Source organism: Pristis pectinata, chromosome 6, assembly GCF_009764475.1.
Source record: "Pristis pectinata isolate sPriPec2 chromosome 6, sPriPec2.1.pri, whole genome shotgun sequence".
Lineage (NCBI taxonomy): Eukaryota > Metazoa > Chordata > Chondrichthyes > Rhinopristiformes > Pristidae > Pristis > Pristis pectinata.
The window spans coordinates 62,018,823-62,074,010 of record NC_067410.1 but is presented as its reverse complement, the minus strand read 5'-3'; the positions used below and the strand labels follow the sequence as shown (position 1 = coordinate 62,074,010).

Genomic DNA, 55,188 nt, shown 5'->3' with positions numbered 1-55,188 from the left:
GTCACATGCTGACCTCCCTCATTTGCCAAATGAATGTTGCAAGTAATATACACAGAATAAAATAATGACAATCAAAAATCTAAGACTTTTCAGTCTATATCTTAAATTGTATTGAGCCTAAAGATGAATATGACAAACTATTACCTTTTCTGAGCCTTCAACAGACCACAAAATGTCTGGAGATCTTTGCCTCGGGCTCTCAGTACCTCAGGCAGTGGTTAGGTTATGAACATAAGTAAAGTCACAAAATTCTCCATGTGAAAGTAATTACTTAACTATTGCTAACTACATCATTTCTGACAGACTTAATATCAATCTACAGGTCCTCCCCAGGTTGCAAACGCCCACTATATGTACATCACACATATATGAATGAGCCTTTTGGAGACCAGCAGGATGGATTTGCCGGCTGCTGTGGGGCTGCAGATATCTTCTGCCGTGTGCGAACTCGGTTTGTGAATGAGATTGATGATGACAATATGAATGAAATTATTATTTCATCTTATTCCAAAGCTCTGGAAAAATTTACTGTCCAATCTTTCATTAACACCTTAAAACATGAATCAGATATTCTCACAAGGTCAAAGTTATTAGCATATCCTTGATTAAGTTAAATCTGAGGAATGTCCCAGAAATTGCACAGAATGTTCTATGGTTCTTCCTCTCTGAAGTCCTCAAAGACTGAAGTGACAGACGTTGTTAAAGTCCTATTTGGTTTCTCCTGTTGAAAGTCCATTCCTATATACAGAGAGAAAACACCAATTCTCCACTTCTCTTTCCAGTCAAGTTTTGATCATTCTTTTAGATTTCAGATAAACTTCTCCTTTTCACTTGTTTTGGAAATTACGGGAGTAAACCCAATCTGTGAAAATAAAAAAACCCTGCAGATATGGAAAATCTGAAATAAAAACAGAAAACCCTGGAAACACTCAGCAGGCCAGGTAGCATCTGTGAAGAGTGAAACAGATCATGACATGTCCTGACAAAGGATCCTGGACCTGAAACATCAACTGTTTCTCTTTGCACGGATAATCTGACCTGCTAAATATTTCCAGAATTTTCTGCTTTTCTAATCCTGAATGTGCTTCATGTTAAACTCAAATTATCACCTTGCTGCATCATTTGATGCCTGCAGGTAAATTCTGAGATTCCCAAAACTGGATCATTGGTTCCACCTCTTGGCTTCTGATAGGTTAATCCCACTTGCTTTCGAAGAAAACTGAATTCACCACTGTGCCTCTGCTTTGTCGTTGTAGGACAGCATTCAGTCTTTGTGGCTTCCAATTTACCCTTTCAATCAAGTGAGTCAAATCAACAACATCACATCAAATGTCCCTAAGCCAATTCAATTTTGTTTTAATATGTGGGAATCCTGCATCTGAAATTAAAGATGTTTGCATAACTCAGAACATTTAAGGGAATTATCCAATACTGTTGTAGAATTCAGTTCCTTATTTCTTCCAAAATTAATCAGATCAATAAACTGATACGACTGGACATGAAAGGAAGGAGGATAAGACAGAGCAGCTGCTGGTGAACAAACACAATAAATTGCAGGGTGTTGCTCTTCTTCCTTCAGTTGCTTTTCGTTTTTTTTCAAGCAATAGAAATAAAACTAAATAGAACTGAGGAAATTAATCATCAATCAATCAATTAATTTAAATAGGGTGATGCAACAACAACTTGCAGCTGTAAAACAATTACTTATAATCAGACCCTCTAACATAGAATTCAGGCTTCGCAGCATCCAAAGGATTTAAAAGCAGTGTCTGCAGAGACAGGAGTGCCTTGGTTTCAGTTTCTCAAACCTCACTGAGTTCCAGAAGTGGAGCGGTGGATTGGAAACCTGCAAATGTGACTCCCTTGTTTGAGAGGGGAGGGAGACAAAAGGCAGGAAATTAAGATTTTATTAGTCACATGTACATCGAAACACACAGGGAAATGCATCTTTTGTGTAGAATGTTCTGGGGGCAGAACCACAAGTGTTGCCACGCTTCCGGCACCAACATAGCATGCCCATAACTTCCTAACCTGTACGTCATTGGAATGTGGGAGGAAACCGGAGCACCCGGAAGAAACCCACACAGACGCAGGGAGAATGTACAAACTCCTTACAGACAGTAGCCGGAATTGAACCCGGGTTGCTGGCTCTGCAATAGCGTTATGCTAACCGCTACACTACCGTGCCTGCCCTCATTATAGACCAGTTAGCTGTTGTTGGCAAGATGCTGGAGTCTATAATCATGAAAGAAATAGCTAGTCAGTTAGAGAAGCTTAATACAATCAAACTAAGTCAACATGGTTATATGAAAGAAAGATCAGGTTTGACAAATTTGTTAAATTTATATGAGGATGTAAGGATGCTTGCTGGAACTCGATGCTCAGCACTTCAAGTGTTTTGCAGAGAGTATCTTCGATGTCTGCTCTCATGCCTTCAGTCAGGACTCACTGATCCATCTCCAGTTTTAGCACCAAGTGTTTTGCAGCCAAGAGAAGTCTGCTGGCCAATCTTGACCTTCCCAGTTCCTGAAGAGCATGAACCTCAATCAGAGTTGGGAGTGTGTGTGGTGGAGATACAGGTCCATCGAAGATAGATATTGTGATTGATTGGGGACTACACTCATCATGGCATGTCTCAGTCTGTTGCTGCTGGTGGCATGGAGCCTCAATCTGGGTAACAGGCAGATTGGTATCAGCTTGGCTGCCTTCCTGTCCCCAGGGGATATATATAATTCACATTGTCTCAGCAACACATGGCGACTTCTGCTCATGTTATGGAGATGGCAGCCACAACTGCTTGCTGTTGACCTGCTTTTTTTTTGAAGCTTCTGGATTTTTTTGAAGACAGGACACTGTCTGCCTCAGGGAAAGTGATGGCTTTGTACCAGATAGTTCCTCTCAAGGCCACCCCACCACATGCACTTTGAACCCCTTTGTGTAGCCAGGAATTCCCTGCAACTCCAGATTTTGCTCATGTATCTGTTCTTGCTTCCTCATCAGACAAGAGACTCTCCTGAGCTGCCTGCACCTCACATAATTGGTCACATAAGTCATCTGCGGGCTCTTGCTTATTCACACATTCTTTCTTCAGTAAATCTTGAAGCATCACAGCAAAGCTCATAATCCCCTCACAGAAACAACATTGTTGTGTATCTGATGCCTGTGACGTTGCTGCCAGTAAGTTTTTCATTGCACTGTGCAAACATGTACTTGTGCATTTGACAATAAACTTGACTTTGACTTTGAGAACAAAGGTCCCCCTACAAGTCCCACAGTTCTAAACATGTTTCATATTTCTCCTGTTCTTTCTCCCCTCTATCACTCTCTCCCTTTCTCCCTGCCCAAAGATCCTCAAACACTAAAAGCTGTCAACTTTCATAAACTGACATCACATCACCAACTCCAATTTCTCTTCCTGTGAATCCCACTGCTGCTGTCAATGGAATTTCCCAAAGATCACAACGTTCTGAAAGGAGTAAGAGATTGATTGTTTTTATTCGTTCCTATAGAAATAACTATTACAGAATTATCACAGAGCAGCCAAATCATCTGCAATAGATGTGACAATTCGTTTGTGTTGGTTAAACAGTGAATAGCAAGGTGTCTCCCATTGGATCTGGGCAACATCATGGTTTGACTTTTCTTCTTGATTTATATTTTCTCAAGATAATTAAGCTGTTAAATCAAGGCTAGCATGAAGGTTCTACCATGAAGTAGTCTCAATTTACTGCCCAATTTTTACTCTTTCTTAACACATCTCTGCTGATCACATATTTCTCCATGGTAACAACTGCTAGAGTGCATTTCTGAGCCCCATTTGGAATCATACTGAACAAAAATGTGTCCTTCAGACCTCTGAGTCCATAATGACCATCGAGCAGGCACTTACACTAATCCCATTCCCATTCTCCCTACATTCCCATCAACTCATCCACCTTCAAACCCACAAGGTTTTTTTGTTCTAATTGTGTTCTTTCTTGCAAAAATTATGTTTATGCTTTTCTTATGAATTCTGCATATATGATGCTATGTGCCCTTGATACTGCTGCAAGTAAGTTTTTCATTGCACCTGTGCATATACGTACTTGTGCATTTGACAATAAACTCACTTTGACAAGGTCCTACAACTCAACTTTTTAAGGAACAATTTACAGCTGCCAATTAACCTGCTATCTTTGGGATGTAGGTCAAAACTGGAGCACTTGAGAAGCCCACACAGTCACAGAGAACGTTGAAACTCCACACAAGCAGCACTGGAAATCAGGATTGAACATGAGTTGCTGGACCTGAGAGGTAGCCGCTCTGGCTATGCCACTGCACAGCCTCTCAACACAGCAGCTGCCCAGCACCAGTCCTCACAGGCAGCTTTTGTACATTGCTTTGGTGGCTTACTCCACACCAACCCATGTGGCAATGAGCATAACTCTATTACAGCATCAGTGACTCGGGTTCAATTCCCACTGCTGTCTGTAAGGAGTTTGTACATTCTCCCCGTGACTGCATGGGTTTCCTCCGGGTGCAGTGGTTTCCTCCCACATTCCAAAGATGTACGCATTAGGAAGTAGTTGGGCATGCTATGTTGGCGCTAGAAGAGTGGCGACACTTGCAGGCTGCCCCCAGAACATTCTACGCAAAAGATGCATTTCACTGTGTGTTTCGATGTACATGTGACTAATAAAGATATCTTATCTCATCATTGTTGTGGGAGCGCCAGTGGTTCCCTAGCACTGAGCCCTAGGTTTACGGCACAACAATGTTCAGTGGCAGGGAGAGCAGTGGTTCATGTGAAGTTCCCAGTACAGCAGCTCTGTCGGTAATGCAGAGACACAAGAGACTGCAGGTGCTGGAATCTGGAGCTCTCTGTGAGATGCCGGATGAACTCAATGGGTCAGGCAGCCTCTATCGAGAAAAATGGACAGTTGGTGTTTCGGGTCCCTTCAGCTGGACTGAAAGATCGAGGGGAGAAAGTATAAAAAGAGGGAAGGGGTGATGCAAGAGCTGGTAGGTGATAGGTGGATCCAGGTGATGTGAAGGGCTTGATAGGCAGATGGGGGAGAGGAGAGTGGCAATAGTGCCAGAAACTGGGAGGAGGAAGATGGAAGTGATAAAGGGTTGAAGATGACGGGAGTTCTGTGAGACCCTCTCTCTCTGCTCCTCCTCTGAGATTTCAGCTCCAACTCTTTGACCATGTCCCTACCCTGACTAATATCAACTGTTCAGTTTCCCCCATAGATTGTAAGATGGCGCCGGGTGTGGCGACACGTTGCAAGCTGCTTTCTACAGATCTGCTCATTACCTTTACTATAATCTTTCTACACTTTTAAATTTAAACTCTATGTCTCTAACTATCACAAATAATGTTCTTTTAAATCTTCTTACAGGGCTGGCGATCTTCCGACGTCCAGAAACAACTAAGAAGCGGACCCAACTCCCCAAGGGAGACAACCAGCTCGGCCTAGGAAGGGCCCGACCACGAGGAAGCCTTCGCAGGGCGAGGAGACGTCCCCACGGAGCTCCTGTCGCCGAGACCCGACTCACCGGAGCCCATGACACCGAGACCCGACTCCCGGACCCCACCAGAGCGACCGACGCTGTGATCCGACCAGATGAGATTGACTCCCGAGGACGCGAGACCGAGGCCTGAGTACCGACCCAACGCAAGGCCCAGGCCTGACCCAACGGGTGGTCGAGGTCAGGGGCCTGACCCGACGCCAGGTCCAGATCTGAGACCCAACCCGACGCAAGGCCCAGGCCCGAGGCCTGACGCGAGGACAAGGCCCGAGATCCAACCCGACGGAAGACTCAGGCCCGACCTGACGCGAGGACGAGGTCGGGGGCCTGACCCGGCGCAAGGCCCGACCAGCCAGGGCACGACATCAGAGCCCCTCCAGATCGGAAACCCGACCCGCCGGAGCACCTGAGGACGAGTCCCAATGCCAAGACCCACCCACACTTCCCCACTTACCTGCTGAGGTAGCTCACTCATCTTCAAGTCACTTAAACCTGTGTGGAAGCAACAACTTTCCTCACAGGACAGCAGAATGCACTCTAGGTCTTCCAAGCTTACCTCCCAGTCCAGGATGATCCACTCCAGGTCATCCAAGTCGGTTCTCTGGCAATCACTTACCTACCATTCCAGGTCAATCCGCTCCAGGTCTTCAAAGTCTAGCAAGGAGGAGATACTTACCATCCAGTCTAGGGGAATCCACTCCAGGTCTTACAGGTCTGACCCTAAACAATATCTTACCTGGTGGCTCCACTTCAGGACCGAAGAGTTGCCGCCGCGTATCTCGAAAACATGGCAAGAGGGCTGGGCTGCAGGCGAGGCTGAAACAATGTGGTTACAAGACCCTCCTCCCCAGCTTACTTCTAGCTAACGTCCAGTCTATTGAGAACAAAGTTGATGAACTAAGGGCAAGACTGACCTACCAAAGAGAACTGAGGGACTGTTGTGTACTATGTCTCACTGAAACGTGGCTTACACCTGCCTCACCTGACTCTGCTATTCAACCTGACGGCTTCTCGATTCATCGAATGGACCGTACAGAGTCCTCGGGCAAAGTTAAAGGTGGAGGGGTCTGCTTCTTAATCAATAACCTGTGGTGCTCGGACGTGACGATCCTGGCGAGCTCCTGCTCACCCAGCCTGGAATATCTAATGGTGAAGGGTTGACCATTCTATCTGCCAAGGGAGTTCACTTCAGCTATCCTGATGGCAGTCTACATCCCACCACAGACGGACATGAAGCCTGCACTCAATGAGCTATACTCCGTGGTCAACAATCTTGAGACAGGATACCCTGAGGCCCTCTTCATCATCGCGGGGGACTTCAATCAGGCCAACCCCAGGAGTGTGTTACCAAAATACTATTAGCATATCTCCTGCTTCACCAGCGGCGCCAACACCCTTGACCACTGCTATACAACCATCAAGGATGCCTTCCGAGCCACCCCTCATCCTCACTTTAGGAAATCAGACCACCAGGCTGTGCTCCTTCTCCCTGCATACAAACAGAAACTGAAACGGGAGGATCCGGTACAGAGAGTCGTGCAGTGCTGGTCTGAGGAAGCAGATGAGCTTCTACGTGACTGCTTTGAGACAGTGGACTGGACCATGTTCAAAGACTCAGCTGCCAGCCTTGATGAGTATGCTACCACCATCACAGACTTTATCAGCAAGTGTGTGGAGGACTGTGTACCAAAGAGGACAATACAGGTGTTCCCAAACAGGAAACCATGGATGAACCGGGAGATCCACTCCCTACTGAAGGAGAGGACTGCTGCACACAAATCTGGTAATCCTGATCTGTACATGAAAGCGAGGTATGACCTTCGTAAAGCTATAAGGGATGCCAAGAGGCAATACCAACTCAAAATAGAGTCCCTGACCAGCTGCCAGTTACGGCAGGGTTTACATGCCATAACAGGCTACAAGATGAAGTCAGGCTGCATAGCTAACAACAGCGCATCCCTTCCTGATGAACTTAACGCATTCTATGCATGTTTTGAACAAAAAGGAAGTGGATTGTCACCATCCACTCTGACAGCCACCAACGCAGCTGAACCTGTGATCACAGTGGAGGACGTAAGATCAGTCTTCCGAAGAGTGAACATGAGGAAAGCACCTGGCCCAGATGGTGTCCCGGGCCGTGTGCTCAGATCTTGTGCTGATCAGCTGGAAGAAGTATTTGCGGACATATTCAGCCTCTCCCTGCTTCAATCTCAGGTTCCCTCCTGTTTTCAGAAGACCACTATCATCCTGGTACCAAAGAAAAGCAAGGCAACATGCCTCAATGACTACCGACCAGTGGCTCTGACATCCACCATCATGAAGTGCTTTGAGAGGTTGGTCATGGCACGCATCAACTCCAGCCTACCAGACAACCTGGACCCATTGCAATTCGCCTATCGCCAAAACAGATCTACAGCGGATGCCATCTCCCTGGCCCTTCACTCAGCTCTGGAGCACCTGGACAGTAAAGACACTTACATTAGACTATTGTTTATTGACTACAGCTCTGCCTTCAATGCAATAATACCAAGCAAGCTTGTCACCAAACTCTGAGACCTAGGACTCAACTCCTCCCTCCGTAACTGGATCCTTGACTTATTAACAAACAGACCGCAATCAGTGAGGATAGGCAGCAATTCCTCCGGCACGATTATTCTCAACACTGGTGCACCTCAAGGCTGCGTCCTCAGCCCTCTACTCTACTCCCTATACACTCATGACTGTGTGGCCAGATTCTGCTCTAACTCCATCTACAAGTTTGCAGATGATACTACCGTTGTAGGCCATATCTCAAACAGTGATGAATCGGAGTACAGGAAGGAGATAGAGAGCTTAGTGGAATGGTGTCATGACAACAACCTTTCCCTCAATGTCAACAAAACTAAAGAGCTGGTCATTGACTTCAGAAAAAGGGGCGGTGTACATACACCTGTCTACATCAATGGTGCTGAGGTTGAGAGGGTTGACAGCTTCAAGTTCCTGGGAGTGAACATCACCAACAACCTGTCCTGGATAAACCACGTGGATGCCATGGCCAAGAAAGCTCACCAGCACCTCTACTTCCTCAGGAGGCTAAAGAAATTTTGTTTGTCCCCTTTGCCTCTCACCAACTTTTACCGATGCACCATAGAAAGCATCCTATCTGGATGTATCACGGCTTGGTATGGCAACTGCTCTGCCCAAGACCGCAAGAAGCTGCAGAGAGTTGTGGACACAGCCCAGTGCATTACGGACACCAGTCTCCCCTCCTTGGACTCTGTCTTTACCTCTCGTTGTCTTGGTGTAGCAGCCAGCATAATCAAAGACCCCACCCACCCGGGACATTCTCTCTTCTCTACTCTTCCATCGGGTAGAAGATACAGGAGCCTGAGGGCACGTACCACCAGACTTAAGGACAGCTTCTACCCCACTGTGATAAGACTATTGAACAGTTCCCTTATATAATGAGGTGGACTATGACCTATGACCTCATGATCTCACGATCTACCTTGTTGTGACCTTGCACCTTATTGCACTGCACTTTCTCTGTAGCTGTGACACTTTACTCTGTACTGTTATTGTTTTTTTTACCTGTACTACATCAATGCACTCTGTACTAACTTGATGTAACTGCACTGTGTAATGAATTGACCTGTAAGATCGGTTTGTAAGGCAAGTTTTTCACTGTACCTCGGTACAAGTGACAATAATAAACCAATACCTATACCAGTACCAAGATGCTGCCTGACCCACTGATTTCTTCCAGCAGTTTGTTTTTTGTTCTGGATTCCAGCATCTGCAGTCTCTTGTGTCACTTCAGAACTTGCAATTGAGGACTAAAGTGGTATGCAATGGGAAGCTCACAATTTCGCATACAGTCCTTTGTTTTGCACCTCATTCCTCCCCCCAGCTGATTTGAAGACTGTAACCCCCTCCCCTCTTCTGTAACCTCCTTCCCATTCTGAGGAAGGGTCCCTGACCCAAAACATTTGCTGGTTTCTCTTTCCATAGATACTGCTTGACTGCCTGAGGTCTTCCGACATTTTCTGCAAAATTCAGCAAAGGGAATATCACTGGATCAAGCTGGGTAACTAAACACTGAAGACAAAGTATTTCACAGCAATGGTTTCACCCTCAGTTTGCATTCAATGAGGAAATCAGACTTCTCAATCTTTGTCAGTTGTTGGTGCTGAATCAGCCTTAGCTTCGTCTTTAATGCTCTCAACTCGTGGGTTAGAAGGACAAAGTTTGTTCCTGGAACCTTACGCTGTTTCCCTTCAACCACAAGTGAGCACACTTCAGAGCAGTCCACTGCCTGTAATCACTTGGGACATCCTGAGATCAAGGAAGGTACAATTTGAAAACTGTTTTATTTCCTTCTCACTCCTTGCCTTTGAGGGTGACTCTGCTTGTGAGGGATATCAGAAGAAGAAGACACTTGCTTATTATCCCTGACTGGTGGCCGACAGTTTGCTCCAGTGACACACACTCCTGATCTGTCTCACTCGACTGATTGATGTTCAACCTGCAGATCAAATGTGGGAGGAAACTATCTCCTTGATTAGTTTTAAATAGAATCACATTGTTCTAAACCTGCATAGCTCCATGAAGACTTTTTTTTGGTTTTGATATTACTGGTCTTCAACTTTAATATTGTTATTTAGAATTGGCTCAGAGCATCCTGATTTTTACTTTCCACCAAAAAAGCATGGTGAAAATAGGTTGAAGAAACAAGACAGAGGCTTTTAAACTACATCCATTTTGTATTTTCCTAGATATCATTCTCTGGTTAACGGTATCCAAAGAAATGGGGAATATGACAAATAAAACGCATTTTCCCAAAATGACAAGAATACCACAACATGGGATAGATGTCAAAGTCATTGTCACCCACCTGTTTGAAACTGGGTGTGAGTCCATGAGACAGTTCTGTGTGTTTGAAATGATGTTCCAGTGATTATTCAGTTTTACATTATGAGCTTTGACTGCATTTGCATAGCACCGCTGGGCTTAATAATCCAAGCCATACCACATAAAAATGGTTCGGTGTTATTCACGGTAAAAGTAAACTGTTGTGTAAAAGCAAAGAAATTGGAAGCAACAATGAACACAAATAGAGTTATTACTTCCAGTCAATAACATTTCATGAGAATTCATTGTGGAAGCAGAAAATACTGATGAAGGATCATTGAACTGTAATGTTACCTGTTTCTCTTCTCTGACCTGCTGAGTATTTCCAGCATTCCTCTTGCTATTCCTGATTCTTGGCATCTGCAGTTGTTTGCTTTTCAATCATTAGAGACACAGCATGTTTCTGGCAGTTAAGCAGGTAGTGAACACAAGCTAATGTGCATGTCCTGTTGCGCATTTCTGAGCAGAAATGTCCTTGTGTGCTCTGCATCAAAGATCCAGATTCTGCATGTCCCCAGACAATGGAAAGATGAACAGCTGTTCATACTTAAGAACCAGGGTGCATATGTTGATGAGCCAAAGTGGAGTGTTTTTTTTGTTATGTCTGTTACATAGTTATGGAAATGTACAGCACAAAAACAAGATCTTTGGTCCACCACATACATGTCAACTTTTTTGCCCATCTATACTAATCCCACTTGCCCACATTTGGCCTTGTCTATTTAAGTGCCTGTCTTAATGTTTCATAGTGATTTATCTGATTTCACCCCCTCCTCTGGCAGCATTACAGATATCAAACACACACTGTGTATATATTTAAAAATAAAACAAAGGTCCTCCAATCCAAGTGACATCTGGTGAATCCTCTCTGCCCTCTCTCTAGTGCTGTTATGAGGAGAAGGCCAGAGGTGCATTCAAATTGCCTCCCAACAGCAGAATACACAGACTGGAGGAGAGGCAATCAATGCTTCCTAACCAGATCATTGCCTGTGGGACAAGGATTGTAACCATTGCCAATAGGTGTTGAGGTGCGGTGAACCACTCTCCTGCTAATGCACCAGGTTAGCCTTAACCTTCATAAGTAACCTGAAGTAACAACACATCAGATGATGTTTTTTAATATTTCCACACATAATAAATGCAATATTTAAGATCATTGTATTGTAAATGTACAGTGTAATCACATCACAACACTCAGTTACTCTGTCCCAGCATAACCACAGTGTGGGCAAACCACTGTATCTGCCCTGGAGAGATGTGTAAAGCTCTGCTGTGGATTAGCAGGCATGTTGTTCAGGGGAAGCCAGCTTGTTACTTGTTCTGGGTTGTTTCCTCCTCTCAGCTCTTGTCATCAACATTTCATTTTCTGCATTCCTGTTGCTGGGGTGTGTTGACCCCTCACTGGTCCTGGTTTCCTGAAGCTGAGGTGTTTGGAACTATGTTGTTCCCAAATTTCTGGAGGTGGGATTTGAAGGAGACTTCACAGCTTCCAGTCTCCTGGAGCTGAGGTGCATTCTCCTCACTGGTTCAGGTTCAGATTCTGGTTGGCGTTCAATGTATTGATGGGAACTACGTAATGGTCCAGTTGGTACTGCACCAAGGATCTGAAGGGCAATGCCTTAATATCTTGATGAAAAATGCTTAATGGGCAAGATTCTGATGGGCACTGCATTGCCTTGATTGGCACTGTGCCAAGATCCTGATTGGCAATGAGCACAGATCGGTGGATAATGCATTCAGATCCTCAAGGATATTACTCTAGGGCTGTTTGTTTTACAAGGCACTGACCTAAGGTCCTGATTAGCACTGCACCAAGGTCCTAGAGGACACTAGAGAAACAAAGGACTGCAGGCGCTGGAATCTGGATGCTGAAATACATTTGGGTTCTGCTTGGAGCTGTCCAAATGTTGATGAGCAATGTTTCAAACTCCTAATCAGTAGTACACATCGTGATTGTTGCAGTTCAAGGTCCTGATAAGCACTGCGTTAGAGACAGATGAGCATCTGACTAATGACAAGCAGGAGTAGGTCACTCAGCCCCTCAGCCTTGGTCCACCATTTAATAAGATTGTACCTGTTGCTGTCTAAGGGCCTGATGAACACTACATTAAAGACATTTGAAGATGCAATTTATAGTAGAAGTAGGCCACTCAGCCCTGTGACTGATCTAATTATAACCTCAACTCCACATCCACAGCCCTCCAGAGTAAACCTTCATCCTTTGTCAACTATCTTCTCACACCAGACTTCAACATATTCAAAGATTCTGCTTCCACAGCACATTAAAATGACCTTCTCAGGAAAAAAAAGCCACATTATCTCAGTGTCAAGTGGGTGATGACTTAGTTTTAAGCAATCATCAGACACTGTTGCAAGAGGAACAACAAACAATCTGCTGGAGGATCTCAGCAGCTCGAGCAGCATCTGTGTGGGGGAAAGGAATTGTTGACGTTTCCGTTCAAAACCTGCATCAGGATGGGATCCACTCTCTTTGCTCCCCCTCTGTAGTTTCTACTGCTCTCCAACTCCTTAACCAGTCCTGGTGCAGTGGTTTGACCTGAAGCATCGACAGTTCCTTTCCCTCACGGATGCTGCTCAATCTGCTGAGTTCCTCCAGCAGATTTTTTTGATCCAGATTCCAGCATCTGCAGTGTTTTATGTCTCCTGTCACAAGCAGAGACGTCTTCTCCACATCACCTTGCTGAGACTGGACAGGATCTTATATGTTTCAACCAAGTCTCCTCCAACTTTACTAAACTTCAACAGATATGAGCCGAGCATATTCATACTTTCCTCATATGGCAATATGTCCATTCCAGGTAAAAGTCTAATAAACCTTCTCTGAACTGCTTCCAATGCAGGAGGAATAAGGAGACCAATACTGTGCACAGTACTCTAAATGTATTCACACCAATGGCCTATATAACTGAAATATAACCTCCCATTTTTATAAGATAAGAGAAGATATTTATTTATTAGTCACATGTACATCGAAACACACAGTGAAATGCACCTCTTTGCATTACTGAGAACATGCTGGGGACAGCCCGCAAGTGTCACCACTCTTCCGGCACCAACATAGCATGCCCATAACTCCTAACCTGTACGCCTTTTGGAATGTGGGAGGAAACCCACGCAGACACACAGGGAGAATGTACAAACTCCTTACAGACAGCGGCAGTAATTGAACCCAGGTCTCTGGCACTGTGATGGTGTTACGCTAACTGCTACACCACCATGCCACTTCTTCTAGCAATACTTCGAGCAATAAACAATAATATTTTTTAGCTTTCCTAATGACTAGTTATATCTGCACACTAGCCTGTTGAGAACCACGTACGAGGACATCCAGATCCCTTTGCATTACAGACCTGCAACCTCTTCCTGTTTGGCTAATGCTTCTTTATTTTTTCTGTCAAAATTGATAACTTTCCCTTTTACCACATTATACTCAATATGCCAGATCTTTGCCCCCTCATTTAAATTATCTATTTCCTTTCGTAGCCTCCTAGTGTCCACTTCACAATCGTTGCAGGATGTATAAAAGACTGAGCTCCTGCACCCCAAGTCCCCATAACTATCCGACTGACAGCCACATCCTTTACTACACCAACACCCAGACTCAAAGAGGTATGACTGCTTCTTGATTTAGTCTGTCCAGATAAGATCTCCCTTTCCAGATGTGTCATAATGTCTGCTGCAAAGCCTACAACTCAAAAACTCTGAGCCAATGTTTCTGTTTGCTCCACCAACTACCAGTGATGCATTTACTACACGCAATCTGCCTTTCCATTCTTATCAAATCTTGATCTGTGTGAATAATTGTTTTGGATTCCATTTACTTCACTTCAAGTTTGTTCTTTAACCGACTTATCCATGAAGTGTTGAAAAATAATTTCCACTTTTATCTGAGACACAAGAGAAACTGCAGATGCTGGAAATCTGGAGCAGCTCGCACAAAATGCTGGATGAATTCAGCAGGTCAGGCAGCATCTATGGAGGGAAATGAACAGTCGATGTTTTGGGCTGATGAAGGGTCTCGGCCTGAAATGTTGGCTGTTCCTTTCCCTCCATAGATGCTGCCTGACCTGCTGAGTCCCTCCAGAATTTTGTACGTGTTACTATTTTTATTTGCCTTTCATTATTTTATAAGCATTAAATACAACATCCTAGCTTACTTTGAGCACTGAATAAAATCTAAATACTTCCTGAAAATTCAAAAAAACAAATAGCTGTCACCATTTTGTCTTACAACCACCATTTTGTGTTACACACTACGGCACATACCAAGGAGGAATCAGAAATGAGTTTTGGCTAATTTACCTCTTTCTTTACAGTTGTAAAATTTGTTGTTTTGCAGTAGTAGTACAGTGCAAGTCATAAGACATGAAGTTTACTATAAGTTACAAAAATAAATAAACTGTGCAGAAGAGGAATAACAACGTAGTTTTCATGGGTCTATGGACCATTCAGAAATCTGATGGTGGAGGGGAAGAAGCTGTTCCTGAAACGTTGAGTGTGGGTCTTCAGGCTCCTTTACCTCCTTCCTGATGGTAGTAACATGAAGAGGCCTTGGCCATAGAAGACAGAAGGTAGTGACAGAAGGTATTCTGGCTGTGTGCTTATGTATGGAATGATCTGTCTGGATGGCATGCAAACAAAAGCTTTTCAATGTATCCTGGTGCACGTGACAATAATAAACCAATTACCAATGACCCCATGTACCTAAAACTGTGTACAATAATCCAGGTTCAGTCTCATCAAGACCAAATGCAATTGTAGTAAGATTCCCTTACTGCTGTTTTCCTGCCCTCTTGTAATAAACATTGACATGCTGTCTGTCTTCCCAACCACTTGATGTACCTACATGCTGCTCTTCAGTGACATATACAAGGACACCCAGATCCCTTTGAACATCAGCACTACTCAAACCTTCAGCATTCAAACCTTGCAAACATTCTGGTAGGTTTGTTCTCCAGGTCCTTTCTGTGTCTAATAGGAGGTTAAACCAAGGGTTTGGACAGTAGCTTCATGGTGATATGTTAAATCTTTAGTCATAGAAGCAAAAATTTCATCAGCATTTTTAATCCCACTTTGTATTTGCTAAGAACATAATATGTAAGAAATAGGAGCAGGGGCAGGCCCTCTGGCCTGTCGAGCCTGCTCCACCATTCAATAAGATCATGGCTGCTCCAGCCGTGGACTCAGCTCCACCTACCTGCTTTTCCCCATAACCCTTAATTCCCCTGCTATGTAAAAATCTATCTAAATGTGTCTTAAATATATTTCACGAGGTAGCCTCTACTACTTTCCTGGGCAGAGAATTCCACAGAATCACTACTCTTTGGGAAAAGCAGTTTCTCCTCATCTCCATCCTTTCTTTTTCTGTAGAGGATGGCACGGTAGCGTAGTGGTTAGCGTGATGCTATTACAGCGCCAGCGATCGGGCTTCGATTCCCTTCGCTGTCTGTAAGGAGTTTGTACGTTCTCCTGTCTCTGCGTGGGTTTCCTCCGGGTGTTCTGGTTTCCTCCCACATTGCAAAGACATATGGATAGGTTAATTTGGGTTTAAAATGGGTGGTGTGAACTCGTTGGGCTGGAAGGGCCTGTTACCACGCTATAAATAAATTTTAAAAAAAAATTAATTTAAATCAATTCCCCCAAATCTTGAGGCTATGTCTCCTAGTTCTAGTCTCCCCTACCAGTGGAAACAACCTTCCTGCCTCTATCTTATCCATCCTTTCATAATTTTATATGTTTCTATAAGATCCCCTCTCATTCTTCTGAATTCCAGCGAGTATAGTCCCAGGCGACTCAATCTCTCCTCACAGGCTAACCCCCTTATCTCCGGAATGAGCCTGGTGAACCTCCTCTGCACCACCTCCAAAGCCAGTATATCTTTCCTCAAGTAAGGAGACCAGAACTGCACACAAGACTCTAGGTGAGGCCTCAATCGTACCCTGTATAGTTGCAGCAGAACCTCCCTGCTCTTAAATTCAATCCCTCTAGCAATAAGGGTCAACATTCCATTTGCCTTCTTGATAAACTGTTGCACCTGTGATTCATACACACGCATTCCCAAGTCCAGCTGCATAACGGCATGCTGCGATCTTTCACCATTTAAATAATAATCTGATCTTCTATTTTTCCTTCCAAAGTGGATGAACTTGCATTTAACCAACATTGTACTCCAATGTTATCCCTTCCCACCTATGTCCGTGACACATCACATGATGTCCAACACTTTCATAGCTTTTAGTTCTCTGGCATGCACAACCTCATCTTCAACAGAGACGTCCAGTCCCTATATACCTCCATCCCCCATCATGACGGCCTCACTGCTCTTCACTTCTTTCTTGACCAGCTACAGAAGCAGTCCCCTTCCACTAACACTCTCCTCCGCCTGGCTGTAATTGTCCTCACCCTGAACAACTTTACTTTCGATTTCTCTCACTTTCTACAGACCAAGGGTGTAGCAATGGACACTCGCATGGGCCCCCCATATGGCTGTCTCTTCGTTGGCTACATTGAACTGTCTCTGTTCCGAGCCTATTCTGGATCCATTCATCAACTCTTTCTCTGCTATATCGACAACTGTATTGATGCCACCTCTTGGTGTGGAACTCGACAGATTCGTAAATTTTGCCACTAATTTTCACCCAGCTCTCCAACTCACTTGGACTACCTCTGACACCTCTCTCTCCTTCCTCGATCTTTCTGTCTCCATCTCAGGAGATTCCTTATCCATCGACATCTTCTACAAATCCACTGATGCCCACAACTACCTCGATTACAGCTCCTCCCACGCTGTCACTTGCAAGGACACATTCGCTTTTTCTCAATTTCTCCATCTCTGCCGCATCTGCTTCCATGATGAGGCGTTCCACTCCAGGACATCTGAGATGTCCAACTTCTTTTTGAACTGGGGCTTTCCCCCAATTGTGGTCGAGAGAACTTGCACCCAAATCTCTGCTATTTCTCGCACCTCCGCACTCACCCCCATCCTCCCAGACCCAACTGGGATAGGGTCCCCCTTGTCTTCACATTTCATCCCACCAGCCTACGTATCCAACACATCATTCTCTACCACTTCCGCCATCTCCAACGGGACCACCAAGCATATCTTCCCTTCCCCACCCCTTTCTGCTTTTCGCAGGGCCGTAACTCCCTTCTTCACTCCTCCCCTCATCCATCCCGCTCCCGCCCCAGGAACTTTCCACTGCCCCCGCCACAGGTGCAACACCTGCCCCTGCACCACCTCCATCATCTCCATCCAGGGACCCAAACAGTCTTTTCAGGTGAGACAGAGATTCACCTGCACCTCTCTTAATATCATCTACTGCATTCGGTGCTCCAAGTGTGGCCTCCTCTGTATTGGTGAGACCAAACGCTGACTAGGTGACCGTTTCACAGAACACCTGCGCTCTGTCCGTAACCATGACCTGCTTCTTCCCGTTGCCAGTCACTTCAATTTCCCCTCCCACACTATCACTGATATGACAGTCCTCGGCCTCCTCCACTGCCGGGAGAATTCCAAGCACAAACTGGAGGAACATCACCTCATTTTCCATCTTAGAACCTCGCAGCCTAATGGCACGAATACTGAATTCTCCCACTTTAGGTCATCCCCACCTGCCTTCCCCACAAACCCCCCACCCCACCATGCCTTTTCTCTTCTTCCCTTTCCTGGCCCCTTTTTTCCTTCTCTCTTCTTACCTTTTACCCTTCCCTTGCATCTGCCACACTGTCAATTACCTGCATCTACCTATCACCTCCCTGTGCCCACCCCGCCTGCCCTCTTTATTCCAACTATCACTGCTCTGCTTTTCCCTCCTATATATTGGGCTTCCCCTTTTCCTATCTTCAGTCCTGAAGAAGGGTCCTGACCCAAAACGTTGACCGCCTGCTTTTCTCCACAGATGCTGCCTGGCCTGCTGAGTTCTTCCAGCATCATGGTGTTTTTCATCTGGATTCCAGCAACTGCAATCCTTTGTTTCTCTTGTACTCCATCTGCCAAACCCTTGCCCACATTTAATCCATCTATATCTCTCTGTAGACTCTCCGCATTCTCTGCACAATTTGCTTTTCCACTCAATTTAGTGTCATCTTCAAACTTAGATACGCTACACTCGGTCCCCTCTTCCAAATCGTTAATGCATATCGTGAACAGTTGTGGGCCCAGCACTGACCCCTGCGGCACCCCACTATCTGATTGCCAACCAGAGAAACACCCATTTATCCCAATTCTCTCCCTTCTATTGGTTAACCCATCCTCTATCCATGCTGATACAATACCTCCAACTCCATGCATCCTTATCCTCTGGATGAGTCTTTCATGTGGCAGCTTATTGAAAACCTTCTGGAAATCCAACATCCACCTCTTCCCCTCTATCCATTGCACTCATTACATCCTCAAAGAACTCCAGTAGGTTTGTCAAACAGGACCTGCTCTTCCTGAATCCATGCTGTGTCTGCTTGGTGGAGCCACTTCTATCCAGATGTCTTGCTATTTTATGGTTTGGGCTTTGGCTCAACGGGCTTCGGCGAGACCGGGTAAGAGGCAAGATTTATAGAGAGGGGGTAAGTTATTACTTTATTTATTTATCTCAGTGGTATTTAGCAGTATGCATCTGGGGTTGGTCTTATGTTTGGAGTATCAGATGTGGGGACCCTGGGAGACTACCAGCCTCCCCAATAACTACATCTGCACAAAGTGCACTGAGATGCAGCTCCTCAAGGAACGTGTTGAGAGTCTGGAGCAGCAGCTCGATGACCTTCGGCTGATTAGGGAGAGCGAGCAGGAAATAGACGGGAGTTATAAAGAGTTTGTAGAGAGTACCTCTGTGGCGGTCCCCCTCGAAAATCGGTATCTCATTTTAGATTCCGTTGGAGAGGATGACCCAACAGAGGAAAACCACAGCAACCAGGACTTTGGCACCGTGCCTGGTGCTGTGGTCCAGCGGGGAAGGAGTAATGCAGTGGTTATTGGGGATTCTATAGTGAGGGGTATGGATAACAGATTCTGCGAAACCGACAATGAATCCCGGATGGTGTGTTGCCTCCCTGGTGCCAGGGTACAGGATGTCACAGACCCAGTCCAGAATATTCTGAGGTGAGAGGGTGATCAGCCAGAAGTCTTGGTACATGTAGGTACCAATGACATAGGTAGAAAAAGAACAGAGGTCCTGAAGGAGGAATACAAGGAGTTAGGAAGAATGTTGAGAAGTAGGACCTCAAGGGTGGTAATTTCAGGATTACTACCTGTGCCACGTGCCAATGGTAGAAAGAATAGAAAGCTCTGGCAGATGAATGCGTGGCTGAGTGACTGGTGCAGGGGGCAGGGCTTCAGATTTCTGGATCATTGGGACCTTTTTTGGGGGAGGCATAACCTATTCACTAAGGATGGGTTACACCTAAACTCCAAAGGGTCCAATATCCTGGCGGGAATATTTAATTTAGCTGTTGGGGAGGGTTTAAACTAATCTTTAAGGGGGATGGAAACCAGGAAGTTAGGATACAAGATGTTAGGGTAAGGGAGGAGGTTTATAGAAACAAGTCCAAGATAGTGTGCAGTGAGGAAGGTAAGAAGGACAGGCAGGTGAGAAGTCAGGATAATTTGCTGAACAATAGAAGTACAACAAAATCAATAGCAGATACTGGACTAAGTGTACTATATTTAAATGCACGTAGCATTAGGAATAAAGTGGATGACCTAGTGGCACAACTACAGGTTAATAAATATGACATTGTGGCAATCACCGAGTCATGGCTTTATGACGGTTGTGATTGGGAACTGAATGTCCAGGGGTACACAGTGTATAGGAAGGATAGGCGGGTAGGCAGAGGGGGAGGTGTGGCCATGATGGTTAGTAGTGATATAAAATCAATAGAAAGGAAGGATATTGGGTCAGGGGAGGTGGAATCCTTGTGGGTGGAGCTGAGAAATAGCAAGGGTAAAAGGACAATAGTTGCAGTTATATATAGGCCCCCTAATAGCAATCAGGAAGTGGACCATAAGTTGCAGTTTGAAATAGAAAAAGCGTGTCAGGGTGACAACATGAAGATAATTATAGGGGATTTTAACATGAAGGTGGACTGGGAAATCCAGCAAGGCAGTAGATCTCAGGAGAGTGAGTTTGTGGAATGTTTATGGGACGGTTTTTTGGAGCAACTTGTTGATGAGCCCACCAGGGGATCGGCTGTTTTGGATTGGGTGCTGTGTAACGAACTGGAGGTGATTAGGGAACTAAAGGTAAAGGAACCATTGGGAACTAGTGATCACAATATGATTGAGTTCAGTTTCAAATTTGAGAAGGAGAAGCTGATAACTGGTGTATCGATATTTCAGCGGAACAAAGGAAATTACAGTGGTTTGAGAGAGGAGCTGGCCCAAATTGATTGGAAGAGCAAGCTAGCTGGAGGGACGGTGGAGCAGAAATGGAAGGAATTTCTACAAGTAATAAGGAAAATGCAGGATAGATATATTCCAAGAAAAAAGAAGGTTTTGAATGGAAAAAAGGCACAAATGTGGATAACGAGAGAGGTAAAGGCTAAAATAAAAGCAAAAGGGAGGGCATTCAAGGAAGCAAAAATTAGTGGGAAAACAGAAGACTGGGAAACTTTTAAAAACCTGCAGACAGAAACTAAGAAGGTCATTACAAAAGAAAAGATGAATTATGAAAGGAAGTTGGCAGATAACATTCGAAAGGATACTAAGAGTTTTTTAAATATATAAGGAATAAAAGAGAGACACGGGTTGGTATAGGACCAATCGATAACGGTGCGGGAGAGATTATAATGGATGATAAAGAGATGGCAGAAGAACTAAATGAGTATTTTGCATCAGTCTTCACTGTGGAGGACATCAGCAACATACCAGTTAGTCAGGGGTCTCAAGGAATGGAACTGAGTTCAGTTAAGATTACTAGAGAGAAGCTGCTAGGAAAACTAAATTGGCTAAAGGCTGGTAAGTCTCCTGGACCGGATGAGGTGCATCCCCGGGTTCAAAAGGAGGTGGCTTTACAGATAGCAGAGGCATTGGTGATAATTTTCCAGGAATCGATAGACTCCAGCAGGGTTCCTGAGGACTGGAGGGTCGCAAATGTAGTTCCGCTGTATAAGAAAGGTGGGAGGCAGCATAAAGGAAATTACAGACCTATTAGTCTGACGTCAGTGGTGGGAAAGTTATTGGAATCGATCCTCAAGGATGGGGTTATGGAATACCTATAGGTGCAAGGCAAGATAGGTCCAAGCCAACATGGTTTGGTGAAGGGAAGATCCTGCCTGACCAACCTATTGGAGTTTTTTGAAGAAATCACAGGTAGGGTGGATAAGGGAGAGGCGGTAGATGTTGTGTATTTAAACTTTCAAAAGGCCTTCGACAAGGTACCGCATAAGAGACTGATTAATAAGATGAGAGGTCATGGAATTACAGGTAGGATAACAGAATGGGTGGAGCATGGGCTGGTTGGCAGGAAGCAAATGGTGGGAATGAAAGGATCTTGTTCTGGTTGGCTACCGGTTACTAGTGGTGTTCCGCAGGGGTCGGTGTTGGGGCCGCTTCTTTTTACTTTGTACATTAACGATTTGGATGATGGAGTAAATGGTTTTGTGGCCAAGTTTGCAGATGACACCAAGATAGGTGGAGGAGTAAGGCGTATTGAGGAGACAGAAAGGTTGCAGAGAGACCTAGATAGTTCAGGAGAATGGGCAAGGAAATGGCAGATGAGATTCAATGTTGAGAAATGTGCAGTTGTACACTTTGGAAACAGAAATAAACGGGCAGATTATTATGTAGAAGGAGAGAAAATTCAAAGTACAGAAGCACAAAGGGACTTGGGGGTACTCGTGCAGGATACCTTAAAGGTTAACCACCAGGTCGGATCGGTAGTAAAGAAATCGAATGCTACGTTGGCATTCATTTCGAGAGGTATAGTGTATAAAGGTAAGGAAATGTTGATGAGGCTCTATGGGGCACTAGTGAGGCCTCATTTGGAATACTGTGCACAGTTTTGGGCCCCATATCTTAGGAAAGATATGCTGATGTTGGAGAGGCTTCAGAGGAGATTTATGAGGATGATTCCCAGAATGAAAGGGCTTACCGAGGATGAGCGTTTGTCGGCTCTTGGACTGTACTCACTGGAGTACAAAAGAATGAGAGGGGACCTCATAGAGACATTTAAGATATTGAAAGGACTGGACAGGGTAGATGTGGCCAGGCTGTTTCCCTTGGTGGGTGAGTCCAGGACCAGAGGGCACAATCTTATAATTAGAGGGTACAGGTTTAAAATAGAGATGAGGAGAAATTTCTTTAGCCAGAGGGTGGTAAATTTGTGGAATTCCTTGCCAGATACAGCAGTGGAGGCCAGATCATTGGGGGCGTTTAAGGAGGAGATAGACAGATATCTAAATAGTTGGGTTATCAAGGGATATGGGGATAAGGCCGGAAATTGGGGTTAGAATAGTGTGTTTTTTTTTGCACATGCCCCCCACCCCCAATTTCTCATTTCTTTTTCTTTTTTCCCTTTTCCTTGGAGCAGACTCGATGGGCCGAATGGCCTACTTCTGCTCCCTTGTCTTGTGATCTTGTGATCCTAAAGCAATAAACTCTTCAGGAATTTGGGGAGAGCTTTGGAAAGATGAAAAAAAACAGAAAATGCTGGCAAAACTCCAAGTCAGGCAGCATCTGTGGACAAGGAAATGGCCAATATTTCAGTTCCATGACCCTTAGGAAAATGTTGGGTACAAATGACCTTTGCGCGGATGTGCTAGTGGTTGGACTAAAGTTTTGTCATAACTGAATACTGCCTAGGGGCAGGGTCTCACCTCTGCTTAGTCAAAAAAGTAATAGATGTTTATAGATTGTCAAAAAACTACTCATTCATGATTGTGTGGCGACTCACCGTCTAGTCGGGCGAACCGGCTCGGCAGTCGGGTCGCGCGGCGTCGGAGCGACGAGGCCCAAGATGGCGGCGGGCCTCGTCTTTCCGAGCGACGGGGAGAACCCGCGCGCGGGAAAGTCCTGATGACGTAGGACTTATGTCATTGCCGGTTTTTTTGGGCGGGAGTTTTTCTCCCTTAAGGGGCCCGCACAAGGCGGGAAAATAAACCAGTTCTGTTTGGCAATCCTCCGAGTAGAGTCTTGTTTTAATCTGCGGTAGCAACCGCTACAATATGTTACTTATGGATTGATGCTACTCGTCATATGTAATTATTTTAAGAGTATAATAATCATTGTTTTGTGATCGTCATACAAGAACTTTGCATACGTTTGCATAAACAGACCAAAGTTTTTGATTATTGTGGAGTTAATTATTCCATATTCCCCACAGCAGACAACTGACTGGTTCTGCTCGAGGTCAAACTTCTGTAAAATTCACTCAGTTTTTCTCTTTTCACTAGCATGGTGTGACCTACCTTGCATTTCACAAATGTTCCTTTGTTTGTGTCTTCACTCTAACTTCCTTATTAAACTGTCAACAAGATGGCTTCATCAACAGCCACAACAAACCTGGCCTCATTTTGTCAGAGGTATTCCCTTTGTCCTATCCAGCTTTCTCCTCCTACCTTCTCTGCAACAAAAAACTAACTTGTTTTCTCACCTTTTCTCATTCTGATGAACTATCTTTGATCTAGAATACTAAATTTCTCTTTTCAAATGCTGCCTGATATGTTGAGTGTTTCGAGCATTTTCTGGTTTGATGATGTTGGTCCTAAGTGAGCTGAATGCTGCAGTTTCCGAGGGTTGGTTAGAGTGAATAATGGCACTGGAAGAAATGAGATCATCAATGTCACGTCAGCAGTTAGTGTTGAATAGATATGGTGACAGACCAAAAGGAACAGTCCAACTGTTGGCGAGTTCTGATGATAGAAATAAGCATCTGTAGTCTGGAGTGAACAACCTCAGCCAAAGAAATAGGCATGGTGGTGAAGACAGTGGGAGAAAAGTTCAACATGTGTGCTTCAGAGTTCATTGAAATGGGGACATAGGGATGGTTGCTCAGGATCACATGGGAGGTGAAAACATGGCAAGGAGTGAGACTGAGGGAGAGATGGGGAGGGGGAGTCAGTAGAAATTTCAAAGAAAATCCTAGAAGTGTATTGGGGTTCAGGAGATGTTGAAGTTCATGAGCTTTGAAGCTGGCTAGGATGGAAAAAGGAAACACCAGATGCAGTAAGAGATGGAGTGGAATTGCAGGATCAGAGCAGTTTTGTGGGAGTGAATGCATGGTTGTACTTCCTGACATATACATTGCAGCCCTTGGGATTCTACAATTTCAGATGACCAGCCTTTCCACTTTGTATCTGAGCTGGTCAATACTCATGAGGATCAATCTCTTACATTGGACAGTCCACACAGTTAGACTGTTCCTTGTGAAACTGTACTCCGTGATCAACAGCCTTGAAATGAGATACCCTGAGGCCCTCTTCATCGTAGCCAGTAACTTCAACCAGGCCAACTTCAAGACCGTGTTACCAAAATAGTACCAGCACGTTTCCTGTCCCATCAGGGGCCAAAACACGCTTGATCATTGCTACACAACAATCAAAGATGCCTACTGAGCCACCCCCTCCCCCCTGCTCCCCTGCATCCACACTTCAGTAAATCAGACCACCAGGCTGTGCTCCTTCTCCCTACATACAAACAGAAGCTGAAACATGAGGGTCCAGCACAGAAAGTTGTACAGCGTTGGTCTGAGGAAATAGGTGAACGTCTACACAACTGCTTTGAGCCAGTAGACTGGTCCATGTTCAAAGACTCAGCAGCCAGCCTAGATGAGTATGTCACCATGGCCCTTGGAATTATCAGCAAGTGTGTGGAAGACTGTGTATCATAGTGGACAATCTGGGTGTTCCCAAACCGGAAACCATGGATGAACTGGGAGATCTACTCCCTAATGAAGTCCAGGACTGCAGCGTTCAAATCAGGCGACCCTGACTTATACAAGAAATCGAGATACAACCTCCATAAAGCTATCAGGAATACCAAGAGAAAATATCAGGCCAAAATTGAGTCCCAGACTGGCCATCAGTTGTAGCAGGGCTTACATGCAATAACGGGCTACAAAACGAAGCCAGGCAGCATCACTGACAACTGCGCATCCCTTCCCGATGAGCTTAACACATTCTATGCACACTTGGAACAGAAAGGGAATGGAATGTCACCACCCACCCTGACAGTCTCCAATGCACCTGAACCCACAGTCACCACTGCAGACATTAAATCAGTCTTCCAGAAAGTGAACTCGCGGATATCATCTGGCCCAGATGGGGTCCCTGGCCTTGTCCTTAGATCCTGAACAAATCAGCTGGTGGGGGTATTTTCAGACATTTTTAATCTCTTCCTGCTCCAGTCTGAGGTTCCCACCTGTTTTCAGAAGACCACTATCTTCCCAGTACCTAAGAAAAACAAGCTAACATGCCTTAATGACTATTGCCCAGTGGCTCTGACATCCACCATCATGAAGTATTTTGAGAGGTTGGTTTGGCACGCATTACCTCCTGCCTCCCAGACAACCTCGAATCACGGCAATTTGCCTACTGCCAAAACAGGTCTACGGCAGATGCCATCTCCCTGGCCCTACACTCATTTCTGGAGCATCTGGATGGTAAAGACACATATGTTGGATGATTGTTTATTGATTACAACTCCGCCTTCAATACTATAATTCCAAGCAAACTCATCTCCAAACTCCTAGACCTGGACTCAGTACCTCCCTTTGCAACTGGATCCTTGACGTCCTGACCAACAGACCATAATCTGTAAGGATAGGCAGCAACACTTCCGCCATGATTATTCTCAACACTGGTGCCCCACAAGGCTGTGTCCTCAGCCCTCTACTCTACTCCCTATACATTCACGACTGTATGGCCAGATTCTATTTTAACTCCATCTATCAGTTTGCAGATGATACCACTGCAGTGGAGCATTTCTCAAATAGCAGTGAGTTGGAGTAAAGGCAGGAGATAGAGATCCTAGTGAAATGGTGTCATGACAACGACCTGTAGCTCAATGTCAGGAAGGGGGGCAGTGCACATTCTCCTGTTTACATCAATGGAGCAAAGGTCAAGAGGGATGAGAGCTCTAAGTTTCGAGGAGTGAACGTCACCAACAGCCTGTCCTTGTCCAACCACATAGACGCCATGGCCAAGAAAGCTCACCAGCACCTCTGTTTCCTCAGGAGGCTAAAGAAATTTTGCATGTCCCCTTTGACCCTCACCAATTTTTATCGTTGCACCATCGAAAGCATCCTATCCAGACACATCATGGCTTGGTATAACAACTGCTCTGCCCATGATCGCAAGAAATTGCAGAGAGCTGTGGACACAGCTCAGCACATCTTGGAAACCAGCCTCCCCTCCATGGACTCTGTCTATACTTCTCGCTGCCTCTGTAAAGCAGCCAACAGAATCAAAGACCCCATCCACCCTAGAGGTTCTCTCTTCTCCCTTTTCCCAGCAGGCAGAAGATACAAAAGCCTGAAAACACGTACCACCAGGCTCAAGGACAGCTTCTATCTGCTGTTATCAGACTCTTGAACTGTCTCCTAGTACGATAACTTGGATTCTTGACCTCACAATCCATCTCCTTATGACATTGCACCTACCTGCACAACACTCTCCCTGTAGCTGTAACACAATATTCTGCATTCTGTTATTTTACCTTGTACTACCTCAATGCACTGTTGTAATGAATTGATCTGTATGGACGGTATGCAAGACAAGTTTTCCACTGTACCTCGGAACATGTGACAATAATGAGCCAAATCACCAATTCACATTAACTTGTCCTTTGTTAGGTATTTTCATCAACATTTGTTTTGTATCAGTTGTGTTTTCCCTCTTTCCCCACCTTTCACTTGCACCTCCTCCAGATGGATCCATTGCAGTTAACAAGCCCTCACCAATGGCACTGTGTATGTTGTTCAGTCTCTCTGTCTCCATCCAATTGCAGACAGTGAATGTTATGTTGGCATTCATTTCAAGAGATATAGTGTATAAAGGTAAGGAAGTGTTGATGAGGATCTACGGGGCACTAGTGAGGCCTCATTTGGAATACTGTGCACAGTTTTGGGCCCCATATCTTAGGAAAGATGTGCTGATGTTGGAGAGGCTTCAGAGGAGATTTACGAGGGTGATTCCCGGAATGAAAGGGCTTACGTATGATGAGCGTTTGTCGGCTCTTGGACTGTACTCACTGGAGTACAGAAGAATGAGAGGGGACCTCATAGAGGCATTTAAAATGTTGATAAGACTGGACAGGGTAGATGTGGCTAGGCTGTTTCCCTTGGTGGGTGAGTCCAGGACCAGAGGGCACAATCTTATAATTAGAGGGTACAGGTTTAAAACAGAGATGAGGAGAAATTTCTTTAGCCAGAGCGTGGTGAATTTGTGGAATTCCTTGCCAGATACAGCAGTGGAGGCCAGATCATTGGGGGCGTTTAAATAAGAGATAGATAGATATCTAAATAGTTGGGTTATCAAGGGATATGGGGATAAGGCCGGAAATTAGGATTAGAATAGTGTGTTTTTTTTTGCCCCCCCCCCCCCCCAATTTCTCATTTCTTTTTCTTTTTTCCTTTTTCTTTGGAGCAGTTTTGATGGGCCGAACGGCCGACTTCTGCTCCCTTGTCTTGTGATCTATTTCTTCCTTTATGATAGCTTCAACTATTTTCTCAACTACAGACATTAAGCTAACTGGTCTATAGTTACCTGCCTTTTGCCTTCATCCTTCTGTAAAGAATGGCGTGACATTCACTGTCTTCCAGTCTGCCGGGACTTGCCCAGAGTCCAGAAAGTTTTGGTAAATTATAACAAAAGCCTTTAATATAACTTCTTCCATTTCGTTCAGTACCCTGGGATGCCTTGCCTCAGGACCAGGGGACTTGTCCACCCTTAGGACCGCCAGCTGCTCATCACTACCTCCTCAGCGACAGCAATTGTATCTAGGTCCTCACCTCCCGATGCATCCATAACATCTCTCTTTGGCATGTTAGACGTGTCCTCCACTGTGAAGATGGACACAAAATAGTCACTCAAGTCTTCGGCCATTTCCAAATTACCCAATACTAATTCCCCCTTCTCATCTTCTAAGGAACCGACGTTCACGTTCACCAGCCTTTTCCCCTTTATATGATTATAAAAAATTTTACTATCTGTTTTTATATTTTGTGCTAGTTTACTTTCATAATCTATCTTCCCTTTCCTTATTGCTGACTTAGTGGCTTTTCGTTGCATTTTAAAGTGGTCCCAATTTCTGGTTTCCCACTACTCTTGGCGACTTTTTATGTCTGAGCTTTTAGCTTGATGCCTTTTATTTCCTTAGTTATCCAAGGCTGGCTTTCCCCACCCTTACTTTCCTTGCTTTTAACTGGAATATACTTTTGTTGAGCACTGTGAAAAAACTCTTTGAAAGTCTTCCACAGTTCCTCAACTGTCCCACCATATAGCCTGTGTTTCCAGTCTACGCCAGCCAACTCCTCCCTCATCCCGTTGTAGTCTCCCTTGTTTAGGCATAATACACTGGTTTCAGATGAAACTATTGCACCCCCATTTGTATGAGAAGTTCAAACACACTATGATCACTCTTTCCAAGAGGATCCCTAACTACCAGATCGTTAATTTTACCTGTCTCATTGCACAGGACCAAATCTAAGATAGCATTTTCACCTGAAGGTTCAGTAAAATGCTGTTCAAGAAAGCTTTCACGGATGCATTCTATGAAGCCCTCCTCAAGTCTGCCTCGACCAACTTGATTCGCCTAATCTATGTGGAAGTTAAAGTCGCCCATGACAACTGCCATTCCATTCTTATAAAAGCACGAGCAAACAATCCCCCAATGCACACAATGAGATTAGTCATGGGATGGAGTGGCCACAGGGGAAACAATTTGGCACAAAACATGGAAGTTTCATCCTGTAAACCTTCATTCTGTCCAACCGATCTGCTCTAAAGCTGGTTCAGCCGCTTAAACACTAACACGGCCAATTGTTTCCTCCAGCTCCCAATAGCATGTTGTTGGGCTTCCATTGCAACATTGTCATTTTGTACAGTGTCATCCTTACCTAGGACACTTGATATTGGTTTAGTACTGAGAGCCAAAAGTGAAAATCTAACAACGTAAGAAATCCAGAGATCTTTCAAACCTGCACAGTTCTCAGCTGATCTGATTGTTGCCTGATCCCCATAATCCTGGATTCCTCTAAATCTAAGTCTGGTTTAGTTTTTAATATATTCCATGACTTAACAACCACATCCCTCTGGACCAGAGAATTCCAGTTTTTGCTATCTCAGTCTCCTATGGTAATCCCCTATCCTGAGATTCCCCCATTTAACTTTCCCCATCCAGCTCTACACTGTCCCATTGGGAGAACATCCTCAGATCATCAACAATGCCTCATATCATTAATATTAAATCTCAAACCTACATTAAGTTGATGTTATTAACATGGGCTTCATGGAAATAGTCGTCCAAACACCATGACAGCCTTGATTTAACAGATTAATTATCATGAGAAAAGTCAAACCATGATGTTGCCCAGATCCAGTGGAAGACACCTTGCTATTCACTGTTTGAACAACACAAAGGAATCGTCACATCTATTGCTGATGATTTGGCTGCTCTGTGATAATTCTGTAACAGTCATTTCTTTAGGAACGAATAAAAACAATCAATTTCTTACTCCTTTCAGAATGTTGTGATCTTTGGGAAATTCCATTGATAGCAGCAGTGGGATTCACAGGATAAATTGGAGTTAGTGATGTGATGTCAGTTTATGAAAGTTGACATCTTTTAGTGTTTCAGGATCTTTGGGCAGGGAGAAAGGGGAGAGTGATAGAGGGGGAGAGAGTACAGGAGAAATATGAAACATGTTTAGATACTGTGGGACTTGAAGGGGGACCTTTGTTATCAAAGTCAATGTCAAAGTCAAGTTTATTGTCAAGTACATGTTTACACAGTGCAATGAAAAACATACCTGCAGCAACGTCACAGGCATCAGATACACAACAATGTTGTTTCTGTGAGGGGAATTATGAGCTTTGCTGTAATGCTTCGAGATTTACTGAAGAAAGAATGTGTGAATAAGCAAGAGCCTGCAGATGACATGTGACCAATTATGTGAGGTGCAGGCAGCTCAGGAGAGTCTCTTGTCTGCTGAGGAAGCAAGAACAGATACATGAGCAAAATCTGGAGTTACAGGGAACTCCTGGCTACACAAAGGGGTTCAAAGTGCATGTGGTGGGGTGGCCTTGAGAGGAACAATCTGGTACAAAGCCATCACTTTCCCTGAGGCAGACAGTCTTCTGTTTTCAAAAAAATACCGTAGCTTCAAAAACAAGCAGGTCAACAGCAAGCAGTTGTGGCTGCCATCTCCATAACATGAGCAGAAGTCACCATTTGCTGAGACAATGTGAATTATATATATCCCCTGGGGACAGGAAGGCAGCCAAGCTGATACCAATCTGCCTGTCACCCAGGTTGAAGCTCCATGCCATCAGCAGCAACAGACTGAGACATGCCATGATGAGGGTAGTTTCTAACCAATCACAATATCCATCTTCAATGGACCTGTATCTCCACCACACACACTCCCAACTCAGATTGAGGTTCATGCTCTTCAGGAACTGGGAAGGTCAAGATTGGCCAGCAGACTTCTCTTGGCTGTAAAACCTTTGGTGCTAAAACCGGAGATGGATTAGTGAGTCCTGACTGAAGGCACGAGAGTAGACATCGAGGATACTCCCTTCAAAACACTTGAAGTGTTGAGCATCGAGTCCCAGCCAATACCAAGCATCCTTACATCTTCATAAAACTTTAACAAATTTGTCAAACCTGATTTCTCTTTCATATAACCATGTTGACTTGGTTTGATTGCATTAAGCTTCTCTAACTGACTAGCTATTTCTTTCATGATTATAGACTCCAGCATCTTGCCAACAACAGCTAACTGGTCTATAATGAGGGCAGGCACAGTAGTGTAGCGGTTGCATGAGTTTCTTCTGGGTGATCTGGTTTCCTCCCACATTCCAAAGACATATGGGTTAGGAAGTTGTGGGCATACTATGTGGGTGCCAGAAGCATGGCAACACTTGCGGGCTGCCCCCAGAACACTCTACGCAAAAGATGCATTTCCCTGTGTGTTTCGATGTACATGTGGCTAATAAAGATCTTAATTTCCTGCCTTTTGGCTCCCTCCCCTCTCAAAGAAGGGAGTCACATTTGCAGATTTAAAATCCACCGCTCCACTTGAACTCAGTGAGTTTTGAGAAACTGAAACCAATGCTCTCCTATCTCTGCAGCCACTGCTTTTAAAACCCTTGGATGGTGTGAAGCCTGAATTCTACGTTAGAGGGTCTGATTTTAAAGTAAGTGTCTTACAGCTGGAAGTTAAATTAAATGATTGATTGATGATTAATTTCCTCAGTTCTATTTAGTTTTATTTCTATTGCTTGAAAAAAAACAAAAAGCAACTGAAGGAAGAACAGCAACACCCTGCAATTTATTGTGTTTGTTCACCAGCAGCTGCTCTGCCTTATCCTCCTTCCTTTCATGTCCAGTGGTTTCAGTCTATTGATCTGAATGAATGTAGGAGGAAATAAGGAACTGAATTCAACAATAGCATTGGATAATTCCTTTAAATGTTCTGAGTTATGCAAACATCTTTAGTTTCAGATGCACAATTACCACATGTTAAAAAATGTTGCCTGGCCTGCTGAGTTCTTCCAGCAGATTGTTTTTTGCTCCAGGTTCCAGTATCTGCATTCTCTTGTGTCCCCAACCTATTCAGTACCTGTATTCAACCACTTCACAAAACAAGTTTCTCTGACCATCCTCTTGTAATGTTAAGGCAACAATTTCATTTAGAGCAAAAACAAACTGCGAGAGGAACTCAACAGGTTTAAACAGCATCTGAGGAGGCAAAGGGACAGTCGACATTTCAGGTCATGACCCTGCATCAAGACTGAGGGGGAGATAACCAGTATAAAGGGTTTAGAGGGAAGGTTGAGGCAGGCGATTGGTGGAACCAGGTGAAGAGGGAGATGATGGGCAGATGGAGCCAAGTGGGGGAGGAGGAAGAGTGGAGCTGGGAGTCAGTGTCTGGTGGGTGATAGGTCGAGACAGATAAGGAGAGAGGAAGAGGGGCAGATGGAGCCAGTTAAGGGGAAGGGAGGGTGGAGCTGGAGACAGAGTCTGACAGGTGATGTGGAAACACAAGAGGCTGCAGGTGCTGGAAACTGACAGGTAAGGAAGGTGATACGTGGAACCAGATAAGGGAGGGGTGATGGGCAGATGGAGCACATTGGGGAAGGAGTCAGCAGAAACAGAAGGTGTGTGTGTGGGTGCGTGATATGCAGATAGAACCAAGTGGGGCTCTGTGACGGGGGTTGGGGGGTGGGGGAGCGGAGGACAGGGTTGGGGTGAGAACCAGAGGAGAGAGAAAGAAGCACAGGGAGTGTTTGTTCCCTGATATTGGAAAATTCAATATTCCAGCATCTGCGGTCTCTCTTGTGTTTCAATTTCCTTCAGAGTTTCTCATGCGTTCACGCCTAATGTTGGACTTTGCTCCTTGTCAGTGCATTGGCTGTGCTTTACCTTAACTGTTCCACAACTCCCATTCATGCACAAACCACCAGCTCCCTGGAACATCGACAAGTTTCAACAGGTTGGCGAAGTCGATTTTTCTATCCTTTGTTTGGAGTCTACTATGGTTTTCCTGTCATATGTCAAATTATTTATTCATGTCACGTGTCGTTGCTACTGCTCATTATTAGCAATAACATGATTAGCAATAACACCCAAGGCTCAGCACAGCTGAAATGTGTTCTCCCTACTCAGGGCCCTTTCTCAAACTTGTTATTTCTCTATTTCCCAGTGAAAAACGTTTCTGGCTGATGCCCAGTAAAATCATGCTCATTTTGTACCATTTAACAGAAAACATTTAAGGTTCAAGCAATTTTAATGAAAATGAAACAAGCAGTCGAATGCTGTGGTTAGAACATGCAACATAGAACAGTACAGCACAGGAGCAGGCCCTTCCGCCCACCACATCTGTGCCGACCATGTTGCCAATCGAATCTCTTCCCATCTGCCTGCACCTGGTCAATATCCCTCTGTTTCCTGCCTGATTATGTGCCTGTCTAAATGCCTCTTAAATGTTGCTATCATATCTGCCTCCACCACTTCCCCTGGCAGTGCTTTCCTGGTACCTACCAGTCCATGTGTAAAAACTTGCCTTGGAAATTTCCTTTATATTTTCCCCCTCTCACCTTCAAGCTGTGCCTGCTCGCATTTGACATTTCCAACCTGGGGAAAAGACTCTGACGATCTACCCTATCTATGCCTCCCATCATTTTAAATACTTCTATCAGGTCACCCATTAATCTCCAGAGGAAACAATCCAAGTTTCTCCAACCTCTCCTGATAACTAATACTCACTAATCCTGAAAACATCCTGGTGAACCTGATCTGCACCCTGCGGGTGATGAGCAGTGGTGTGTGTCAGCAGGTAGAAGGGAGAAAGAAAGACAGAAAGAAAGAAAGGTAGAGAATAATGAAAAAAGAATGAGAGTGCCAGTGGCGATCCTGACAAGCATTCTGGAAATATTCCATATTTTGGCCTTCAGGACCCTGCATCCAAACAATATGCAAGATTAGTTAGACCAAGGATGGAAAATGTTGAAACACATGAATATGTGGGGACACTTAACTCTGCTAGACCTAAGCACAAGAAGCAAAGGGATGTTCACAGCATCATGAGATCCAAGGGCAAAAAGACAGCTTCACTGGTAAGGTACACATCATCAATTATTCACATCATCCTTCAAGAATAAACCCAGAAAATACTTGCAACACCTAACTGGTCAGAATGCATCTGTGAAGAGAGAAACACATTAAGGCCCTTCATTGATTCCTACTAACAGGACTTCTTTCCCCTTCTGCCTGCCTCACAAAGAGACCTGATGAAATACGCCAGCCCCTGGAGAACCTCAGCCAGACCTCCTTACTTTTGTACTCCAATCCAATAATTACAACTTGTCCAGTATGAACCCATGCAGCTGACATCATCTTAGTCTCCATTCTTCATGTGCGAATGTTTGTTTCAACACATGGCCAATGAGATATATCCATGAATGACGACAACTGACCAGAGTATCAATAAAGACTCTTATTTGTCATTACTGCAAAGTTCAAAAAGAAATGCACTAGATTACAAAGGGTTTGACTTGAATGGGTGAGTGATGTGTCAGGTCAATGAGTGGTGTTGCATTTTGGTGGGACAAACCAGGGCAAGACTTGTACAGTAAATGGTAATGTCCTGGAGAGTGTTGTAGAACGGAGAGACCTTGGCGTGCAGATATATAGTTAATTGAAAGTGGTGACACAAGCAGAGAGTGTGATGAAGAAAGTGTTTGTCACACTTGCCTTAATCAGTCAGTGTACTGACTGAAGGAGTTGGGATGTTATTTTACAGCTGTACAAGACATACATAAGGACACATTTGGAGCATTGCCTGTAGTTCTGGTTCCCCTGCTGTAGGAAAGGTCATTACAAGGACGTTACTGTGACAGGAAGGCTTGGGTTATAAGGAGAGGCTGGATAGGCTGGGACCATTTTTGCTGGAGCTTAGAAGTTTGAGGGGCAACTTTAAAGAGGTTTATCAAATCATCAGGGGCATAGATAAGATGAATAATCAAAGTCTTTTCACCACGGTTGGGGAGTCTAAAACTGGAAAGTCTTCAAAATAATGTCCATTCACTAGTTGATTTTAGTTTCACTATTTTCCATTACAAGTTTCCAGATGCCATGTTACTTCTTTTAAATTTATAGTAATGTCCAAAAGTTTCAGATTTGTAGCAATTTAATGAACGGTTACTCTTCCTGTAAGAGATGCCTGACTGAAGCTGATTGTCAATCTTCCTCTCACTTTTAATTATCACACGAAAACTAAGCAGGGACAGGAAATCAGGGACACTTTGTTCTTTTATTGTCCAATGAAGATCTCAAGAGCTTCTGTGTGACAGCGACTGATGGACAATCATATCTCAAGCTTGGCAATAGTTTGAAGTGAGCTGTAAGCCAGTGAGTTCTCTGACTCTGTGCTCCTCGTCCTTTTCAATCATTTCCCCACATCCCAAAGTTAAAGGTCATCTTTCTTCTATCAGCCTGTTCCTCAGCATCGATATATTTCTTTGACTACAAACAATTTCATCTGTCATGTAATCTCTTTTTTGCACGTGTTCTGTCTTGAATTATGTCATATTGGTCATGGGAATCTTCCTATGTGATTGGCCGTCCTTTACTGTGTCAGCACAAGTGCACAATGATCATGCTTCCAAATACAACAACAATTAACATTTTGACAAATCTAAATGTAGCAAAACAGGATCCCTGATTATCTCAAAGGTTCCCTTTGTCAAGATATTTTCAACTGAAAGGCCTGGTGCTTTCCTGTTCTACAATAAGATGACTGTGGAACAACAGCTGCATGTTCACTGCCAACTGCCCTCACTACCAAGATACATCACACAAACCTGAGGGCAGAAAATGGTGTTTGATTCCAGTCGAAATTACACAAGTGAATTGGAGTGTATCCAGATTAGAAAAACAGATGTCAGAAAACTATGTCTAAAAGTGAATGCATCATGATTTGCAATTGTGCTCAAAGGAGTTTTATTTATTTTTAGACTGTAATTTTGCAAAATCTGTCAATTTAATTTTGTCACTCATTGTACATTATCAGGTCCTAAATCAGTCTGTACTATTTTAGGATTGAATTAAATTTTTGTAACTATTTGGACAATGCAACTGGAAAAAATATTCAATTAATGATCCACTTCCAGCAACAACTTTTTTTTTCTTGCCAGAATTCATGTAATTCCAGACATGAGCTCCATATGTAGCTGAGAAGGCTTGCTCGATATCCTCCTTTTTCCAGTGAGCATAATACCTTTCCCAAGCCGGATATGGGATTGGGTAGAACCGTTTTGTGATCCATAAAGAGATGCCATTGCATTCCTTGCCAATGAAGGCTCCTGGGTTATCCATGTTGCACCATTTCTTCAGCACACGGGTAATCAGTCGAGGACCTTGTTGACCCCAAAGATCTCCAATGTAATGAGCCACAAAATCTTCCATGCAATTCCACAAAAAAGGATGGTGCTTGTGATGAAAACCCATTGCCCCGTTGCTGACAGTTCCTATGTGCTCTGGACATGTAAAGTTATCAAATGGCATAGACCTTAATGATATTATGTCGGTATCCAGGTAGATGCCCCCATATCTCCAGAGCAATGCTAACCTGCAGCCATCGGCAAATACGTGGATCCAATACCTCTCCTTTTCTGGATTTACCTGTGGTATAATGGACAAAGAAAAGTTCAATTCATTATCTTAATTTCTATTCTTTCTAAACATTTCTTCTCCAGTCTTTGTGTCTCTTCGAAAAACTAAAGACCATTTGGCCAGGGGGCCCAGCCTGCAGTAGCTGCAGTCAGCACACAAAGACATTATAACCAGTACTCTAAGGGAGCACGTGAAATGTTCACTCAACACAATCCCACACTGCAGAAAGGAAATGTTCCTTCCAAAGAACCATGTCATAAACCATCACACTTGTCCTTCAATCCATGTTGTTCTTGCAGCTCTACTCCTTGGGAACATAGAACGTAGAGCACTACAGCTCAGTACAGGCCCTTCAGCCCACAATGTTGTGACGACATTTTATCCTGCTTGAAGGTCTATCTAACCCTTCCCTCCCACATAGTTCCCTATTTCTCCAGCATTCATTTATCTATCTAAGAGTCTCTTAAATGTAACTAATGTATTTGACCCCAGCAGTGCCTTCCACATACCCACCACTCTATGTGTAAAAAAATTACCCCTGACATCCCCTTATACCTTCCTCCAATCACCTTAAAATTATGTCTCCTCATGTTAGCCATTGTCTCCCTGGGAAAAAGTCTCTGATTGTTCAGTCGATAAGCCACTCCAACCTCTCTTCCTCTTTGTTCACTGGATAGAGAGTCATAGTGCTGTACAGATAGAAACAAGCCCTTCAGCCCATCTTGTCCATCTGTTCACTGCACGCATCGATACTAATCCCATTTGGAGACAGTCTGAGAGTCAAAGGAAAATACAGCAGGGAAAGAGGCCTTTCAGCCCAAGTTGTCCATGCCAACCAAGGTACCTACTTGGCTGATTCCCATTTGCCTGCATTTGGCACACATCCCCCTCAACCTTTCCTATGCATGTTACCTGCATTAGCTCCATCGCCTTCTAAACCTTGGCAATTCAAGCGCTTGTCAAGATGCCATTTAAATATTGTGAGATTACCTGCCTCCACGACCTCCTCATTCCAGATTGCAATCACGCTCTAACCTTAAACCTGTGCCCTCCAGTCTCAGGGACCCCCACCATGCAAAAGAGATTTTTATTATCTCCTCAATCTATCTCCCTGATAATATTGTATAACTCCATCAGGTCACCCATCCTCCACTTCAGGGTGACCAAACAGCCTATCCAATCTCTCCTTGAACTGAAATGTTCCAATCCAGCCTGGTGAATCTCCTCTGCACCCTCTCCAGCACAATCACATCCTTCCTGTAGTGTGGTGACCACAACTGCACACAGTACTCCAGGTGTGGCCTCATCCAAACTTTGCAAACTTTTCGGGATTTTTGGATTTGTACCCCAAGGTCCCTTAGTTCATCAACACTCCCTGACATCTTATCATTAACTGTATATGTTCTACCCTTGTTTGCCCTACCAAAATGCATCACCTCACATTTGTCAATAGCTCCACCCATCTTTCTAGCTGATCCATACCACGTTGTAGCTTTACACAACCCTGCTCACTATCTACAATACCATTTTCATATCATCTGCAAACTTATTAATCGTACCTTCTACATTCACATCCAAGTCATTAATGTATGTCACAAACATCAAAGGTCCCAGCACTGATTCTTCTCACAGCCTTTCAATCAGAAAAGCAATCTTCCACCACCAACCTCTGTCTACTATTACAAAGCCAAATTTAAGAAAGGGAGTAGGGATAACCTTGGGAATTACTGACCAGTGAGTCTTACTTCAGTGCTGGGCAAATTACTGGAGAATATTCCTAGAGACAGGATTTATGGGCATTTGGAGAAGCATAGGCTGATTTGGGACAGTCAGCATGGCTCTGTGAGGGCCAGATCGTGCCTCACAAGCCTGATTCAGTTCTTTGAGGATGTGATAAAGCACATTGATAAAGGTAGAGCAGTGGATGTGGTGCACAGTCCGACTCCAGCTGTGGACAACTCGAGTATGGCTTCAAGGACAAAGCTCCCCCTATTACTGTGGCCCCTGAAACCTCCGCCCCAACCCCCCACTGGTTCCTCCCCCCCTCACCCACCCCCCACCGCGCACGCGGGCCAGGAAAGGGGAGTGATTTTAGTTAAGTGTTTGATAAGGTTCCTCATGGAAGGCTCATTCAGAAAGTCAGGAGGCATGGGATCCAGGGAAACTTGGCTGTGTGGATTCAGGATTGGCTCACTCATAGAAGACAGAGGGTGGTTGTAGATGGAGCGTATTCTGTCTGGAGCTCGGTGACCAATGATGTTCTGCAGGGATCTGTTGCGGGACCCCTGTTCTTTGTGAATATTTATAAATGACTTGGATGAGGATGTGGAAGAGTGGGTTAGTAAATTTTCAGATGACACGAAGGTTAGTGGTGTTGTGGATAGTGTAGAAAATTGCTGTAGGTTTCAAGAGGACATTGATAGGATGCAGAACTGGGCTGAGAAGTGGCAGATGGAGTTCAATCTGGAAACGTGTGAACTGATACACTTCGGAAGATCGAATTTGAAGGCAGAATGCAAGGTTAAAGGTAGGTCTCTTAGCACTATGGAGGACCAGAGGGATGTTGGGGTCCAGGTCCATAGATCCCTCAAGGTTGCCACACAGGTTGATCAGGTTGTTAAGAAGGCATATGGTTTGTTGGCCTTCATTAGTTGGGGTATTGAGTTAGGTAGGCACATGATTTACAGGCACTATCATTCTTAGATAGGGACATGATGATAGAAAAATGGAGGGCTATGTGGGAGGTAAGGGTTAGATAGATCTTAGAGCACGATAAAATGCCGGCACAATATTTTGGGCCAAAGGGCCTGTACTTTGCTGTAATGTTCTAATTTCTATGTAAGTGGTGAGAGACTAAGAGGAAGTAATCTGTGCAACCCTGGTGTCATTTACATGAATTCATTGTCTTCCAGCAATTTGGAAGACAAATGATCTTTATTGCAAGAGGATTTGAATACAAGAGTAGAATTGTCTAGGATAGGGCTTTAAACAAAACAGCAGGGGCTGCGTTCAACAAATTGGAAGAGCATGGATATAGTAAAAGGGAAGGAGTGTGCAGGGGAGGTTGCTGAAGGTTTCTCTTGTACTCATCTTCCACCTCTTCAGCCTCCACATTCAATGGATCACCCTCCTTAATTTCAGAAACATCCAGCGAGATGCCACCACCAGACATCTCTTTCCCTTCCTCACTTTATTCTAAATGGACTGTTGTCTCTGCAATATTCTGGCACAGTCTCTTTTATCACTAGTGCTCATTTCCCATCTCAAAGCACCTTTGCATGTAACCCCTGCCCTTATAGAATTTCCTTTCCTATCCTCCAGGTAGCTAATCATTCCTTCCAGGAGAAACAACAAATTACTTGGATTTCTGCCAATTTAGAACTCTACATTCAGGATGCACCTTGTGTTCTCTACACTGGAGAATCCAAAGCCAGGCTAGATAGAATATCTCTGCTCAGGCTGCAATTGAGACCCAGAGTTTCCAGTTTAATTTCCTATTCACTTTAATTTTTGTCCTCTCTATCTGTACAGCACTGCCTTCTGTCAAAATAATCAATTCTCCTCCCTCTAATGTGTCCATCAACATCTCTGCACTGCCTCCAACATCTGGCCTGTAGTTCCAGCTTGTGCCTCACAACCAACGTGAGCACCAATTGGTAGCACACTTCTGCAAGTCTTTCTCTTTCTGTAGTTTCCAGATCCCCAGCAAGCATCTAAAGTTCAGTGTGCAGTGGACACAGTCAGAACTGCCAAGTGACTGAGTTACCCAATGTATAGTACAGCTAAATTATGGAGCATTGTGAATGGTCAGCAATCTTTCTGAGGCAGAAAAATGAGACCAGCTTCAGCAATCCCAATCAGCATCACAAGGGATGTCGTCAGTCTGTGTGCGCACTTCATGTCTAAGTCTGGTGTGCATGGTTTGTACTGTAACCAGCAGTGCTTATTCAAATGACATGACCTGTGAATTTTGTGTAGCATAGCTACTCTCACCACTGGGGCACAAAACCACTGAAATTCAAAGACACAGAACTGAATACGCAAGTCTACATCCAATCTCTCAGCAGTCATAACATTGTAGAATTGTTATGGCAGAGAAGGAGACTATTCAGCCCATTGTGCCCAGCCCAGTAATCATCTCTGTGAATCTCCTCTGTACCATCTTCAACATAATCACATCTTTTCTGTAGTGTGGTGATGAGAACGGCATACAGAACTCCAGACACGTGCTCCATATGTCACTAAGAAGGTCTGCTCTCTATCCATGCTGCATTACTTTATCACCAGCTTATATATACGTTCTGCAACTTTTAGGATCTGCGGACTGTAGCCCAAGGTCCCTCTGTTTATCAACACTCCCTAGGGCCCTACCATTAACTGGATACGTCCTACCTTTGTTTACCCTCCCAGAAATGCATCACCTCACACTTGTCAGGATTGAATTCCATTTGCAATCGCTCTGCCCAACCTTCCAGCTCCATCCCATGGTTCCCATCTACCTACCATCCCTCTCTTATTTGGTTCCACACTTTGCCTTCCTCTCTCATCTATCTCTATTACCATCCTCTGCCTTCTATTACCACCAGTACTTATTTTCCTTCTCACAGCAGCTTTGCATGTATATGGAGGAGAAACTTTATTGCTGCGCTTTGGTCATGTGAGAGGGGAAGTCATTGCTTGTAGAACTCCCTTGTCTGTCCCTCAAGTACTCAATTCCTCCTTTCAGGAGTAATTATCTACCCAATCTATCTCCCTGATAATTCCATGTAACTCCATCGGTTCACCCATCCTCAACTTCAGGGTGACCAAACAGCCTATCCAATCTCTCCTTGAACTGAAATGTTCCAATCCAGCCTGGTGAATCTCCCCTGCACCCTCTCCAGCACAATCACATCCTTCCTGTAGTGTGGTGACCACAACTGCACACAGTACTCCAGGTGTGTCCATCCAAATTATGTAAACTTTTTGGGAATTTTGGATTTGTACCCCAAGGTCCCTTTGCTCATCAACACTCCCTGGCATCCTATCATTAACTGTATTTGTCCTACCCTTGTTTGCCCTCCCAAAATGCATCACCTCACATTTGTCAGGATTAAGTTCCATTGGCAATAACTCCACTCAACTTTCTAGCTGATCCGTACCACGCTGTAGCTTTACACAACCCTGCTCACTGTCTACAATACCATTTTCATATCACCTGCAAACTTATTAATCATACCTTCGACATTCACATCCAAGTCATTAATGTATGTCACAAACATCAAAGGTCCCAGCACTGATTCTTCTCACAGACTTTCAATCAGAAAAGCAATCTTCCACCACCAACCTCTGTCTACCATTACAAAGCCAAATTTAAATCCACTTTGCCAGCTTGCCTGCATCCCATGAGCTTGAACCTCTTGGATCAGCCTGCTGTGTAGGACCTTGTCAAATGCCTTACTAAAGTCCATGTAGACAAAATCTACTGCAATGGCCTTGTCAATATTTTTATCTTTAATAAATTGCTTATAAAATTAATGAGACAGGATTTCCCATCTACAAAGCCTTGTTGACGATCCCAATCAATCCTGATCTCTCCAAGTGTAGCTATATCATGATCCTCTGAAATTCATTTTCAATAGCAGTCCTCCCACTGATGTAAGATTCACTGCCCTTCTTGAACAAAGGAACATTTGTTATCGTGCAGTCATGACTCATCTCATCTATGACTAACAAAGATGCAAAAATCTCTGTCACAGCCCCAGCATGTGGCGCATAGTCAGCAATGAGGTCATGCAATGTAGGAGGAGACAGAAAGCTCTGATAAGCAATGACTTCCCCTCCCAAACGAATAAATGACAGGACGCTTCTCTGATTGACCAGAAGACTCCACAGCATCCCTCCACCTCCCTCAGCATCCAACAGACACAACAATGGCCACGGCATCCACACTCAGTCCACTGCCAATGGGCTCAGAGACACAGATGCTCAAAATGAACCTGTCATCCACAAGGAGCAGCATCATCACTTCACTTTAGCCCCATTATCCAAATGAGATGGTTCCAACACACCTCTGATGACAGAAAAAAACACAAGGGCTAAATATTTCTTCAGTGCTGGAACTTTTGGAAAACATTAGAATAGATAAGTCACTGGGGTTGGATGGGATATATCCAAGTTTCTTATGGGAAGCGAGGAAAGGGATTGCTGCACCCTTGGTGATGATCTTTGCATCCTCATTGGCCACAGGAGTAGTGCCAAATGATTAGAGGGTAGCAAATGTTGTTCCTTTGTTCTAGGAAGAGAGTAGGGATAACCCTGGGTATTACAGGCCAGTGAGGCTTTCCTGATGACAGCACCTTTGCATGTATATAGAGGAGAAACTTACTTGCAGCACTTTGGTCATGCGAGAGGGGAAGTCATTGCTTATAGGACTCCCTTGTCTATCCTCCAAGTACCTAATTACTCCTTTCAGGTGAAACAACAAATTACTCGTATTTCTGCCAATTTTAGTGCAATGCATTCAGAATCCAAAGCCAGGTCAGGTGATTGTTATACAGAGCATCACTGCTCAGTCTGCAGTTGAGACCCAGAGTCAGTTTAATGTTTGAGTCACTTTAATTTTTGTCCCCTTGCTCTGTGCAGTACAATAATCAATGCTCTTCCTTCCTTGGTGTCCATGAGCATGTCTGCCCTGCCTCCAATACTCAGTTTGCAGTAAGCTGCCCTCAGAAATTTCACACAGGTTTAAGAAAAGTAAGCAAAATGGTGAACAATATTTGTCTTTGTGGCTGAGACTTTCACTTCACTCAGTACTTCTGACCAGGTAATGTAGAACATATTGCATTTCCCATCATTTCCACAGATGTACGACATTCATGGTGCCAGTTATAAAAAGTTAATTTGAGTCAAACACTAAATTTATTAAATGAAATCATTTCTTGTTACTGGTTACCTTTTGATACCAGCCTTTCAATGGAGTGTCTTCAAACAGTCCAGTGGGATTTAAGGGTAGAATGACAACATTCTTCATTGAGGAGAGCAAAGGGATGCCTCTGTACTCAGGCTGTGGATACTGACTCAAGTTGCCACTGAACCCCTTCATGAAATAGTAGACTGGTTTGTCTGGGTTTAGACGAGCAGCAGACTCCACTGAGCATACCATCAACGGCGTCGGCTCTACATTGTCAGTCGACTCCACAAACATAATACCGGCTTTGGTGTCTGGTGTTGCAGGATCAGAAACATCTGTACCAGAAACATTTTTCACCTGGGATATTCCGAAGATGTAGCTTTGGAAGTAATAATAACTGTCCAAATCCCAGCATCTGTACACCACACCGGCAACTGTGAATATTAAGACAAGGAGACATCCCTTCTGCCTGGAGATCATGGTGGGGAGCTGAGATATATCATGAAATGCTCCTGAGAAACAAAGATGCAAGTTTTTTCCAGCATTGACCATATTAATTAAAATATTTGTATAGAAAGGAGTACAAAATAATCACATCAATAGGGGCAACAAATTAGTGTTTACCAGCACAGTCGTGGACTCAGCCCAATACATCACAGGCACACCCCTATACACCATCGAAAGTATCCACACAATGTGCAGCCTCAAGAAGGCAACGTCTATCATCAAAGATCCCCACCATCCGGATCATGTCATCTTCTCGCAACTACCATCGGGCATTGTAAAATTTGTGTATAATTTATGTTTAATTTACGTTTTTCTTGTGAATGCTGTGTTTCTGATGCTATGTGTCTGTGATGCTGCTGCAAGTGAATTTTTCATTGCACCTGTGCAGACATGTACTTGTGCACATGACAATAAACTTGAATTGGAAGGAAGAAGGGAAACATGGAACGCAGGGGACAGGGCAGCTGTTGTGTTGTTGCTGGTGAAGATGCTGCATTAGGGAGACATCTGGAGCATGCATGGTCTCCTTTTCTGATGTGTCACATTTCAGCCCTTGTAACTCAACAGTAAACTCAACCATTTCAGATCCTCAGCCTTTCCATGGTTGTTTCAGAACTGGCCAATCCTCATGGTGATCAACCTATAACATTAGTTCATCCTTTCTCTCTCCGCAGGTGCTGCCTGATCTGGTGGGCATTCCGACATTCACACATTTCCTTCTATTTACACCTCCTCCAGACAGATCCCTTGCAATCAACAAGCCCTCACCACTGGCACCATGCATGTTGTTCGGTCTCTCTGTCTTCACCCAAACACAGACACTGCCTTCGTTCTTTCCACCCCTCCTACTTCACTGCAATTTCAAACATATCTGATTTCCACTATTTCCTAGTCCAGAAACGTTAACTCTGTTTCTCTGTCTGAGATGCAATGCAATCGAAGTGGCAAAACTGGTTTTAGTGTGGTGACTTTCTGCTGTGATCATTTCTGTTCCAGTTATGACTGAGGGCAGACAAGAAATGGAGGACAGGCAGAATTCGGCAAAGGGAATATAATTGGATCAGTCTGGGCAACAAAACAGTGAAAACAGAAAATATTTCTCAGCAAAGGTTGCACATTCAGTTTGCCGTCAGTGAGCTAATCAGACTTCTCAATCTTTAGCCGTTGTTGGTGCTGAATCAAGTGTCAGCCTTAGCTCAGTCCTTTGTGCTCTCAAATAATGAGTTACAAGGACAGAGTTTGTTTCTGGAACTTTATTCTTTTTCCTGACAACCACCAGTGACTTCACTTCAGAGAGCCCGTTGCCCTTTCTCACTCCTTGCCTTTGAGGGTGACTCTGTCTGTGAGGGACATCAGAAGCAGGTGACACTTTTTTCTTATTCCTGCCTGGTGAGTTTGCTCCAGTGACACCCACTTCTGATCTGCCTCACTGAACTGATCGAGTGGGAGTAAACTATCTCCAACATTAGTTTTAAATCGACTCACAATGTTCCAAACCCATTCGGCTATATGAATTCAGATGAGTTTTTTCCTAATTTACTGTTGTTCAACATGTAATATTGTTGTTTCCGTGTTACTGATCATGTTGATTTCGTTAGTACTTTTTATGATAAACATGGTTGGAGAAACAAAATTAAAGCTATGTCTGTTTTGTATTCAGTCTCCAGTCGAAGGTATCAAAAGGAATCAAGGTTATGACAAATAAAACACATTTTCCCAAAATAATATATCACAATATAATTACAAAGGAAAGATGTTAAAGATTATTGCTACTCACCTGTAGTAATGTGGCTGAGTCTGTGACACTGTTCTGTGAGTCTGTCCTGTGAGTCTGGTTGGATGTTCCAGGTGGGAGTTACTTAATTTTATGACCTATGAAATATATCACTAAGTGCCTGGGTGTGATACTACCAGGAAGCACAACATAAAAATGAGTAGTAACGTAAAGTGACAATCACAAGAAAGTAAATTTATAAAATAACAAAAAATCATTGGAAATAAACAGCAGGTCTGGAAGCAACATTTCCGGTCAATAATATTCCATGAGAATCGGTAATGTGAAAAGAGAAAATGCTGATAAGGATCATTGACTTCAAACACTAACTCTGTTTCTCTCTCCACAGAAGTTGCCTGACTTGCTGAGGATTTCCAGTATTTTCAGTTTTAAATTTAATTTCTGGCAGCTGCAGTTTTGTTTTGCTTTCAAGAATTTCAAAATGACTACAGAGGTGGGGAGCAAAGGCTGAGGACTGTAAAAGACAAAAGAATGTGTTCCATGGAAACAGAAGTGATTCTACATTAAAAGAGAGCGATCAGTGTGGAAGGAATTGGTCATCAGACGTGAAGGAACAAAAATTAAAAATCAAAAACTGCAGATGCTGGAAAACTGAAATAAAAACAGAAAATGCTGGAAACACTAAGAGTTCAGACAGCATCTGTTGAAGAGAAACAGAGTAAATTTCTCCAGTCGAGAACCCTTTGCCAGAAGTGGAAAAGAGAAAACAAGTTAGTTTTAAGTTTCGGTGAGGGTAGGGGGGAAGGATGGATGGGTCGGGGAGAATTTATCTCTTAGGCTGCGGTCAGTGTGTGGATTAGTTCTACAGTAATTCTATGAACAAATATGAACCAAGATTGTATTCAGATATGCTATGGATATTTACAAGTGTTAATGGAATAAACTGAGGCATTGCACAACAAATAATTGAAATTCAATGGTGGGAAAATCATTGTGAAATCAGAATTTTTTTTCACAGCAATAGCTTAACAATCAGTGAAAAAATCAGATTTCTCATTCTTTGTCAGTTGTTGGTGCTGAATCAAATGTCAGCCTTAGCTCAGTCCTTCGTGCTCTCAGCTTGTGATGTTTGTTCCTGGAACTTTATTCTGTTTCCCTACAACCACCATGTTATTAATAATTGCACAATGTAGATTGACCATTCATCAGATTCCTTTCACATTCAATGTCATTAACACCTCCAAGTTCCCCACCATGAACTTCCTGGAGTTCACATTTCATTAGCCTAGTGTGGGAGAAATGTGAAAGACGATTGAGAATGTTCTCGGATTTCTGCAGGAGGGGAGCTGGAGGGTTAACTTCTGTTCTGCCGATAACCGACGATGTAGGTGATGAACTTTATCTCAGACTTCAGCGTCTCGTCTGTTACGTCCCATGCAGGATGTGGCAGTCTGATTATACTTTGTTCTTCAAGAGTGCTGGGCTAAGGCTGAAGCCATGGTTGCTCACTTCTGCCATTTATTTCTGCTATTCACTTCTGCTATTTGTGCTTGGATGCTTGTAGTCACGTACTCTTGTAATCTAAATTTTTAAATTTAAATTTTATTTACAGCGTGGTAACAGGCCCTTCCGGCCCAATGAATCCGTGCCGCCCATTTTAAACCCATATTGACCTACCCATATGTATTTTGGAATGTGGGAGGAAACCGGAGCACCTGGAGGAAACCCACACAGACACGGGAGAATGTACAAACTCCTTACAGACAGCGACGGGAATCGAACCCCGATCGCTGACGCTGTAATAGCGTCGTGCTAACCGCTACGCTACTGTGCCGCCTTATAATATTATAAAGGTTGTAATCTCTTGGTCAGGCAGAGCTGCTGAACTCCGCTTTTAGCAGTCTGAGTTTTCGATGACATCATGCTACAATAAAGATTTCAGAAACAATTGCCCGTCGAGTCCGTGTGATACTTTCCTGCAACACCCAGGCACAAAAATAACTGAAAATATCACCACCTGCAGGTCCCTCTATGTAGTACACCTTCCTGAATGCCAAGTGCTTCAAGCAACTATTTGCTTTTTTAAATTTTCAGGAAGTACTTAGACCTTATTCAGTACTCAAAGTAAGCTAGGATGTTGTATTTAAAGTTTATGAAATAATGAAAGGCAAATAAAAATAGTAACATGCACAAAATGCTGGAGGGACTCAGCAGGTCAGGCAGCATCTATGGAGGGAAATGAACAGTCAACATTTCAGGCCGAGACCCTTCATCAGCCCAAAACATCGACTGTTCATTTCCCTCCATAGATGCTGCCTGACTTGCTGAATTCATCCAGCATTTTGTGTGTAGCTCCAGATATCCAGCATCTGCAGTCTCTCTTGTGTCTCAGATAAAAGTGGTAATTATTTTTCAACATTTATTAGATAAGTTGGTTACAGAACAACCTTGAGGTGAAGTAAGTGAAATCTAAAACAATTATTCACCCAGATCAAGATTTGATAAGAATGGAAAGGCAGATTTGGTGTTGTAATTGCATCACTGGTAGTTGGTGGAGCAAACAGAAACATTGGCTCAGAGTTTTTGAGCTGTAGGCTGAGCAGCAGACATTATGACCAATCTGGAAATGGAGATCTATCTGGACAGATTAAATCAAGAAGCAGTCATACCTCTTCGAGTCTGGGTGTTGGTGTAGTAAAGGATGTGGCTGTCAGTTGGATAGTTATGGGGACTTGGGATGCAGGAGCTCAGTCTTTTATACATCCTGCAATGATTGTGAAGTGGACAATAGGAGGCCACAAAGGGAAATAGGTTAAATGAGTGGGCAAAGATCCGGCAAATTGAGAATAATGTGGGAAAAGGGAAAGTTATCAATTTTGACAGAAAAAATAAAGAAACATTAGCCAAACAGGAAGAGTTTGCAGATCTGTAATGCAAAGGGATCAGGATGTCCTAGTATGTGGTTCTCAACAGGCTAGTGTGCAGATATAACTAGTCATTAGGAAAGCTTAAAAATATTATTGTTTATTGCTAGAAGTATTTCTAGAAGAAGGTGGTGTAGCAATTAGCGTATCACCATTACAGTGCCAGAGACCCGGGTTCAATTCCCGGGCTGTCTGTAAGGAGTTTGCACGTTCTCCCCATGTATCTGCGTGGGTTTCCTCCCACATTGCAAAAGACGTACAGGTTAGGAGTTGTGGGCATGCTATGTTGGCGCTGGAAGAGTGGTGACACTTGTGGGCTGCCCCCAGCACATTGTCAGTAACGCAAAGAAATGCACTTCACTGTGTGTTTCGATGTACACGTGACTAATAAATAAATATCTTATCTTATAAAAGTAGGAGCTTATATTTCAGTTATGTAGGCCATTGGTGTGAATATATTTGGGGTATTGTGCACAGTATTAGTCTCCTTATTCCTCCTGCACTGGAAGTAGTTCAGAGAAGGTTTATTAGACTTTTACCTGGACTTGACAATTGCCATATGAGGAAAGTATGAATATGCTCGGCTAATATCTGTTGAAGTTTAGAAAAGTCAGAGGAGACTTGGTTGAAACATATAAGATCCTGTCCAGTCTCAGCAAGGTGACGTGGAGAAGACGTCTCCGCTTGTGACAGGAGACATAAAACACTGCAGATGCTGGAATCTGGATCAAAAAAATCTGCTGGAGGATCTCAGCAGATTGAGCATCATTCGTGGGGGAAAGGAACTGTCGATGCTTCAGGTCAAACCACTGCACCAGGACTGGTTAAGGAGTTGGAGAGCAGTAGAAACTACAGAGGGGGAGCAGAGAGAGTGGATCCCGTCCTGATGCAGGTTTTGAACGGAAACGTCAACAATTCCTTTCCCCCACACAGATGCTGCTTGAGCTGCTGAGATCCTCCAGCAGATTGTTTGTTGTTCCTCTTGCAACAGTATCTGATGATTGCTTAAAACTAAGTCATCACCCACTTGACACTGAGATAATGTGGCTTTTTTTTCCTGAGGTCATTTTAATGTGCGGTGGAAGCAGAAAGTTTGAATATTTTGAAGTCTGGTGTGAGAAGATAGTTGACGAGGGATGAAAGTTTGCTCTGGAGAGCTGTGGATGTGGAGTTGAGGTTATAATTAGATCAGTAACAGGGCTGAGTGGCCTACTTCTACTATAAATTGCATCTTCAAATGTCTTTAATGTAGTGTTGATCAGGACCTTAGACAGCAACAGGTACAATCTCATGAAATGTTATTGACCGGAAATATTAACCCTATTTGTGTTCATTGTTGCTTCCAATTTCTTTGCTTTCACACAACAGTTTACTTTTACCGTGAATAACACCAAAACATTTTTATGTGGTATGGCTTGTATTGTTATGTCCAGGAGTGCTATGCAAATGCAGTCAAAGCTCATAATGTAAAACTGAATGATCACTGGAACATCCATTCAAACACACAGAACTGTCTCTTGGACCCACAGCCAGCTTTAAACAGGTGGGTGACAATGACTTTCTACATCTATCCCATGTTGTGGTATTCTTGTTATTTTGGGAAAATGTGTTTTATTTGTCATGTTCCCCATTTCTTTGGATACCATTAACCAGAGAGTGATATCTAGGAAAATACAAAATGGATGTAGCTTGAAAGCCTCTGTCTTGTTTCTTCAACCTATTTTCACCATGTGTTTTGATGTAGAGTAACAATCAGAACGATCTGAGACATTTCTTTCTTTCTTTTTCAATCTTTTTATTAGTTTTCAAATTAATACAGATTAACATATAACATCAATGTTTGTACATGTAATACTAAGAGATCAGGAGAACAATCATAGCATAGATAATCATAAAGAACAATAAAATATAAAAAAAACTGCAGAAATCACGATCTCTTAGTAAATGAATATAATATAAAATAAAGGAAAGAAAAAGATTTATTATATATATATATATATATAAAAGAAAGAAAAAATAAAATCCCCAAATCAATAAGAAAAATTATAAAAATATATCAAACCAAACTAAACAAAAAAATTTCAAAAAAGAACTAAAAAAAGACTGGACTGAACTTTCTTAGTAAAAACAGAGCAATATTATGTCGTCAACTCCGTTCCTCTAAATTAGAAAATTATTGAAAGGGGATCTATATCATGTGAAAATATTGGATAAATGGACTCCAAATATCTTCAAATTTAAGCGAAGGATCAACAGTGCCACTCCTAATTTTTTCCAAGTTTAAACATGATATATATTTTGAGAGAACCATTGAAAAGTAGTAGGGGGTATTGGATCCTTCCATTTAAACAAAATGGATCGTTTGGCCATTAATGTGACAAAGGCAATCATACGGTAAGTGGAAGCAGATAAATGGCCAGACTCTATCCTTGGTAATCCAAAAATTGCAGTGATAGGGTGAGGCTGTAAATCAATATTCAATACAGTTGAGATAATGTTAAAAATGTCTTTCTAATATTTTTCCAAAAGAGGACAGGACTAAAACATGTGTCAAAGAAGCCACATTCGATTTACATCTGTCACATATAGGATTTATATGGTGATAACAACGGGCTAGCTTATCTTTTGACATCTGGGTCCTGTGGACTACCTTAAACTGTATCAAAGAGTGTCTGGCACACATTGAAGATGTATTAACTAAATGAAGAATTTTCTTCCATGTCTCTGTGGGTAAAGATGTCTGAAGTTCACTTTCCCATTCATTCTTAATTTTGTCCAGTGATTCTGGACGTATTTTCATAATTAAATCATAGATTATTGCTATCAAGCCCTTCTGATAAGGATTAAGACCTAAAATTTTTTCCGTAATTTCAGTTTTGTAAGGTGTTGGAAAAGAGGGTATAGTAGCTTTTAAAAAATTTCTAATCTGCAAATATCAAAAAAAGTGTGATCTAGACAAATTGTATTTGTTAGATAATTGTTGAAAAGATGAAAAACAGTTATCAATGAATAAATCACGAAAACATATTATTCCCTTCCTTTTCCATATAGAAAAAGCTGAGTCTACTCTGGATGGTTGAAAGAAAAAATTAGATTGAATGGGACTTGACAAATTAAGAGAGATTTCTAAATGACAGTATTAAAGTTGAAGACCAGTAATATCAAAACCAAAAACAAAATCTTCATGGAGCTAAACAGGTTTAGAACAATGTGATTCTATTTAAAACTAATCAAGGAGATAGTTTCCTCCCACATTTGATCTGCAGGTTGAACATCAATCAGTCGAGTGAGGAAGATCAGGAGTGGGTGTCACTGGAGCAAACTGTCGGCCACCAGTCAAGGATAACAAGTAAATGTCATCTGCTTCCGATATCCCTCACAGGCAGAGGCACCCTCAAATGCAAGGAGTGAGAAGGAAATAAAATTGTTTTCAAATTGTACCTTCCTTGATCTCAGGACGTCCCAAGTGATTACAGGCAGTGGACTGCTCTGAAGTGTGCTCACTTGTGGTTGAAGGGAAACAGCGTAAAGTTCCAGGAACCATAGAACCATACAGCACAAAACAGGCCCTTCTGCCCACCGTGTCGTGCTGTCCATCAGACCACCCTCACACTACCTAACCCCTTCCTCCCGCATATCCCTCTATCTCACGTTCCTCAATATGCCTATCCAACAAGCTCTTGAACCTGTTCAATGTATCTGCCTCCACCACCACCCCAGGCAGTGCATTCCATGCACCAACCACTCTTTGGGTGAAAAACCTCCCTCTGACATCTCCCCTGAACCTCCCACCCATAACCTTAAAGCCATGCCCTCTCGTCTTGAGCATTGGTGCCCTGGGAAGGAGGCGCTGACTGTCTACTCTATCTATTCCTCTCAATATTTTATATACCTCTATCATGTCTCCTCTCATCCTCCTCCTTTCCAGTGAATAAAGCCCTAGCACCTTAAGCCTCTCCTCATATTCAATACCCTCCAATCCAGGCAGCATCCTGGTAAATCCTTCCTATAATGAGGCGACCAGAACTGAACACAGTACTCTAAATCTGGCCTAACTAGAGTTTTGTAAAGCTGCATCATAACCTCGCGGCTCTTAAACTCAATCCCGCGACTTATGAAAGCCAACATCCCATTGGCCTTCTTAACTGCTCTTTCCACCTGTGAGGCAACTTTCAATGAACTGTGAATATGAACCCCCAGATCCCTCTGCTCCTCCACACTTCCAAGTACCTTGCCGTTTACCCTGTACTGTGCCCTGGAGTTTGTCCTTCCAAAGTGTACCACCTCACACTTCTCCGGATTGAACTCCATCTGACACTTGTCAGCCCAGCTCTGCATCCTATCAATATCCCTCTGTAAGCTCCGACAGCCCTCCACACTATCCACAACACCGCCTATCTTAGTGTCGTCCGCAAACTTACTAACCCAGCCCTCCACCCCCTCATCTGAGTCATCTATAAATATCACAAAAAGTAGAGGTCCCAGAACCGATCCCTGCGGGACACCACTAGTCACTGCCTTCCAATCCGAGGGCACTCCTTCCACCACAACCCTCTGCTTTCTACATGCAAGCCAATTCCTAATCCACACAGCCAAGCTTCCTTGGATCCCTTGGCCTCTGACCTTCTGAAGAAGCCTACCATGAGGAACCTTATCAAATGCCTTACTAAAATCCATGTAAACCACATCCACCACACTGCCCTCATCAATCTTCCTGGTCACCTCCTCAAAGAACTCTATCAGGCTTGTGAGGCAAGATCTTCCCTTCACAAAGCCATGCTGGCTGTCCCTAATCAGTCCATGACTCTCAAGGTGTTCATAAATCCTATCCCTTAGAATCCTTTCTAATAGCTTACGCACCACAGACGTGAGACTCACCGGTCTATAATTCCCTGGCCTATCCCTATTACCTTTTTTGAACAAGGGGACCACATTCGCAACCCTCCAATACTCCGCCACCACCCCCGTAGACAACGAGGACTCAAGGATCCTTACCAGCGGTTCAGCAATCTCCTCCCTAGCCTCTCGAAGCAGCCTGGGGAAAATCCTGTCAGGCCCCGGAGATTTATCTGTCTTAATATTATTTAACAACTTCAACACATCCTCTCTTGATATCAACAACCTCGAGAACATTACCCCTACCAGCACTCCCTTCCGCATCATCAAGACCCCTCTCCCTGGTGAATACCGAAGAGAAGTACTCATTCAGAACTTCTCCCACTTCTGCCGCCTCCAGGCAAATTCTCCCACCTTTGTCCTTAATCGGACCTACCTTCACCCTAGCCATCCTCCTACCCTTCACGTATTTGAAAAAGGCCTTGGGATTTTCCTTAACCCTACTAGCCAAAGCCTTTCATGTCCCCTTCTAGCTCTCCTCAGCCCTTTCTTAAGTTCCTTCCTCGCTACCCTATATTCCTCACGGGCCCTGTCTGAACCTTGCTGCTTATACCTCACGTATGCTACCTTCTTCTCCCTAACAAGTCGTTCCACCTCTCTCGTCACCCACGGTTCCGTCACCCTGCCATTCCTTCTCTGCCTCACCGGGACATATTTATCCCTAACATCCTGCATAAGATCCCTGAATATCGACCACATCCCCATGGTACATTTTCCTTCAAAAAGGACAAACTTTGTCCTTCTAACCCACGAGTTGAGAGCATGAAGGACTGAGCTAAGGCTGACACTTGATTCAGCACCAACAACTGACAAAGATTGAGAAGTCTGATTTCCTCATTGAATGCAAACTGAGGGTGAAACCATTGCTGTGAAATACTTTGTTTTCAGTGTTTAGTTACCCAGCTTGATCCAGTGATATTCCCTTTGCTGAATTCTGCAGAAAATGGCGGAAGACCTCAGGCAGTCAAGCAGAATCTATGGAAAGAGAAATCAGCAAATGTTTTGGGTCAGGGACCCTTCCTCAGAATGGGAAGGAGGTTACAGAAGAGGGGAGGGGGTTACAGTCTTCAAATCAGCTGTGGGGAGGAATGAGGTGCAAAACAAAGGACTGTATGCGAAATTGTGAGCTTCCCATTGCATTCCACTTTAGTTCTCAATTGCAAGTTCTGAAGTGACACAAGAGACTGCAGATGCTGGAATCCAGAACAAAAAACAAACTGCTGGAGGAACTCACTGGGTCAGGCAGCATCTACAGAGGAAACTGAACAGTTCATGTTAGTCACGGTAAGGACATGGTCAAAGAGTTGGAGCTGAAATCTCAGAGGAGGAGCAGAGAGAGAGGGTCTCACAGAACTCCCATCATCTTCAACCCTTTATCACTTCCATCTTCCTCCTCCCAGCTTCTGGCACTATTGCCACTCTCCTCTCCCCCATCTGCCTATCAAGCCCTTCACATCACCTGGATCCACCTATCACCTACCAGCTCTTG

General features: G+C 43.7%; 1 protein-coding gene across 1 annotated transcript; it reads right to left on the bottom strand.

Moving 5' to 3' along the window:
* Positions 1–36,056: 36,056 nt before the first annotated feature.
* On the bottom strand, positions 36,057–45,984 carry LOC127571145 (alpha-1,4-N-acetylglucosaminyltransferase-like). The gene is made up of 3 exons (XM_052017233.1): positions 45,922–45,984; positions 43,680–44,149; positions 36,057–36,754 (listed from the first exon to the last, which is right to left on the bottom strand). Exons 2-3 carry the CDS (start codon positions 44,115–44,117, stop codon positions 36,167–36,169), a joined length of 1,026 nt encoding a protein of 341 aa, XP_051873193.1. The 5' UTR covers positions 44,118–44,149; positions 45,922–45,984; the 3' UTR covers positions 36,057–36,166.
* Between the last annotated feature and the right edge of the window lie 9,204 nt (positions 45,985–55,188).

Bases quoted from the DNA above. Each gene is read 5' to 3' on its own strand.
- LOC127571145 (XM_052017233.1), bottom strand. From the start codon at position 44,117: ATGATCTCCAGGCAGAAGGGATGTCTCCTTGTCTTAATATTCACAGTT. The intron at 36,755-43,679 runs GTAACCAGTAAC...ATTATACCACAG, and splicing joins TGAAAGGCTGGTATCAAAAG to GTAAATCCAGAAAAGGAGAG.